This window comes from Sminthopsis crassicaudata, chromosome 3, assembly GCF_048593235.1.
Source record: "Sminthopsis crassicaudata isolate SCR6 chromosome 3, ASM4859323v1, whole genome shotgun sequence".
In the NCBI taxonomy this organism is placed as follows: domain Eukaryota; kingdom Metazoa; phylum Chordata; class Mammalia; order Dasyuromorphia; family Dasyuridae; genus Sminthopsis; species Sminthopsis crassicaudata.
In genome coordinates this window covers 302,799,154-302,871,242 of record NC_133619.1, presented here as the reverse complement: position 1 = coordinate 302,871,242, position 72,089 = coordinate 302,799,154, and the positions used below count along the sequence as shown (strand labels likewise).

The 72,089-nt window shown below is 34.9% G+C and overlaps 2 protein-coding genes across 2 annotated transcripts in view; one reads left to right on the top strand and one right to left on the bottom strand.

The window, feature by feature from the left end:
• The window catches only part of LNP1 (leukemia NUP98 fusion partner 1), a 23,527-nt gene extending 13,857 nt beyond the window's left edge, over positions 1-9,670 (bottom strand). Inside the window, exon 1 of the mRNA XM_074297371.1 lies at positions 9,395-9,670. Within this exon, the coding sequence (XP_074153472.1) occupies positions 9,395-9,550 (156 nt within the window). The 5' untranslated portion in view covers positions 9,551-9,670. The remainder of the gene's footprint in view (positions 1-9,394) is intronic.
• A 27,743-nt stretch (positions 9,671-37,413) lies between these two features.
• On the top strand, positions 37,414-68,904 carry TOMM70 (translocase of outer mitochondrial membrane 70). Its single transcript, XM_074301013.1, has 12 exons — positions 37,414-37,854; positions 49,238-49,411; positions 49,646-49,772; positions 50,959-51,068; positions 56,020-56,168; positions 56,844-57,051; positions 58,456-58,590; positions 59,783-59,890; positions 61,282-61,398; positions 64,739-64,836; positions 66,230-66,352; positions 67,803-68,904. The coding sequence occupies exons 1-12, from the start codon at positions 37,519-37,521 to the stop codon at positions 67,954-67,956; spliced, it is 1,839 nt and encodes a 612-aa protein (XP_074157114.1). The 5' UTR covers positions 37,414-37,518; the 3' UTR covers positions 67,957-68,904.
• Positions 68,905-72,089: the final 3,185 nt, after the last annotated feature.

Below are 72,089 nucleotides of genomic sequence, written 5' to 3'. Positions count from 1 at the left end.
AAAAAATCCAAGGGAATGGGATAAATTACATACCAATTGTCTAGTCGGCTACTGGAATTGTCTTGACGATTTAAGCAAGACTTTATAACTCATATATTCAATTTAAAAAATTAGTAGTCTATCAGACACAAGACATAAAATAGTAATAGTAGCATAGTAATTTGTCTCAAGACCATTTCCATTTTGAACTTCATAAAATATAAGCTGGGAAAAAAGGAATAATAATATCTCATATTTATATAGAGCTTTAAGATTTGCAGAGCACTTAAACATATTATCTCATTTGACCCTCAGAATAGGAAAGGAATAATCCTTTAAGACTAATGGTATTATCATTCCCAATTTTACAAAGTTTACAAAATTTTACAAATTTTACCAAAAAAATTACAAAAAAAAATAAAGAAAGAAAGAAACTGAGGAAGTCCAATATGATATCTACCAGACCACATAAAATGAATACAACTACATAAATGCAAACTGTGAATGTTAACTGAGAGAAGCAAAGCCAGTGAACCTAGTTCAAATTCAGGTAAATGTAGAAACCCCTGGAGCTGGGGAGGGGAGGTGGGACAGAAAAGCCAGCACAAGATCCTTTAGAGACCTGATTCCACATAGGAACCAGAAGCAGAAGATGGGGGAAAGTGGGGAGGCAGGTGGTAAGTCAGGTCAAATGCCACTAAAGAGTGAAATTGGAGCCATATTCTAATACTGGCTAGTCAAAAATAGAAAAAAAGATAAAACCAGGACCCACGGGCCATTGAGCAAGGTGTATGTATGTCTTGGAGTACTAGGAGAATACTTTCCAATAAGAGACAGAGCCAGGTCAGCTCTGGCCAGAGCTTGCTGTGGACCACTATAAGAGAAAAGACAAGAAAGGGAAGATCTTCTACAGATCACCCCATTGAGGAAGATAGAAGCCACAGCATCCAGATTACTTGTCCCATCAGTCTGTCCCAAAGCATCATAGGGTAAATATCTCAAGCACAAAATTCCAAGCCAAGAATATATGCTTAAAAAAAAAAAAAGTAAAAGAAATAGTTTGAGTTTGGAAAAGCCCACAAACTAGGAGAAAAAAAAAAGAAAGAAAGAAAGAAAGAAACATCTAACTATGTTTCAGGCACTGTACTAAGTGTTTTACAAATAGTATCTCATTTACTCCTCATAATAAGGCTGATAGGTAAATGCTGTTATTATCTCCATTTCACATTTGGGGAAACTGAGACAGGCAGTGGTTAAGTGGCTTTCCCAGGATTAGAAAGCTAAGTGTCTGAGACCAGATTTCAGCTCAGGTTTTCCAAATTCTAAGCCCAGCATTCTATCCATTGTGCCACCTAACTGCCTGAAAGGTTAACCCAGTGAGAGTAACTCCTTAACAACTACAAGTAGAGCCTCAGAAAAGGAAAAAATGGCTTAACTGCAAGGACTGATAGAATGTCTGAAAGAAATAAAACAAGAGATTAAAAACTAAAACTAGAACATGAGTATTTAGGAGGGAAAAAAAAGAATAACCTACCTACCTACTATTCAGGTAGTTGACTCATTAAAAAAATAAGATGGAACAAACAGAACTTAATGACTGCATGAGACAATAAGTAATATTACAACAAAGTCAAAAGATTGAAAAAATTAGAAGAAAATGTCTACAATCAAGAATAACAGACTCAGAAAACTAGTTAAGGAGAAACAATATAAGAATCATCAGACTTCCTGGGGGGAAAAAAAATGACCAAATAGAAAATGAAATAAACAAAATATATTCAAGAATTCATAAAAGAAAATTGACCAGATCTATTAAAATCATTTTTAAAAATTGTGGCATATATTGTATCTAGGATATGCTGTAACACATTTAACATGTATGGGATTGTCTGTCATCTAAGGGAGGGAATAGAGGGAGGGAGGGGAAAATTTTGGAAAAGAAGTGAATACAAGGGATAATGTTGTAAAAAAAAAAAATTATCCATGCTTATGTACTGTCAAAAAAAATATATTTATAAAATTAATAAAAAAAATGTGGAAGGGAGAGGGAGAAAGTGTAATGCTGGAGAAACTGAGCAAGATAGAGATTAGAGAGTATTCAATACAGAATTTATTAAATGGAGAAATTTACTGGGACCAAATGGATCCATGGTTGGTCCCAGTGCTGAAGGAGACTATAGTCTCAAGGAATCCAGCACTGAATATCAAAGTGCAAGACTCTTTTATAGAGTAGCAAGAACAATGACATAATGGGGGAGGTACCTGGATGAGGATGACCTAATGGGGGGGGGGAGGTACCTAGGACTACAGGATGGTTGGAGGTACTGGAGAGGCTAAAGATATCTAAAATGGATAAAGATGGTTATCCCATCAAACATTAACAGGGAATGGTTATAACCTGAGGTTATAACTGAACAGTACAATTAGAGAAACTGGGTCAGGATATTAAAAGAGAACTGTGGCACAACAAAAGAATGCACTAATTGTGTCCTGAAAGAGAAACCAAATTGAAGTCATCCAAAAATTTCCAAGCTTTAAAAAAAAAAAAAAATACTAAAATTGGCTGAGAGAAAAAGTTTAAGTATGTAAGACCAAAGTATATAAGAATTAGCAGCAATAATTACAAAGAAGAGAAAAATCTTAGAACACAATATATCAAAAGGCAAAAGATAAAGACTTTAAAAATAATAATAATAATTTATCATGAAAAAATATATAATCCTACAAAGGGAATGATAGATTTTACTAAAATGGAAAATATTCAAACTTACATTTTACTTGCAGAAACAAGTACATATGTAAATATATATTGTATAAGGCGCATAAATACAAATATATAGAAAGTAATTAAATGTATAGTGGTTAACAAGGAGGGTGTAAACTGCTGGAGAGATCAGGAAAGTTTTCATACAGAAAATGATACTTGAATTGCATCTCAAAAGAAAAAATAATTTTATGAGGCAGATTAAAATTGAAGGAGGTAGTAAATTCCAAACATATCAGACAGCCTGAAGATAGGGCATTGTATGTGATAAACCAAGAGACTAGTTTTGCCAGATTATAAAGCACAGGAGAGAGAGTAATGTATAAAGAGGTTAGAAAGATTTGCGAACAATTTGCTTCAATTGCGAACAAGCTTTGTAAAATTTTAAAAACTAAAAAGGATTTTATATTATATGCTACAAATAAGAAGAAGCCATTGGAGTTTAGAGTTTATTGAATTGGGGAGTAATGTTGTGAAAGAAGAAATGGCAAATTCTGAGATTATGATCCTGGGAAACTAGGAGAGAATTATTGAGTAACTTCAATTTGATTTCTCTTTCAGGAAGTGATTATTAGTGCATTCTTTCTCCCTCCCTCCTCCCTCACAATTTTTTATGATTCTAATAGATCTGGTCAGTTTTCTTTGATGATTTTTTGAATGCTTATGCCTCTGACAGAAATAAAGAAGTCTGGAAGTGGAGAGGGGTTAGAAGGAAAGATAATTAGTTCAGTGTTAGACATGTTAATTTTATGATATCTTCAGACATTCAGTGAAAATGTTGGCTAGGCAATAAATAATGCAAAGCTGAATCCTAGGGGAGAGACAGGGGCTGTATAGTAGTTCGGTGTATCAACAATTAAAGTGTAGAGGAAGAGGAGAAGATGGTCACAGAGAGAACCTTGAAATAACAACTACTTGTGTGAGAGTGGGGGTAGGGAGGAATGTGATAAGTATGATGAGATGGCAAAGGAGATTGTGAAAGAGCTGTCAGACAGGTAAGAGGAGAATGAGGAGTGTGGTATAGGGAAAACTCCAAGAGGAGAGATATGTCAAATGGAAAGGGTAAGGACAATTCCTGATGCAAAGACCATAGCTGAGTAGAAATTTTTAAGGGCAAACACAAAATTCAAAAGAAACCTAGAAAAGCAAATACACTTGAGCAATGGAAAGGAAATCGAGTGCTGATCTTCTAATGAGGAAAAATATATATATATGTGTGTGTGTGTGTGTGTGTGTGTGTGTGTGTGTGTGTGTGTATGTATGTATGTATGTATCCCTTTAAAATCCTAATGTCTTTAAGGATAACAGAAGGATTTTTAAAAAGTCAAATATAGGACTTGGTATGGGATTGTCCTATTTTGTTAGTCTTAAAAGAGGAAAGAAAAGGCAGCAAGAAACAAAGATATTAGAAAAATGAGAAAGGGAGGAGAATTGACTATTTCATGTAAATGAAATGCTTGAGAAGAAAAGGAAAGAAACATTGGAGGACAGGTTAGTGAGAACAGATACTTAATAAACTCATTTTTATATGAACTAGATAAAAGAATGATTGAACATTCATCACATACAGAATTGGGTTTAAAAGTACATTAAACTCAAGAGGGAAATGGACAGAGACAGGGGAAGGAAAGAATGACGTATAAGAGAAATAACTATTTCTCTCATATTAATAACCAATTATAATTGAGATTAAGATTTCCCCTTTTCTATTTCCTTATTCAGAAATCAACCCTTTATAAATTATGTCTGAAGGACATTGCTGATAGAAGAGATTGCTCAAATCCTTGAGGGTATGTGATCTCCACCCAACTAAGAGACTTTACAAACAGAAATCCAGTCTAAGCAAGATTTTGCTTTTAGGAAATAAACCCCAATTTGACCTTGGAAATTCCCCTTGGAAATTAGGATTATCTAGTTTATGAAAGGAAAAACCAATGAGCAAAGTCTATGTAAGGATGTATTCTTTTGCCCAGATGGTAGGAGGCAGCTGATTCTCCAGATTAGATCATGCTCTCTGCTGGAAGAGCTGAAGACTTTTTACCTACCTCCTCATTAATATGTCCATCCCCTCATTGAGTATTAACCAATCAGTGTTGATTTCCACCCTCAGGTACACCCCCCTTTTCCCAAAAACTAATTTATAAGCATTCAGAAGCCCCCAAGTTTTTTGTTTGATTTATGAGACAGCCAAATGCCCATGCTTTTATTAATGATTCACTAGCCATAATTAATAAAAGTTATTAATTATCCAGAAATAAAGTCTCATGATCCTATGTCACAAGTATAAAAGGGATAGTAAGGGAATAATCACAAACAAAGCAAATTTCACCAGTGGGGAGGGAAGAATAGTAAACATAAAAAGTAGATTTAAAAAGAAAGTATAAGAGTTAAAGATAGAGGTCTAGCCTTGGTGAACAAAGAAAGGGAAGAGAGGTAGAAGTAAACCATTTCAATTATTGAATGCTAGCTTAAATCAAATTCCTATTCTTTGTTCAACCCTGTCTTCTTTATAAAAATGTACCACAGTTCTCTTTTAATGTCCTGACTCAGTTTCCCTAATTGTCCTATTCAGTTACTCTGCCTCAGATTATAACCATTCCCTTTTAATGTTAGGATAAAGGCCTAATATCTTAGACCTTATGCTATAGTCATTCCCTCTTAATGTTTCATGGGATAAAGGTCTTTATCCATTGACATCATTAGAATATCAGGAGCCTCTCCAGTACCTCCCATTATGTCATCCTAGGTGCCTCCCCCCATTAGGTCATCCCCATCCAGGTACCTCCCCCATATAAAAGAATCTTGTGTATCTGACATTGGTGCTGGATTCTGATAGTCTCCTTCAGCCCTGGGACTAACCATGGATCTGATGTAGGTTGTGGTCCCTTTAAGAAACTAATCCTTTCAGACTGATTTATTCCTTTCTGATTCCCAGTCCCTCCTAGCTGATGCATTATCAATTCAAGAAGCTAGGACCTTTGATTCACAAATCCTGTCAAAAGCACCCTTTTGAATTCCAATAGGAGATCCAGGCTCTCACAACCCTCACCCAGATCTGAGCCAACTTGGGATACCACCCACAGGCCCCTTTTGCTATAAAAGAGCCAAACTGGAGCTCTCTCTTTGCAGGAGTCTCAAACATGGCATCCTTACACTGGCACTGTGAAGGGTTTCTGCCCACCGGTGCCAGCCCTGGCTCTGGTGTCTCTCTACCTTTTACCCTTACTTCCAAACCCCAAAATAAACCTCTTTTATCAATCTAGGATTTCGGGTCTGTAAATTCCTTTACAGAGGGCTCTTGCGCCACTACTAGACCTCATTTAACTCTGTATCCTTGCACTGAATCCAAAGAGGTTGCAGGGGAGCGCTATTTGACTCCCTGTACCCCGAACCTGCCACTAGTCCTCAATTAATTTAGATATTCCTTATCTAGTTCTCATCAGATCCATTGGTCCCAGTAAATCTCTCCATTTAACAAATTCTTTATGAATACCCTCTAATCTCTGTCTTGCTCAGTTTCTCCAGCATTACAAGAGGGAGTCAGATGCCGGAGGGGGGGGGGAGGAAGGAAAAATATATAAGTAGTTTCAATGGAAAGAAATACTTGATTAACAATAATAACTATGAATTAGAATGGGATGAAACCACTTCTAATTTGGAGGAGGTCAGGAAACTGGTTTAAAATAAGAATCCAATAAGAAACTTGAAACATAAAAATTCACACAGGACTAAAAAAAGTGGAATCAGAATTTTTTTTTATCCTTCAGATGAATTAAAGAAATGACAATCATTCTCTCTGAAGAGAAATAATAAAATAATCTTGATTATAAGAGATAAGCAGGGAAAATATGCTTTAAGGTACCACCGATGATAAAATAAAATCAATATTTAACATATATGCAATAAATGGCATAGCAATCTGTGTACTTAAAAGTTAATTGAATTATAAGGAGAAATAGAGAAAGAAGAATAGATGGTACCTTCTTTAGACCTAGAAAAATCTTTCAAAAAATAAACATTAAAGAAAATGAAAATCTGAATAGAATCTTAGGAAACTTAGATATAATAGATCCCCGATGATTATTGAATGAGAACAGAAAGGAATATACATATTTTTCTTCTACAAAAATTGATTGTACTAGGATATAAAGATCTCATAAACAAATACCGTGAATCAGAAGTATTCAACATATACTTCACTGATGGCAATACAACCAAATTTGAAAAAGAATTCAAGTTTTAAATAGATACTAAGTAATTTTGATCCTAAAGAATCACTGGACCAAAGAACATATCATTGAAGCAATATGCAATTTCTTTCTTTCTTTTTTTCTTTTTTTGTTGTTTTTTTGTTTTTGTTCCCTGAAGCTGGGATTAAGTGACTTGCCCAGGGTCATATAGCTAGGAAGTGTTAAGTGTCTGAGACCAGATTTGAACTCGGGTCCTCCTGAATTCAAGGCTGGTGCTCTATCCACTGCACCACCTAACTTTCCCCCCCCCCCCCCCCCCCCGCAATTTCTTTAAATAAAATGAAGTAAAGAGAAAATATACTAAAAAATTTGGGATATAGCCAGGATAATCTTGGGAAAATTTACATCTCTCAACATTTTCATTTGAAAAAAAACCCACAACAGCAACAACAGCAACAACAATGAATTCGGCATGTAACTAAAAATATAACAAAACCATAATTAAATAAAAAAATAAAATTTCTTGAAATCAAATGAGATCAGGAAAATTGGGAGAAAAAATGATTGTTAATGAATCTAGGGTGTTTTTTTTTAAGCTCATAAAAGTAGGTAAATCATTAACTTATTAATTTAAAAAATCTAGTCATTATGAAAAATTTTAAAAGAATAATTTACAATAAATGAAGAGAAATAATAATGAAATGATTACAATACATATTATAATATGCATAATAATATGTATTGTAATCATTTTATTATTATTTATTATTATATGCATAATAATAAAACTATCATAAAAGTAAATTATTTCCTCCAATCACTAGCCAAAAAATTGATTAATTAAATTAAAGGGAAGAATATTCATAAAAATACAAAATACCAAAGTTCACAGCACAGATCATTTTAAAATCTCAATCTCAGAAAAATAAATTGAACAAACTACTAAAGAGTAAGAGAAGAAAAAAATTTCTGGACCAGATGGATTCACAAGTAAATTCCATCAAACTTTACAAGAATAATTATTTACAATATTTCATAAATTGTTTGCAAAAATAGAGAAAGAAAGAATCCTACCAGCCTCCTGTTTTGAATCTAAGATGATCCTGTTGAGTAAATCGGAGAGAAACAAAGAAAGGAAGCTATAGACCACTATTTCTAATGAACAATAACACATAAAATATTGATAATATATTAGCCAAAAGGCTAAAACAGGACATTAAGAATATTTTACACCACAATCTAATTGAAGCATCATTAAAAAGGGAGAGAGAATAAAAGGATGTTCAGAAAGGGACATAACTATATATGCCAGTGTTGCAACTAGCATGCTAAAATTGATGAATATCAAATAAAAATACAAAAAAAATTCAAATCTCCCTCCTTTTTAGCCTCCCTACTCCCTATACCAGCAATTAAATATATATATATAGGGAAAGAAAGATATATTCTCAAAGTCAAGAATCTGACCTATTGCAGATGAAGTGTGCAACAAGATCCACATATTCATGCCTTTTTACACAATACTCTTTTTTAGTTCTTTGTATAAAGAGATGTTCATATTTGTTAATGTCAAGTTCACAAAGATAAAGGTTTGGTTTTTTTTTTAATGTAAACTGTGATAACTGCCTCCATTGTAACCAAGGATGAATATGTTAATTTACAAGAGTAAAATACTTTTTCAACCTAGATTCACAGAATGAAAAAATGATAGAGTTGTAAAGGAACTTGGAAATCATCCAGGCTGATCTCCTCAGTTTTTACAAATAAGAAAACTGAGGCCTAGAAAAATTAAGTAAATTTGTCATGGTCACGATCTGATAAGTGATACAAGTCTAAAAGATACTTGAATGGATTAGGTATTTTTCACATTTCCTAAGAATAGAAGAGGAAAATAAGCTTAAATTCCCTAAAACATATTCAGGGGAACCAGGACTAAAAATAAAGTTCATCCTCTCCCACCACCCCTCCACACACATAGCCCAATACATCTCCAACATCTTTTGGCCTTGAAGAAACTTAGAATGAAGGGCTACTTCTTGGTTATTGGTGGCACAAGAGGTAACATAAAGAATTGTATACCTATACCAGTATAGAATTAATAGTAAGACTCCCAGCAAAAACTGGAGACTACTGTCTTTTTGAAGACAAAAACTGCTGCTTCTATTTATCTTTGAGATTCAAGGTGACTACATGCAACTATTTCCCTTCACCAGCTTCATAGTGAAAGCTTTGTTCCTAAGGCACTGTGTCCATGCAGAAAACATTGTTGGTTTCCTGTCTCAGAGTAGAAAGATTTGGGCTGTCTCTCTCCAGTAAAAGCTCAAATGAGTTCAGGGAAAGAAAAACAGATTAAATTAATTCAAGGCTACATAAACTTGGCCATCAACAAAATCTTTAAAAATAACTGTTGACCAACTCCCTTCCTTTATTTCCCCACTTCTGTTCTGCAGCAATAACTTACTGGACAAGGCAGGGAGGTTCTTCGATCTCTGATTTTCTGGGCTCGGCGTTCCCTATGGTTTCTTAATTCTTTCTCATTTTCATCCATCCAGCTGTGGCCCCAGAAGCTGCTCATCCATTTGGCAAAAGATACATCATCATCATCTTCATATTCCATGTACAGACGATTCAAAACAGCAGAGTTTATTACTCAGTATGATAGAAGAAAATATTTTAAAATAGACCTCCAACAAGATCTCTTCAAAACATGAAAAGAGAGTGGAGTTTCCAATTGGTCTCTGATAATGAGATCCTCAAAAAAAAAAAAAAAAAAAAAAGATTTATAAAATAATGACATGCATCATGGAGAGCTTTAGGCAGTGTCTATTTATAAGTTAACCTGCTCCCCCTCCTTCCCCCCCCCCTTTCAAAACAAGAGGCTTTTTAATCTTTTCATTACAGGGATGCTTATGCTACATAGCCTTAAGGGTGGGAAGCCCAGTCCACTAGCTTGTTTTCCTATGCACTCAGTTATTTAATGCATCTCCAGCTGTCAATAACATTGGAATGCAACCAGCTAAAACATGCCTGGAAGGTGGAGGATAGCTTGGAAATGGGGCCATGGTCGGAAAGTATAGGAATGGATGTATTGACCTAGACCTGAAAGAAGAACAGCTATGGGCAACCATGGTCATTCGATTCCTGTTCCCTACTATCACAAAAAAAAAAAAAAAAAAAAAAAATTTAAAAGAGAGATTCTGGCTAATGAAAATAATAATAATAATTCATAGGTAAGCCTTTGTAAAAGGCTTCCTCAATAGAAACTCTATAAGATAAAATCAAGATCTTCTCGGAAAGGGTTCTACATTAATTTTCTCAGAATGAAGAGAAGGGAAATGTGTTCCACAAAGAGAATTTTATCTGTGGCTTAATAGTGAAAAATTAGAATTTTATCTCCCTCCTTCCCTACTCCTTGCACCCAAAATCTTTAAAAACATAAAGGGAAGGGAAGATAAATTCTCAGAAGCAAGAACCTTTGAAAAGCATGACGGTTCCAACCATTCTGGAGAGCAATCTGGAATTATGCCCAAAAAGTTATCAAACTGTGCAGACCCTTTGACGCAGCAGTGTTACTACTGGGCTTATATCCCAAAGAAATACTAAAGAAGGGAAAGGAACCTGTATGTGCAAGAATGTTTGTGGCAGCCTTCTTTGCAGTGGCCAGAAACTGGAAACTACATGGATGCCCATCAACTGGAGAATGGCTGAATAAATTGTGGTATATGAATGTTATGGAATATTATTGTTTTGTAAGAAATGATGAATAGGATGAATACAGAGAGGCCTGGAGAGATTTAAATGAACTGATGAGCAGAACCAGGAGATCATTATACACTTCAGCAATGATACTGTATGAGGATGTATTCTGATGGAAGTGGGTATCTTCAACAAAGAGAAGATCCAACTCACTTCCAGGTGATCCATGATGGACAGAATCACCCATAGAAGAAACATTGCGAAATGAGTGTGAACTGTTTACATTTTTGTTTTTCTTCTCAGGTTATTTTTACCTGCTGAATCCAATTCTTTTTGTGCAACAAGAAATTCGGTTCTGCACACATATATTGTATCTAGGATATACTATAACAGATCTAATATGTATAAGACTGCCTGCCATCTAGGGGAAGGGGTGGAGGGAAGGAAGGGAAAAATTGGAACAGAAGGAATGATGTTGTAAAAAATTACCCATGCATATGTACTGTCAAAAAAAAAAGTTATAATTATAAAATTTAATATATTTTTTTAAGGCAATTGGGGTTAAGTGACTTGCCCAGGGTCACACAGCCAGGAAGTATTGTTAAGTGTTGTTAAGTATTGTTAAGTTCAGATTTGAACTCTGGTCCTCCTGATTTCAGGGCTGGTGCTCTATCCATTATGCCACCTGGCTGCCCAAATTTTAAAAATATTTTTAAAAGAAAGATAAAAATTTTTTTTTTAAATGTAAAAAACTCAAACACTTTAAAAAAAAAAAAAAAGAAAAGAAAAGAAAAGCATGATGGCAACTGAAGGATAAATTCCTAAGTTCCAAGGCATTGGTACCATAGGTTTTTTTTGTTGTTCTTTGTAAATAAATATAGAGCACAGGAATCATCTCAGAGAAAAAGAATCCCCTTTTAGCTTCAACATGAAGGATCCTTCCTAAAGGGCAAAAATATAAACTCCTTTTTGGTTTTGGGAGTCCTTCACAACTCAGTCCCAACCTATCTCTCCAAGTATGTATATCATACCTTTCCTTCTTTCATGCATTCAATTCTCCAGCCAAACTAGATAACTGCTTCTCACTTATGATCCTACATCTTCTTTTTTGTACCCTTACACCTGCAAGTCTCCCATGACTGAAATGTTTTCTGTTATTCCTATTCGAAACTTATTTCCATTTAAGCATCATTCCTGAATGAAACTTGTACTGATCCATTACAGAAAAAATTTACATTGTACTTATTTTCAATATATTTTATTCTGTGCAAGTACTTCCCTAATAAAGGAAATCTCCTTGAAGACAGAAATCATTTCCTTTTTTTCCCTTTATATCCCCAATATCTAACATAGTTTCTGGCACATAATTGACATTATATTTTTTGATTGAGAGAGGTTAGATATAGGGAAAAACATAGTAGCAGTCATGGCTATTAGATGTTTGAATAGACCATTAAGAGATACCATGGGCATCCCTCCTTCATTGGGTAGCCTTACAAAAACTATAGATATTTATCCTGACAAAGATGGATTAGGCATAGACTTGATTAGAACCATCTCTATTAACTATATGACATCTCAAGGTACTTTCTTCCAATTCTGTAAGCCAGTGAGTCTATAAGCATATATAAAAGAGGTAGGGGACAATGAATGTGGAATATTTCAAATACTTTTAAAAACTTTTATCAGCCTAACTCATCTACATCCTAAATTTAAATTCTATGTCTAAGTAAATAATTTGAAAAGGATTTTTCCTAGAAAAAATACACAGAAGTTCAAAGGAGAAGTCCTTCTATTTATAGGCCCTCTAGACAGATTATTTGGATAACATTCACACCTGAGACTTGGGAGAAATGAGGTACCTAAGGAAAGAATCTTCTTTTTCTAGATTTAGCTTCTTTATTCTAATTATCATTTGGTCTCCATTGCCTCCTTCCATTTTACCCTTTCAGACTCTAACCACATATCAATTTTCTCTCAAGGAATTAAGAACTTGAAAGAAATGGATAACTTAAAAACAAAAGAAAATAGTAGAGCTGAGGGTTATATAGAAACAAGAAAATTTCCAATACTCATAACATTTCAAATATAATTTATTGAATTTGCAGATGGTTTCCCTGAAATAGGTGGTGCCATGTTGGATTCCCTTTTTTTCCTTGAGCTTTTTTAACTATTTGATGATAGTTGCAGTTTTGATACTTACCAAAGTCATTCATGCAGATGTCATCAATCATACTGGTATCATAATTATACCTATGACAAATAACATCAAGTTCAAGTTCATGCCAAATCCAATACCAAGACTTAGGATTATGTTTTCTACTTTTATTTAAATTCTTATTTAATTTTCTTAAATCCCTATGATCATCTAATTTATATTATTTGAAGTAGGTCATAAAAACAATAGTAAACATTATTAATTGCCTACTTATTACATACTGGCACAAAGTAGGCATTTAATAAATGTTTATTGATTGACTACTCTGAACTAGAGAAGCACTTGAAATATTTAATAGAAAATCTGAACCTCAAACTCAGTAAAAGCTGGGTTCAAACTCTGTCTCTGACAAATATTAGCTTTGTGGCCCTGAGCAAAACATTTAAACTTTCAATTTTACAAGCAATACTCTAAGACTTTGAGTTGTGGAGCAGATGCTGATCTTTATTGACAGAAGGAGCTTCCTCTCTGGGAGTCCCTTATTAAAATCACAGATTCCACTCAAAACATTTCAAACTATTTTATGCAGAACACTGTGCAAGGAACTGGGGGAAAAAAAACTAAAAAAACACCAGTCAAGATACTATCATTGCCTAATGCAACTAGCAGTCCTATAGGAGGATTTTCTCTGTTTCTCTGTCTCTATCTTTCTGTCTCCGTCTCTCCTTTTCTCTGTCTCTCTGTCTCTCTCTCTCTGTGTCTCTCTCTCTGTCTCTCTCTCTCTCACTGTCTCTCTCTGCATCTCTCTCACATGTATGCACATATTCAAGCACATGCACAAAATTAGAATATAGGAAAGATTATTTGCCCTTAGTGGAACCTTTCTTAATTGCCTACTATCACAAGATAGGGCATTTTAAGCTGCATTAGAAAGGTTCCAATAAGGTCAGAGGCAATCACAACCATATTGGAAATACATGAAAGGTTAAAAAAGAAGTATTATGCCAGGTCATACAGAAATAATTGTTATTGACAGGTATAATTAGGGAAAACTTCATGGAGGAACCAGTATTTAATTCAATAGGTACAGACTAGAAAGAAGGGCATTCCAGACAGATGGAACATCATGAGCAGATACCTGGATGCAGGAAATCATAAGGTATTGGGGAAGGGGATGTTAGGGGAAAGCACCGAAGGATAGTCAGTTTGGTTGAAGGATAGACCATTCATAGGAAAGTAGAATGGGGGAGTGATATGAAATAAGGCTAGAAACAGAAGGTTGTATCATATTGGCAAAAGTGACTAAAAAAAATGAAAATGTACATTTTGAAGGGGTTGAGAAAATAAGCACTATAAATGTATTCTTTCTGGAACTATAAATTGGTCTGACAATACAGGAAAAATAATTTAAAATTATACCCCAAAAGTTATAAATTGTTCATACCTTTTGACTCAGCTATACTATTACTAGGAGTCCAAGACAAAGAAAGACACATTTATTCAAAATAGTTAGTTTTGTTGAAGGAAAGAACTGGTAACAAAGAAGATGAACTATAAGTTGGGGAATGGCTAAACAAATAATATTATATAAACACAATGGAATATTATGGCCCCATAAAAATTACAATTATTAAAAAAACAGAGAAACTTTGGAAGACTTATATGATCTGACACAGATTGAAGTAAGTAGAAGAGGAAAGAAAATTTACATGATGACCATAAAATGACCAATCATATTGAAAATTTTCAGAATTCTGAACAATACAATGATCAATTTGATTTCAGAAACATGTTTTCCACATCTTGGCAGAAAGGGAAGCATACATTTCCAGACATGGCCAATGTGTTAATTCAGCTTTACCATACCTATTTATTATGAGGGAAAGTCTGTTATGGTATGAGGGAGAGAGGGTTTGGATCAGTCAGTTACTGAAGTAACTGTGATGCAAATAACAAAAGCAACAAGGATGATGACGATGATGGAACATCCTTAATACATTTTAAAAGTAATTTTACCTGGAAAAAAAGAAAAATCAAGATTTTTTTTTTGTTTCTTTTGACATCAAGATCTAACAGGTGAAATGAGTTGGACAACTGAGTGTCAAGAAAATTCAGAACTAAAAGGAGTCAGGATGAAATCAGGAAACCCAAATGCCAGGAATGTTATAAAGTTGGATATTTGGCTAAATCAAACTGATTGTGTAGATGTTTAATATTGTTGCAGAACTTTATCTTCTCCCTCCTGTTTCCATTATTGAAGATAAGTTTGCTTCGCAATCGATAGGGTTCTTCATGCCTACTTCTGTCTCAGCTTCCCCCAATGGATTATGAACATGTACACCATCTCTCCCCCCAAAACACTCCTCTGCACCATAAGGATGTAGCATAGGTAGAAGATTTACCACTGCTAGCTTATCTGCAGTTCGGTATTGGTATGGGTTTTTTTTTTTCTTTCCCAGCACTTTTGTCAATTCACACTATAGGAAGTTCCTTTCATCTCCAATAATAGGAAATATTCTAAACAATAGAGGCTTCTTTACTATCCACCATTACCAGTGACCAGTGATAGAGATGACTGATTAAACATGAAGTAAGTAGAGTAGTCTTTGCCAACAGGCCGCCAGTGTATTACTTGGATGATGAAATTAAGCAGTTGAATACACCATCTCAGTATATTCAGCAAGGTTTATTGACAAAGAAGATTCAAGGGAATGTCCATAATTCCCTATATTCCAAGTTTCCTTGGGAATTAAGTTATAATTGTAATGCCAGAGAAACTGAGCAAGGTAGAGATTAGAGAATATTCAATAATTTATTAAATGGGAGTGATTTACTGGGACTAAGTGGATCCATGGCTGGTCCCAGGGCTGAAGGAAACTATAGTCTCAAAGAATCCAGCCTGCAAGTCTGATAAAAAGATTCTTTTATAGGGTAACAAGAACAATGACATAATGAGGGAGGTACCTGGATGGAGATGGGGATGACCTAATGGGGGGAGGAACCTAGGATGAGGATGAGATAATGGAGGGAGGTACTGGAGAGGCTCATGATATTCTAATGAATTAAGAGGGAATGACTATAGCCTAAGGTCTGAGATATAAGACCTTTATCCTAACATTCAGAGGGAAAGGTTATAAGCTGAGGCAGAGTAATTGAATAGGACAATTAGGGAAACTGGGTCAGGACATTAAAAGGGAACTGTGGCACCACAGAACCAAGTCCTATTCATATGCTACTCTGGTTTCATGTAGAGTCAGTCTGGATTACAATTCTCCCAAAGTTTGGTTATAGGATTTTGATTACTTAATAATTGATTATAGGAGTGTTAGTGCTTACCGTGAATATAGTTGAAAGCAGTATTTTTTGGATAGAAAGATAAAGAATCATAAGTCTAGTGCTAGAAGAGACCTCAGAAGTCATCTATTAAAAACCTATCAATTTTATGGATGTAAAATCCAATAGAGAAAAGAGTCAAAGGTAAAGAAACTACTGTTCTTTCAGGGTGACTAATCAGCTTAGTATCCAAATTCAAGTTTTTCCAATATTGTATCTGCTAAGAGATGTTTGATGAACAAATATTTGAAAGATGGTTGATGTTTGATGACTTTTGATGTTTGGGAACAAAGATGATGACAAAGTTAACTATTAAAAATTATGCTCTGAGGATCTACTATTAAGAGGTACCAAGAAATCTGAAGGTTCTCTAGGTTGTTATGATTAGAGTAGACAATGATGATATTCCAGTACTTTGAAACATATTCCTGTCCCTTCAGCCAGTACTTCAAGATGCCATTAAAACAATGTTACTATGGGCTTTTGCTAATATTTTACATATTTACTAGAAATAGTATTCTATAGTTTTGTTTTTCAGACTTATCTTTGGCTTTACCTCTGGCTCCTTTCTCTATTGTTGGAAACAGTTTATCTGAAAGGAATTTTTTTGTTGTTTGATAGAATTCATATATAAATACATCTGGACCTGATGTTTGTTTTTTTTTTTTCTTTGTGAATTTCTTTATGAAACATAATAGAATATTATTGTGCAAGAAAAAAATGATAACATAAAAATGTATAAAAACTTGTACAAATTGATGCAAAGTGAAATAAACAAAGCAAGCTAGTTCCTGTTTGTATAGAATTCTGTAAGGCCAAAATTGTTTATCAGCTTCCATCGTCTAGAACTCCAACCTCCAAGACTGCCTGTTACTATCTTCAAACAGTCTTTGAGACATCTGAAGCCAGATAGGAACAAGTTTTGACAGACTATTCTTAAGATAATCTCAATTCCTCAATATATATTTTAGTCACTCCATAGATTCTACCTTTATCTTCCCCTTTTCCCTCTGAGTTATAAAAATTGTCTCCTTCCAAAGCATGTCACAAAATTGGATTTTGCCTGTGACCTTTTCTCATGAATAAAGGTATCTTTTGGCAAAAACAAAATCTTTGTGATTTTGTCACATGTTCTTTGCACTTCACCTTTCAAATTAGGAATTGCTCTCCTGAGCTTCATCATAAAGGACTCATGAAAAACAATGTTATTCACTTTTAAATGATGAGTCAGGATGACAGTTCATAGTTCAAAATAAACATATGACAAATTCTCAATGGCCATTCTCTTTGCTAAAATGTAGGTTTATTTAGGAGGTTACAGACAAAATGAAGAGATATAATAGGCAAATATGAAATAGATTTGGAAAAGCAATAGAGTTATTTTCAAGGGAAGGATTTGGGAAGAATTCTTTAAAGGAATATGTCATGAGGTGAGATTATGTCACTGACTGGAAGGTTTGCTCTATAGAAGAGTTTAGCAGACTAACCACAAAAGATAAAATACCATTTGAAAAATAAAACAAAATAAATAATTTTAAAAACACTGGGTAATTAAAATTCTGTTTCTTGTCCTAATAATTTTAATATTTCATGTAAATATTCATCCATTCTATTTATCAGTTTGGCTTGTATGTAATTGGGCAAGATCATTTCTTTTCTTTTTTTAATTTTTTTAATTAATTTTTATAATTATAACATTTTCTTTGACAGTACATATTCATAGGTAATTTTTTTTTTTACAACATTATCCCTTGTACTCCCTTCTGTTCCAAAATTTTCCCCTCCTTCCCTCCAGCCCCTCCCCTAGATGGCAGGTATTCCCATACATATTAAATATCTTATAGTATATCCTTGTTACAATATATATGTGCAGAATTGAATTTTGTTGTTGTTGTTGTTTTAAAGAAGGATTGTATTCGGAAGCTAAAAATAATCTGGGAAGAAAAACAAAACAGTGCTCACAGTTATACTCATTTCCCAGTGTTCCTTCTCTGGATGTAGCTGATTCTGTCTATCATTGATTAATTGGAATTGGATTAGCTCTTCTCCATGTTGAAGATATCCACTTCCATCAGCATACATCCTCGTACAGTATCATTGTTGAACTGTATAATGATCTTCTGGTTTTGCTCGTTTCACTCAGCATCAGTTGATGTAAGTCTCTCCAAGCCTCTCTGCATTCCTCCTGTTGGTCATTTCTTTCAGAACAATAATATTCCATAACATTCATATACCATAGTTTACCCAACCATTCTCCAATTGATGGACATCCATTTATTTTCCAGTTTCTAGCCACTATGAAAAGGGCTGCCACAAACATTTTGGCACATACAGGTCCCTTTCCTTTCTTTAGTATTTCCTTGGGATATAGGCCCAGTAGTAGTATGGCTGGGTCAAAGGGTATGCACATTTTGATAACTTTTTGGACATAATTCCAGATTGCTCTCCAGAATGGTTGGATTCTTTCACAACTCCACCAACAGAGCATCAGTGTCCCAGTTTTCCCACAGCCCCGCCAACATTCATCATTATTTGTTCCTGTCATCTTAGCCAATCTGACAGGTGTGTAATGATCTCAAAGTTGTCTTAATTTGCATTTCTCTGGTCAATAGTGATTTGGAACACTCTTTCATATGAGTGGAAATAGTTTCAATTTCATCATTTGAAAATTGTCTGTTCATATCCTTTGACCATTTATCAATTAGAGAATGGCTTGATTTCTTATAAATTAAAGTCAATTCTCTGTATATTTTGGAGATGAGGCCTTTATCAGAACCTTTAACTGTAAAAATGTTTTCCCAATTTGTTACTTCCCTTCTAATCTTGTTTGCATTAGTTTTGTTTGTGCAGAAACTTTATAATTTGGTGTAATCAAAATTTTCTATTTTGTGATCAATAATGGTCTCTAGTTCTCCCTCGGACACAAACTCCTTCCCCCTCCACAAGTCTGAGAGGTAAACCATCCCATGTTCCTCCAATTTATTTATGATTTCGTTCTTTATGCCTAAATCTTGGACCCATTTTGATCTTATCTTAGTATGTGGTGTTAAGTGTGGGTCCATGCCTAGTTTCTGCCATACTGATTTCCAGTTTTACCAGCAGTTTTTGTCAAATAATGAATTCTTATCCCAAAAGGTGGGATCTTTGGGTTTGTCAAACACTAGATTGCTATTTTTATTCACTAGGGCAAGATCATTTCTGAATTATTTTTACTTAATTAGTTTGTTTATTAATGTTTAAAACTTAAAAGTAGCTGATGTTTCATCCATTTTATTAGATTTAAAAAAAAAAAATTAGTTCCTCCATAAGGGAATAGTCTTTGAAAGCCCAGGACCTAATCACATAAAAGGTGTTTAATTTTAAAAGAGGAAGAAGAGTCAAATAATCTATTTGTAAAATGCAAATGACTACCTTGAAAGAAACAAAAAGGAAGAAATACCATGGAGTGAATAATGTTGTTATGCTTCAGGGTGACCTTTAAAATCCCATTCACTGAGTTCAGGAGACAAGTTTAAAGAGGAAAGCTGCTGATAAAATCAGTAGAATATACATGGATTCTGTCCCAGAAAAGTCAGAGCTGAGACCAATCCAGAAGAACTTGGAGGAAGCTTAAATTATCAGGCTGGAAGGCTAGGGGCAATATAGTTGATGAGTATAAAGACACACTAAGAAAATAACCATCAACATTCAGTCCTTAAAGAGACTAACATTGATCTCTCCTTGCTCAATGGTCAGAAGTACTTTTCTCTCTAATCTTCCAGTAAGGTGGGTCTCTCAGTAAGTAATCACAGTCTATAGACATAGCCAAAGCATATTGTTGTCATTGTTTGTCCTTTGTTCTTAAAGATGATCATAAGGAGATCTATCAGAAGGAGATATGACCTGCAAATGAGTTTGAATGGGATAAACTGAGTGAAGACTCTTATGGGAATGTGACCCTGAACTATTCCCTAATTGTGACTTGAGACTTTACAATAACAAGTTGAGGTATAGCTAAAAATCTGTAGGTGTTTAATTGTCTTAGATGAACATTTCCCCTCCTAATTCCCACCATCTCTTAATTAGCATTTAAGAACTTCTTTTAAAGGTGATGATGGCTTTGGGAATTCACATAACAGAATTCTCTCATCCAAGAATATCTGCTTGAATAGCAGTTCTCTAGGGAAATTTAAATTAAGAATTTGTTATTTACTAACTTTTTTTTTATTTCTGGGATAGATTTTTGCATACAGAATATAAGTTTGGACTCCCCCAAACAGTGGGAGAAATGGTGGGAGGGTGGGGAAAAAGATGAGATACTTCTGTGTTCAGGGTCTATTTAATCTTGTGTTTTTGCAGTTTGTGCTTTACACTCCTCTACTGATACTTTGTCTGTTAGGAGTTGCCCTTTCTCATAAGATCATAATAAATCCTTTTCTTTTCTTTTTTTTTCTTTTTTTTTCTTTGCCTCGAGAGTCTCTGATTTTTAATTTGGCTAAGGGTCACTGTCCCATACAAGTTGGTTTTAAGTGAGGGAGAGCTGTTCAAACTCATTTAGCCTCCTCCAATCTTCTGAGTCCAGAGACAAGACATAGATCCATAGAACTAAACAAATGGATCATGGATGCAGTAGAAGACTTTTTTAAGCTAAGTTCTTTCCCAATTCTCAGTTTATGCAAGGTACAATCCATGATTAAGGCTAGGTAAGAAATGAGCCCCCCCAAAAAATGGCCTGTTTTACATACTCTTAAAAAAATCATTATGGAAGCAGAAAGCCCTCAGGGTTTCTGGTTAGAACAGAAACAATAGTTATACTCTATTGTCCAATCAGAGAAAGCCAGAGTGATTTGGTTATAAGGCATGGTCAAGTAGCTCCATTTGAATTTCAATAGGTTTTATCAAAGCCTGGTTTTCCAGTACTATATTTCTAGAAATCATAAATGAAACTACATGGAACAAAAGAGTTAATTGTCTCTGTCTTTAAAAAAGGATAAAGAACACTACAGATCTGTAAATATTATTTCCCGAAGTAGAAAAGGAGTAAATTTATCTGGAGAAGGTGTCCATAGTAGGGTGAGGGAGAAATAGAAGAGATTGAATAATCATGATCACCAATGCATCTACTACTACATTAGTTTTATCAATTCAAGATTTTTTTTCATTTTCAATTTCTTCTTTCAATTTTAAAACTTCTATTTTTGTATTTAGTTGGAAGTTTTGATTTGTTGTTTTTCTAGTTGTTTTTATTTAGTTGCACTCTCTATTCATTCTACTTTTTTTCCTTGATGAAAGTGCTATTGTTGTTGAGTTGACAATTGATTCTTCACAACCTCATGGACCACACTGTTGATGGAATTTTCTTGGCAAAGATACTACAGCAGTTTGCTACTTCTTTCTCCAGTGGATTAAGGCAAATGGAGATCAAGTGACTTGCCTAGCCAGTCAAAACAACTAGTAAGTGTCTAAGGTCAAATTTGAACTCAGGTCTTTCTGACTCCAGATCAGTCAATCTACTGAATCACCTATCTGCCTCCTGATAAAAGTACTAGAGATAAATATAAATATAAATTTTTTTCATAATAATCATTTTGGTTTTATCCCCAAAGTTGTGATACCTTGTAGTGTTATTGTCCTGTTCTTTAATGAAATTACCAATTTTTCTGTAATTTGTTCTTTGAGACATATATTCTTTAGGAATATGCTGTTTAGACTATTTAACTTTAAATTCTTTCTTCAGACCTTTTATTTATTCTAATTTGTATTGTGTTGTGGTCAGTTGAGGATGCATTTAAATTTTTTTGCACTTATTTATGAGCCTATTTATGGTCAGTTTTTGTAAAGGTGCCATGCATAGCTGAAAAATGTATAAATTATATGTACCATAATTTTTATTTATTTCTTCATCTTTAGAATAAGAGTATGAGGCATTATGTGTAAAAGAAACTACTTATTCTAACTATTCTATTCCCAATCAGTAATAGCTAGAGATCTATCATATCTAAACTTGTCTAAAATTTTCTTCAGATAATTAACTTCTTTCTTATGTACTTGGTGTATGAGAGTATCTCTCATCCCCTCTCTGTCAAGAGGTAGGTAACATACTTCATCAGAAATCCTCTGGAAGATTGGGTTTCCAATGCACTAATCAGAGTTCTTAAATCTTTCAATGTTTCAAAGGATGTTGCTAGCTTTGAATAAATTGTTCTCCTTGTTCTGCTCATTTCACTCTGCTTCCATCATATTATGTATGACTTTCTGAAATTATCTCTTTTGTTCTGTCTTATGACTCAATAATATTCCATTCTATTCATATACCACAGTTTGTCCAGCCATTTCCCACTTGTCTAAGTGATAAGATTTGGCGCAGGGTAGAGAGTTGTGGGAACACCTTCTGGTCAGCGCAGATCCTTCATAAAAGAATTTACAAATCCGAAAAGTTAGACTGACAAAAAGAAGATTATTGGCACTGAGAAGTCAGCCTTTGCTAAGAAGACTGGCTTCCTTTTTGGCAAGGTTCTGACAGAAAAGTAAAAGTCTAGCAGAGGAATCCTGACAGAAAAATAAAGGGGGGTGGGGGTTATTGCTGAAAAGAGAATATCTTCTCAGTGGGCAAGGGATCCTCGCAGGCAGCTATGCCAAGGAAAGAGAGATTCCTTGGCATGGCATGTCCTGCTTCTGGCCCTCTGCAAGAAAGGGCCCAAGTTACCCCTTTTTATAATTTGAAACTTGTCTAGGGGCTGGAGGCAGTCTGAGTTGAAACCAGATTGAGATCTTCATGAATTGAATAGAAATTTTCCAATTGAATGAATGCCCCTGGACTAATTTCCAACTCAATAAAGGGTGTAATCAGTAGTGGGTATTATCAAGGGGGGTGATTTGGTCTTCTTTAGGATAACGGAATGAAACTACTTAGCTTGATCCCCTAGGGCAAGTCTTTCTCTGGGGAGAGCTTCTCCAAGGGTTCAAGGAGACTCTCTTCTTCAAGGAGTTTCTCAAGTATTCCCCACCAAGGTCAGAGATAGACAGTTTCAGGGTCCCCCTGTTGTTGGAGCCCCAAAATAGTTCATTTTAGTGATGCTCTGGCTACTATAAACGTATAAGGGTATGATGGATTGTCTCTCTGTCCTTTGCAAAACCCCCACCTTGCCTTTGATCATTGCCTGGGAACCTTACATATCAAGAGAATCCAAGAAGCGCCCTGGGCATGTATTTTTCTGATTGCATTCCTGAGTTTCTGCTACAGTCAGCCACCAAATATATAAGGTGGTCAAGGAACCATGGAGCAGTCACCATATGTGCCAAACCCTCCAATAGTGGTACCGTTGTCAGGGCACATAAAGGAGCAACAAGGGAAAGGGGATATAAACAGGAGACAGGGAAGGAGAAGGAGAGGGAGAGATGTGATACAAATAAAGAGATTGAAACTTTCCTCGGGTCTAATGACTGACCATCTTGCCGAAGTAATCCAGAGATGTCCGAAGGGTTGTAGTGGCGACCAGGTAAGGGAAGGTGCTGCCAACTCAGGTAGAAACCTGAGACTCCATCATAAGGGCTAATCTAGGGCACTCTCTAAATTTTAGTTCTTTTCTTTTCCTCTTCCTTTTAAATGTCCCCTCCTGGATCCAAAAGTTTGTTTTGCTTTTGACCATTCCCTAATATTTTCCTCCTTCTTAACTGTTCCCCTCTTTTCCTCCCCTAACTCTATTTGTTTCTTATTGAATGTTATTTCTACACTAAACTGTGTATTCAACCCTTCTTTTATAAAGAAAATATATTTCAGATAAAAAGGAGATGCATCTGATGTCTGTTCCTTCATCTTTCTCCAATTTTTATATATTCTATAAAAAAAGTATATAAATTATAAAAATACAGCAAAATGTATCCTCTTTTTCTTCCTTTCTCCACTTATATATGATTTTATCCTCCCTTCTCTTTCCCCCATGAAATACTCCATATAAAATCAAACTATCCCCAGAACTTGTTTTTCTTATTTGTCTAATATCATTAGAAGACATTAAGTTTCTAAAGAGATACTTGTAGATCTCTTCCCATTAGAATATTGTAAGAAAATCATTGTAAGAACAAAATATCTTACTGATGAATGCAGGAAAGATTTATTTTATATTCTTGCAAGAAGGGACACCTAGATTCGTGACACACTTTTGGAATTGTAAAGGCAGTATTTTATTTCTTCTTCTGAAGTGCAAGTCCCTCCCCCACTCTCCATTAATTGGGTTTTACAGAAATTATAGAATGTGAATCTCCACCTCTCATTACATAGGCAGTCCCTGACTCCAAGGAACTTATATTCTTAAGGGAGAAGATAACCTGAAAAGCCAAAGTTCTGATTTCATTCTTTTGTGGGTTTTAATTTTCTAATTTAAGTTTCATTTCTTCAATTTAATTTTCATAACTCCGTGGAAACCAAATCCCCATCCACTTCTTATATCATGAGATAGATCTTCCAAATTTTTGTTAAATAACTTTATTTTTTTTTTCTCTGGACTACTGTGTTTTTATTTCAAAGTTCCTACTTAACTCTGTACTGTTCATCAGAAATGCTTGAAAGTCCTCTATTCCATTTCTCTCTATGTAGGATTACAAGGATCTTTTCAGAGTAAATTGTTCTTGGTAATAAGCATTATCATGTGTCTTTTTTTTTGTTTGTTTCAGGACCTCCTTTTTTTGCCTTTTTTTTTTTTTTTTTTTTTTTTTTTTAAATATAAATTGTTGGATTCTATTCAATCTTTGGACTAGAAAGGACAGTGAACGAGATGAGATGAGATCTTTCCAGACAGTTGTGAAAATCGAGTAAGACTTCATCTACTTCAGAGTTTGAGTAGGCCTGAAGGACTTTGAGGATTGATTCAAGGGCATAATTGAGTCCCCTTCCTGCTACCCTCCCATGACACAATTTCCTCCCTATTTCAGTCAAATATGGGCAACTATGTACTTATTGGTCAAGTTCAATTTCATGGGTAGATCTCGAGTTTAGAATGTAAGACTCTCAGCCAATGAGGATGAGGGTCAGTGGTGGGAGGGGGTGTTTGCGTTAGGGATTAAAGGTGCTGTCCTATGCACAGGAGGTGCTTCCTCCCTTCGATTGTCTGCTCTAAGGGTGAGACGCCCTTCTCTCGAGAATGTACAATAAACTTTACTTTACTCTAGAGATCTCTCCAGCTTTTTTATTAAATGGTGACCCCTCACCATTTCTGTACCACAAAGCAGGACAAAAACAACTAATAAATAGGCAATTGATATGCAAGAAAACTGGGGAGATCACAAGTATCAAAAGGAGTTTTATTTCCTTAGTCTTACATCCTAAAGTACTGAAAAGACTGACAGATATAGAAGCTGCCAAATCTTGCATGATGCTGACTAGGGTTCCTTGATGTTTGAACTTTTTTTCTTGATGCCTACAGTATTTTAATGTGGAAACTGAATTTTGTTCTACATTTTTTTGAGTTTCTGTTCTGGGCAGTTTTTTGTTGTTTTGCCATTTCTTGAAATAAAGTATACCCTTTTTTTTTTTTTAATCATGATTTTCAGGAAATTCCATAATTCTTAAATTATCTCTTATTTGATCCCAAGTCAGTTATTTTTTAATTTAGCTTACAGTTTCTTCTTCTCTTTTTTTAACTTTTTGATTTCATTTAAATATTTCTGTCACATGGAATCACTGATTTCTGTTTTGTCTATTATGATCAGAGATTTTATTTCTTGGGTGAACTTTAACACTTTCACTTCTAAATTATCTATTCTTCTTCCAATTCTTTCATTTAGAGCTTTTATTTCATTTATTATCTCTTGGTTCACTTTTAGGTGATGTGGTTTACTTTCTTCCCCTGTCAGAAAGAAGCCCAAATCCTGTTCATGTAATATAACATGAAGTCAGAGTCTATTGTGAATTCATCCATCCTATCTCCAATCTAATTAGCATCTTTAAAGACCTTCTCAACAACCTTTGAGTCAACTTTGATGGGAACTTAGCTTTCTCCTACTGCCTTATCCTAAGTTAAGACAGTTGTTTCAAGGCAATCCCAATAAACTTTGGATAGAAAACACCATCTGCATCCAGAAAAAGAATTATGGAGATTGAATATAAACCAACACATGCTATGTTCACTTTTTTTTTTCTGTTTTATTTTTCTCGCCCATTGTTTTTTTCCTTTTATTCTGATTTTTCTCTTCCATCATGATTCATAAAGAAATGTGTATTTTAAATGTTAATTTTTAAAGTTAATAATTAAAAAGTTAATATACATATAATCAGAAAAAATAAAACAATTAACAAAGCATTGGATAGGGTACTGTTTCCCTCACTTAGCTCCAAAAAGCAAGAAGAATTGTCCAAGACATCATTGAATCAAAGCAGAGACTTTCTATTGTAAATGGGGCAGGAATGTCTTGATCAAATACTTCAGTCCCCAACATGCCAATTAAAATGATAGTTCTTTTAATTAATGTGAACAGAAACATGTCAATTAAAAGCTAACACAATTACTTAGCAGAGTTTAGTATATAGATAAAAAACTGCCATATCACTTGAGGATGACTTGAGGAACAGGCTTGGATCTTAGCTGTGGGACCATATGACCTAATCTGATTGTTACAGTAGACAGAATTTCAAGATTATGTCTTCTAGGGCCTTTCCCTTTGACCTTGATCTCTCTTCCTTTCCTGGTCTTTATTCTGCACCTGGTACAATGAGTCATTCAGAGCTAAAAGGTTTAACTAGTCTTTTTATTAAAAACAGATTCCAATCCCTTCAGGTAAAAATAGTTTTTAGAGGAGATTAAAAAGTTTAAGAAAATTTTTAAAAATAAGTTTTTAAAAGCCTTTGGCAAAGAGATTTGAAAGTAGTTAGCAAGGAGATTCCCAGAAGTTTTTGGCCAACATCCTAAAAGCTGTTTTATACACTTCTTGACCAAAGGACTCATAGCTGCATCCTAGATCAATCCACTTGGCAACAAAATTGACTCAAACTTCTCCTGGTCAGCATTACAACTTCCTTGTACACAATCCCTGGTACTTTTTAAGTTTTTTCAAAAAATAGACAAGTGAGTCACAAGAAATGGGTAATAGTTATTAAAAAAAGGACGCCATGTTTGGGACCTCTGCAAAGAGTGGACTCCAGCTTGGCCCTTTTTATAATCTGAAAGTGCTCATAGGTAGAGTCCCAGGTTGGCTTCTGGCTTGAGTTCCAGCCAGGATTAGAATTTGCTAGGTAGGGGTTGGGAAACCTGAGCAGATCATTAGAATGGGGGCTGGGACAGCCCAAGTTAGCTCAAATCCGATGAGGGCTGGGAGACCCCGGATATCTCCATTGGAATTCAAAGGGGTGTTTTTGACCAGGATTTATGAATCAAAGGTCCTAGCTGCTTCAGCCATGGGGGGTTGGGAATCAGAAAGGAATCTTAAAGGGACCACAACCCACATCAAACTGAGGTTGGTTGACAAGATAAATCCAGGACAATAAGAAAGATTATTGGAGTTAATTTTGTTAGTAAGTATATTGGAAGGAGTAGAGGAAAGAGGATGGAAGAACTATCACCCAGGAGAGATGGAATGATAATTATGATTATTAATGGAAATGAAAAAAAGGCAGCTCCTTTTTAAACTTATTTTTTTTCATTCTTTTTTAAATTATAGCTTTTTATTGACAGAACATATACATGGATAATTTTTCAATATTGAGCCTTGCAAACACTTTCTAACTTTTCCCTTCCTTCCCTCCACCCCCTCCCATAGATGGCAGGCAGCCTTATATATGTTAAACATGTTAAAGTTTTTTTTAAGTATAATATATGTGTACATTTTTATACAGTTCTCTTGTTGCACAAGGAAAATCGGATTTAGAAAAGTAAAAATAACCTGGGAAGAAAAACAAAAATGCAAGCAGTCCACATTCGTTTCCCAGTGTTCTTTCACTAGGTGTATCAGCTCCTTTTTCAAAAAACTTTTTTGTATTTATTTTTGTTAATTTTATTTAAATCTGAGAAGGATAATTTGAGGTCTCTGGCTTTTATGGTTTTGCTATCTACTTCTCTCATTTAACTTTACTTTATGTATTAAGATATACCCTTCCTGGATTTTTTCCAATTTGTAAAATACTTTTATTTAATGTTTTGAATTTCAAATTCTATTCCTTCCTCCCCTCCCCCCAAAACAACCAAATATGGGATATACATGTACAAATATATAAAACATTTCCATATTATTCATTTAATGTAAGAAGACTCAAATAAAAGAAAAAAATGAAAGAAAATGAAAAATAGCTAATTTTTTTGCTTATTTTCTCTGTCAAAGAGAATGATCTTTGGATCAGAAAGAACAGTACAAAACTGCTAATTGGCAGCTGAAATGCAAATTAAGTAAGGAGATTGTAAGTGAACATCACACTGCTTTGGAGTACTCTTCATTTTCTAATTTATATAAATTAACCCTAGAGTCCTGAAAGAACTGATACATGTAGTTAAGCCATAGTCCACAAATGATCTTTAAAAGCTTATGGAAAATAATAAAAAATTTTAAAAATACAGTTCCAATTTTTTAAAATAGAAAGAAAAAAAGCCTGAAAACTCTGCCTAAAATCAGAAGAGCAGAGAAATCCTGAATGAACTCCATCTTCTAACAAATATTTAAAATCATTAAATTACTTTGAAATCAGAATCTAGACTTCTAGCAAAAAAGGAAGTTATGCTGAAAAGTACCAGTTTTGTGGATTGTCCCATGGATAACCCCATATTCTAGAGTTCCTAAATTCAATAATTAAGACATCAAATCTCCTAGAAATTTCCTGATATATACTTTTCCTTGGAAGAAACAAACCAAATGATATAGTTTCTGAGCTGTGTCTTAATTGGTAAAGTTAGTTACTTGGGGATAGCACTGTTAGGATGAGAAGGGGGGGTTCTATTGTTTATCAAATAATATTTATATTTTAGAAGAAGTCTAAATCACAGGGTGATTCTAAGATTCCCAGAAATTGTGTAAGACTCCCTATAAAAGGGGATCCAGCAAAATGACAAGATTGCTCCAAATTAGTAGTTCCTTTTCCTGGGGGAACTGATGGGCTTAGTGCTTCTGGGTTCCTTCAAGGAATCCTGTGAGCTCTTAGTATTTCATGAGAAGAAATTCACTATATGGAGTAAAATATAGTATGCTATATATAGTAAATCTAAGCACCCAATGCCATTTAAGATAATATAACACCAAGGAAAACAAAATGACCAACACTTCTTTGGAGTCATTGACTCTGAGTTTTATTTAATTTCATGTATCTTTACTAAATTTAGGAGAGAGTTAATAATGGAAAATATGGTAGAAACGTGACTGAAGCAAAACTGATCCTACTCAGTTGTCAGTAAGCTGTTAAGAACAAATGGGGCAAGTATTTATAAATTGCTCTGCAACTATTCTCTCCTTTTATCCTCATGACAACTCTGGAAAAGCAGTGCCATGGGCCAGCTATTGCATGGTGGATAGAGTGCCAGGCACAGCCTCAGAAAGACCAGAGTTCCAATAGTGCCTCATATATTTTGCTAGCTGTGGGATTTGGGGCAAGTTACTTAACCTCAGTTTGATTCAGTTTCCTTATCTGTAAAATGGAGATCATAAGAGCGCCTACTTCACAAAATTGTTGTGAACATCAAATGAGGTCACTGAAAAGTGCTTAGCATTATCCTTTTCATGTAGCAAATGTTATATAAATGTTTGCCATTACTGTTATCATCCCCTTTTTACAGAAGAGGAAACCAAGATGAACAGAAAAATCAACTAAACTTTGTTGAGAGCTTATTATGGGCAGGCATTACATTAATTGCAGGTTATATGATGAACAGCAAAAAGTTTTTTATCTCAAGGAGTTTGTGTTTAATTAGGAAGACAACATGAAAACAACTATGTATAAACAAGACATACAGGATAAATTAGAGAGAGTCTCATAGGACTAAGCTGTCATTCTTCCTTCTTCTTCAAAGAGGAACAATGACATCCCAATGTTGGGGTCAAGTATATAGTATGTTTGGTTGGGATTGATTAATCCCTTATGAGTTCAGAAGGCTCTCTTACAGGTTGGGTACAAGACTGTTAAAACCTGAAGAGTGCAATTAGTTCTGGATTTGCACATCTCAAGTTTTTTTCGAGCTACTGCAGTTTTGCTTTTCTTATGGAGCACAATGCCTTCTTTGATATGGGCATACCATGTTTGTTGGGCTTGTATGGGCAGTGTCTCTCATGTCACAATCGATACTAAAGTTCTTCAGAAAGATCTCTTTATCTCTTCTTCTGACCTTAATGTGAGCACTTGCCTTGTGGAAGTTCTCTATTAAAACAGTCTTTTAGGCAAATTTGTATTTGGCATTGGAACAATATGACTGACCCATCAGAGTTGTGCTCTCTGCAGTGAAGATGGAATGCATGGCAATTCAACCTGAGAAAGGACCTCAGGATCAACTAACCAGGTGATCTTCAGAATATCCCTAAGATAATTAAAGTGGAAACAGTTCAGTTTTCTGTCATGGCCCTGTTTCAAAGGCCCTATGGACATTGAGGTCAGCACAACGGCTCTGTACTTCAGTTTGGTAGATGGCCCCATACTTTCTTTTGCAATCTCCCAAATACTGAACACTAAACTATTTTTCCCCCCTGAGGCTGGGGTTAAGTGACTTGCCCAGGGTCACACAGCTAGGAAGTGTTAAGTGTCTGAGACCAGATTTGATCTCGGGTCCTCCTGAATTCAAGGTGCTCTATCCACTGCGCCACCTAGCTGCCTCCTGAGCACTAAACTAAAAAGGACTAAGTAAGGTAGTACTTTTGCTGAGACTTGAAGACCAGGGAAACTAGAAAAAAAATGAGTAAGGGGATCCAGGTTCCAGGTCTAAGAGACAATGAAATTGTCTAAGATTGGGGACTAGAGTGCCAAACAGCAAGAAGCAACATGAAAGGAAACAGATGGTAGAAGAGTTAGAAAGGTAGGAAAGGTTATGAAAGGCTTTAAATATCAGAGAACTTTATATTTGAACCTAGAAGTAAAAAGAAATCACTGGAGTTTGGGGGAGGGGTGTTATACTATTCAACCTGTGCTTAAGAAGATTAATTTTATAACTAAATGGAGAATAGACTGAAGTGGGGAGGGACTTGAATCAGGGAGATAAAACATTAGGCTATTGTAATAATTTAGGTAGGAAGTGATAAAGACCTTGCTTGAAATTACACAGCTAATAGGTTTCTGAGGCCACATTTGAAATCCTCTTCTCAACTTCAGATTTGGTGCTTTCTATTGCACTACTTAGATGCCTTAAGAACCCTTAATGACTCCCCATTTCCTCAACCAACTAAATAACAAACATTTATTATAAGTGTGATGGATACTAGGTGATATTCTAAGTGCTAGGGATATAAAGACAAAGACAAAAGTCTCTGCCCTCAAGTTTCTTAACATTTAAGAGAGAAAGTATAAACTCCTTAGTTTGGCTCTCAAAGCCTTCCCAACCTTGTTCCAGCCTACCTTTCTAGGCTTATTATTTCCTATTAACTACTTTAAGGGAAAAAGGATGAACATATATATATATATATAGATAGAGAGAGAGAGAGAGAGAGAGAGAGAGAGAGAGAGAGAGAGCACCATCTATGTTAAGCATTGTGCTAAAACCTTCACAACTATAATCTTATTTCTCACAACAATATTATCTTATTTCTCTCTTCTGTAAGGTAGGAGCCATTATTCCCCATTTTACAATTGAAGAAACTTTCTGATCCAGTAAAACTGACCATCCTGTTCCAAGTAGTTGGCATATTACCTTCAGGTTCCATGCCTTTGTACAGGCTATCATATACTACTCACTTCTGACTCAAGCATCAATGATTCTTTCAGGTCTCAAGTCATGTGACATCTCCTACAGGAATTTGCCCCTGATCCAGGTGCTCTCCATTTACTCTTCAAATCGTCCTGTCCATTTTTCTATACTTACAAGTTTATGTCTTTAATACCTTAAACTACAGTGAACTTTGGAGAGAAACAAATATAGTTCATCAAACTATAAAAGCTAGAGTTTAACCTATTTTTAAAGTTACTGGTTCCAGAAAATTAGAAATGTGTACAAATAAAGATACAGATTGTTAACATTTTTTAGAGAAGTTTAACTAGGGCTCCACTTGTCTGTGGGCAAAGGAAAGGAATTAGGAAATTGGTCTGATTTGGTCACATTGCTAAGGTTGACTACTGCCACTAAGAAGTTTCTTTGAGATTTACATGAACTGATGCTGAGTGAAATGAGCAGAACCAGGAGATCATTATACACTTCAACAATGATAGTGTATGAAGATGTATTCTGATGGAAGCAGATATCTTCAACATAGAGAAGAGCTAATCCAATTCCAGTTGATCAATGATGGACAGAATCAGCTACACCCAGAGAAGGAACACTGGGAAATGAGTGTGAACTGTTTGCATTTTTTGTTTTTCTTCCCAGGTTATTTTTACCTTCTGAATCTAATTCTTCCTTTGTAACAAAAAAAAAAAAAATTGGTTCTGCACACATATATTGTATCTAGGATATACTATAAGATATTTAATATGTATGGGAATGCCTGCCATCTAGGGGGAGGGGTGGAGGGAAGGAAGGGAAAATTCGGAACAGAAGTGAGTGCAAGGAATAATGTTGTAAAAAATTACCTATGCATATGTACTGTCAAAAAATGTTTATAATTATAAAATTAATTTTAAAAAGAGAAAAAAAAGAAGTGAGTACAAGGGATAATGTAAAAAAAATTACCTATGCATATGTACTGTCAAAAAAATTATAATTATAAAATTAATTTTAAAAAAAAAGGAAAAAAGTTTCTCCATAACATTCAGAAAAGAAAGCAACATATTTTAAATGTCTATTTACAGTAAAATTAGAGGGAAAGAACATCTAGCAATTTTGAACTTGTAGGACTAAATGAATAAAAATAATTCTTTCTCCATTAGATTTACCATTTCCATTTAATACGGAAATACAGTCGTTAAGATGAAAATATTCAAGGACAGATCAAGATGCCAAAGCAAAGATAGTAATATAGACTACTTCTGAGTTAATTTTAATTATCTGTAACACATTCTCCTTGAATATCCTAAGGTGAATAGTGGATCATTTAATTAGGTTTTCATGTAAGCTTTATAAGGTCAGCTCTTATCTCTTAAATGCAATGAAGAACAAACAGACTCAAAAACTGGCGATGTCATCAGTGAACACCACCATGATTAATCAATAACAATGGAGTCAGTGAAGCACATTCAGCATTAATTTTTCTCCTTGCAGAATTCTTAAAAGAAAACTTGAAAGAATTCCATTTGGAAAAAAGGAAGTGCTATTAAAAAAAAAAAAAAGAAAATTGTATAGAAAAATCTACCAAAGAATTATGATTCACATGACTGAACACTTCGAAGCAAATTTAGAAATGGAAAACTTAAAGTACTCGGTAATTTCAACTATTCCTTCATAAATACCTTCACTCTTTAGATGACAAAAAGAGGTCATGTGCTCAGTTTACTAAGAGAAGCAGTCTGAAAGAGATCCCCATGAATAAATGTGCTGAGGTCATGGGATTTAAACATACCACACCAACTGAGAAGTTTAATGGATAGAGAAAATGATATTTTTCTCTTTAAATTGATTAAAGAAATTCCAATTTTTGTAAGTAGGATAAAAAAAGTTGGAAGACAACCCAAACCTTACTGTGGTCATTATGAGGTAAACACATTGAAGCAAATATTTAAAATGTAGTCAGTGTTTTGTAGATTGAGTGTAGAAGGAACAGACTAGAAATCAGAAATTCTAGGGCCTAGTCTCCTTTTTTTTGATATTGACCTTGGGAAAATCATGTAATCATTCTGTGTCTTGACTCCACTCTCTGTGATTTGCCTTATCTGTCTCTAAGAAGGTTGTGATATTATAGGAGATAGCTTATGAAAATGGTCTGAAAAGCATAAAGTGCTTTATACTTTTAGTTAAAGCATTACTAGTTGCTAGTGTTATTTTATTTTGTTGTGTAAATGCCATCTGTTTATTTCCCAAGAGGAAAGTATACAAAAGTCCAGTGACACTTGTTATAATATAAGCTTAAGGGAGATAGTGCCTGAAACCTTCTTTATCCAAGCACTCAGATTTCCATTGCTATTATTTTTAGCTCCCCTCTGAGTTCTGTTGCTAAGAAACACTCCATTGCCTCAAAGCAATTTACTAATGAGGATCTATTTACAGTATTAAAGATCTGAAACTATTTCAAATTATGTCATCCTAATTTAATTAATAAGGCCCTATTGCTGCCAATTAATCCAATTTCAAATTTTAGTTATTAGTATTCTTGCTGCTACTAGTATATTGAAAATAACCTGGCAACTGGAAAGTTAATGGTTAATGTTTACAAGTCCAAAGGACCTACAAAACAGGATACTAGAACAGATAGTCAAATTCTAGATTCTAGCTCAAGTTACACTACTGATTCTGTACCTAAGCTTTCTCCATCTATAACAGAGGTGGCAAATGTCCATCCATGAGCCATATAAGGCCTTCAAAATCATTTGGTTTGGCCCTCTCAAGACAACTCAGGCAATGATGAATTGAAAGCTAGGTACAGCAACCTTGAATTTTATTTTATTTTATTTATTTATTTTTTTTTTTTTTTGAGGCTGGGGTTAAGTGACTTGCCCAGGGTCACACAGCTAGGAAGTGTTAAGTGTCTGAGATCACATTTGAACTCAGGTCCTCCTGAATTCAAGGCTGGTGCTCTATCCACTGCGCCACCTAGCTGCCCCAACCTTGAATTTTAAATCGATAATTCTGTATGGCACACAAATTATGTTATAAATATCCAAACAGTGCTTGGCAGAAAAAAGTTCCCCAGCCCCGATCTATGATGTAAAGCAGGAGTTCTCAAACTACAACCCGAGAGCCAGATGTGCCTACTGAGGACATTTATTCGGCTTGCCAAGTTATGGCAAATGGGCTAAGGAGCGGAGACAGAGTGTGAGGTTTTGTTTTTACTATAGTCCGGCCCTCCCACAATCTGAGGGACAGTGAACTGGCCTCCTATTTAAAAAGTTTGAGGACCATTGATATAAAGCAATTGTCTGTTTCCTGTAGTTATTGAGTTATTAAAAGTGACCTTTTAGAATATAATCTATTTATTTTGGGCTGCAAGAGTTAATTTTGAGACCTCGGTTTAAATCTACCTTCGACTTTTTAATTGTATGTCTGAAAATAAATCCTTTTGTGTCTTTGAGCCTCAATTTGATAGTCTCTAATATGGGTATAATACCTATGGTATTTATTTGCACACTTTATAGCCAGCTATTATCTTCTTGTATACTGCTTATATGGAAAAAATGCTTTGCTCAGTGGTAAAATGGAAAGGCATAATATTGCAGTCCAGGGTTTTCCTGACATCCTTCAGGAAAACCTTAGTTTTTATTATTGTTGAATTGTGCCCAACTCTTTGTGACCTCATTTGGGCTTTTCTTGGCAAGAATACTCAGGTGGGTTGGCTTTTCCTTTTCCAGTTCATTTAAAAATATATATATTTTAATAGGTTTTATTCACCAGATATATGCATGGGTAATTTTACAACATTGACAATTGCCAAACCTTTTGTTCTAATTTTTCCCCTCCTTCTCCCCCCCCCCCCCATGGCAAGTTGACCAATACATGTTAAATATGTTAGATAAATTACATACAATAGATGTATACATGACCAAACAGTTGTTTTGCTGTACAAAAAAAATCAAATTTTGGAATAGTGTACAATTAGCCTGTGAAGGAAATCCAAAATGCAGGTGGACAAAAATAGAGGTATTGGGAATTCTATGTAGTGGTTCATAGTCATCTCCCAGAGCTCTTTCACTGGGTGTAGCTGGTCAGTTCATTACTGCTCTATTGGAACTGATTTGGTTCATCTCATTGTTGAAGAAGTCCACGCCCATTGATCATCATAGTGTTGTTTTGTAGTATATAATGATCTCCTGGTCCTGCTCATTTCACTCAGCATCAGTTCATGTAAGTCTCTCCAGGCCTCTCTGAAATCATCCTGTTGGTCATTTTTTACAGACCAATAATATTCCAATAACATTCATATACCACAACTTATTCAGCCATTCTCCAATTGATGGGCATCCACTTTGTTTCCAGTTTCTGGCCACTATAAAAAGAGCTGCCACAAACATTCTTGCACATACAGGTCTCTTTCCCTTCTTTAAAATCTCTTTGGGATACAAACCCAGTAGAAATACTATTGGGTCAAAGGGTATGCACATTTTGATAAGTTTTTGAGCATAGTTCTAAACTGCTCTCCAGAATGGTCCAGTTCATTTTTTTAGATGAGGACCTGAAGCAACCAAGATTAAGGGACTTGCACGGGATCACACAGCTAGCAAACGTCTGAGGCTGTACTTGAACTCAAAGTTATGGTACTCTAACCACTGTACCAGCTATCCAGCTAAAATCTGTGTTTAAGTCCTGCCTTTAACACATCTGACACATAATAGCCGTGTGGTCAGGAGCAGGTTATTTAATCTTTCACTGAGTACACTAGGAAACTCAATTGATTATAAGCTACAGAATAGTTGCAGGAGTTCATGCAACTAGCAGTGTTGCAAGCCTTGAACAAAAGTGTAATCTTTTTCTGGTATGTTTCCGTTGCTTATAATAACTTCAAGCTCACTAAAGCTACTGGAGTGCAGGTTCACCGCAAGAAGATTCAGGCTGAGCAATTCTGGAAGAACTAACAGATCTGCACAGAGATTGCAGGAAACTGCACGCAGCTGCCCGTCAGCTACAGGTTCTGGGATATACCGAGAATCCCGCCCCAGGCAAAGGAGAAATCCCGCCAATGAGTGGGCGGGGCATGCTCGGCTCCGCCCACCACTACCATTGAAGGCCAATAGCAATGGTGTGCAACTCTCCGCCCCACCTCTTTCCCTTTCTCCCTCCGACTAACGGATGGACGTTTAAATAACATTCGAAGATTAGCCAGCCTCTAAACATCTTGATCTCATTGGAGTTTTATCACAAATATCTCCCTCCCTTAGCAAAGTCAGTACATGCTCGTTCCATTCACATCTCGACTTCCCACCTCCTCAGGACTGAGGAAAGAGACCCAGAAGAAACTCTTCCACTCAGCACAGTCCAAGGAACTCGATGGTGGAAAGCTCGTAACCCAAACTGGGGTGGTCACGTGACAGGAAGTAATCGCCTTTCGCTCACGCCCCCTCGAGATGGCGAAGAGACCGGAAGATTGGCCCGGCATGCCCCGGGTTTCCGGTGCCCTCTGGCCCTTTTCTGTCGCCCGCTCTCTCCGCTGCTCTCGCTGGCTGGCGTGCTCGCTCCAGGACTGGGGCGGCCGGGAAGGGGCGGCGGCTGAGGAGTGGGCAGGTTGTCATGGCCGCCTCTAAGCCCCTGGAGGCGGCGGTGGCGGCGGTCCCCAATGCCGGGAGCGGGGTGGGGAGCGGTGCTGCTGGTCCCGGCGTGGGGGGCCTGCCTCGCTGGCAGCTGGCGCTGGCGGTCGGGGCGCCGCTCATCCTGGGCGCGGGCGCCGTGTACCTGTGGAGCCGGCAGCGACGACGGCGGGACACGGGCGGCGGCGGCCGGGGCGATACCGGGGGCGGAGGCCTCAAACGGAACAGCGAGAGGAAAACCCCTGAGGGCAGAGCCAGCCCGGCCCCAGCCGGGGTGGGCAGCGGCCACCAGGACGGCACCGGCTCCCACGAGGAGATGGTGAGGGACCAACGTGGGAGGGTTCGGGGACGCCCCCGCCCCGCCGTCGCCGCCCTCGGCAGCCTGGCACCCGGCACGGTCCCCACGTGGGTCTGAGGATCTCGGGGACTGGCTTGGGAGGGGGGAGGCCGCTGAGGGCTGTAAAGGGTGTGCGATGGTTAGGGGAGCTATAGTTATCGAGGGGCGAAACGGTGTGTTTTTCGGTGTCTTTCCCCACCTCCCACCCCACCCCGCCTAACAAAACGGAGGGACTTTGGAGAAAACTCTTTGGATGCTTTTTCCTCCGTCCTCACTGTGACACAGCATTTGGTGGCTGAAGGTTCAGGCGTAGGGAGTTACTATAAGAGACGTCTTGTGTCCTCTTCACTTTAATAGATCTTAGCCCGTTTTTGTTTTTTTTTTAGAGATGTAGCAAAGGGTCATCATTCATCACCTGTTAAAGCTGGAAGGGCCTTTCCAAATTATTTTGTCCAAATCCTTCAGCTTTAAAGGTAAGGAAACTGAGGCCCCAAAAGATTAATCACATTACCCAAGGTCACACAGTTTCCTTGTACAGGTCCCGGCCATGTCCATTGTTCTTTCTACAAATGGCTCACTCTTTGCATGCTGCTTTTTGAAGTTATCCTGATTTAACTTTAATTGTAATACAGAATGATAGCGCCTCTCCCCCTTTTTAATTTTCAGATTAAAGAAAGAAGGAATGTTATCAACAATGTTACTCTAGATTAGACAATAGGAATGACTAATTAGGTTATATTTTAGATACTGTGTACCTGAAAATGCAAGTGGATTGCATTGTTTTTTGAGTGGGTTTAAAGGTCCATTAGGGTATACGGAAACTCATTTTTTCTTTCTTAATTGGCTTATTTCCTTCAATGCACATAACAGATCCATATATGAAGGCCCTACCTAAATCAGCAAACATTTGTTAGATACCTGCCACTTTGCTAGATCACTTGGGATAAGAAGTTTTAATTGTCCTCATTCACAGTCTAATGGGTAAGACAGGTATAAAATAAAAATAAAGTTAATAAATGCAAGTAAATATAAAATAGTAAAAGTACAAGATACAGATCATAAATTCAAAGCTGAAAGAGGGTATTTCCATTTGCTCTTTTTGTACCTAATGGAAATTGATAAGATTAAATGACTTGTCCAAGATCACACAGTCAATAGCAAGTCTAGGATTTGAACCAGGCTTGCAAATCCAGTGTTCTTTACCTTCTAGATCTCTGCACTAACACGAATTTTCTCTTGTCTGTACAGGGTATCTTGGTGTGTTTTACCTTTTGGCATCAGGTAGCTATGCAGATTTAGCTACACTGGAAACAACAGAGATTGTGATTTTGATGACTCTTAACTAACTTTTCGATCTTAGTGGGAATAACCCATAGTATTTCTTACTCCAATACCTTGCTTGAAAATGTTATACATAAAATACTTTTACATCTTAAATAATCAAACTGGTCAGCATCTTAATGGCCATATGCCCACTTTTGCACATCTATATTCGCTCTAGAGGCGGTGTGGTGCAATAAGTTGGAGGTAGCTTGAGTTCACATCTGAGAGGTGTCATTTACTACCATTGTGACCTTGAGTAAGTCACTTCCTCTTTGAACCTTGGATTCCTTATCTATAAAATGAGGATTGTATTGCATGACCTCTTAGGTTCCTTCTAACTCTATGTAATCCTTGGTAGAGCTCATTTCAGAATGGTAAAGATTTCTCTCATGTGCATTAAGAAAAGTGGTGGGATTAAAGGAAAGGAATTCTGCAGTGAATCAGAAGCTCTTACTTGCTTTTCCTGCCATTTATTAGATATATGAGAAGGCAAGTCAGTTAATCCCTAACCCTTACTTCTCACATCTCTATGAGTGTATTAGATTAATGAGCTCCTTGCAGCTACTTCCAGTCCTAAAAGAACTGAAGTTCTATGATTCTACCTAATTGAAAAATGAGTAAATTGTCATTTGAAGTAGCTCTCACATCAGTATTTTAAAATTAGAGGGATGATTAATTCTTTTCAAGTAGGAGTGAAAGCATAATGAAGTGAATATGTTAATTTCTTTGTTTTTGAGGAGTGGTTTGGTTTTTAAAAATTTTGACAATTTTTTTCTTTGATAAAATTTAAAACTTAATTACAGTTTTTAAGTCCCATCCCACATCCCCACCTCTGAATTCTTTTTAGCATCTGACTGAACATTGCTAGAACATTTCAAAACTTTATACTTTTTTCCTTTAGCAGAGTAATATTTCTTCAGCTTAAACGTATCTTGTTCAGTAACATTGTATTTTGTATTTTCTCAATTCATTTAATGGTACTGGTTGAGAATCAAATTTTTATCTCCTGAATTATTTGTATATTTTAGACTGCTACAAATTCTTAGTTTAGCTTAGGCTAAGTAAGTATTGGTGAAAAAGCAAGCACTTCCCATGTAATTTCAGAGATTTGCCTTTTTGACAGTACCATGGGAAACTATGTCTGCTGATAAAAATAAAGAATTACTTTGATATGATAGAAAAGATGCTGTTAATACTAAAGATTTGGGTATCCTTGTCCTAGCTTTTAAAAAATGAACTTGATAGAAAGGAGAAATAAAAAAGACAAGATTAAGAAGTTGTTATGTTAAATATGTGTTTGGCTATCATGGGTTGTTTTTGTTTTGTTTTTTAATCAAAATTTTATCTTACTAAGCGTGATCTAGAAATGCTGGAAAGGACTTTTTTCATAATTTTCATATTTCTCCTGAGGTAATTAGCATTATAGTTAATCTTGCTTTTCTCTTTTCCAAAGTTTAGAGATTTCAGGATGAAGAATATTAGCTATCTTTCAGGTACTGAAAAAAACATTGCTCTAAACTTTGGAGTACATTTCTGAGAGTGGAAAATGAGATTTTTTTTTTAACTATGAGAAATTGTTGCATTATTTTGTTGTGCCTTCTCCTCTACAGTATAATTGGATCTCCTAAGTTAGATTGGGTCAATTTGAGAAATTTTGTCTTACCAAATATCTGATGTCTTTATTGCTTTAACTAGGGTGAAAAATGTAGGTGTTTTTTATGCTCTTGATTTATGTAAATGTGGGAAAATTCAATTCAGATTTTGTAAAGCTTAAGAATTAGTCTGACTCTTTACTTACAAAGTTTATGGTCTAAAGTTGAGAGATAAGACCCCAAAACAAATAACTCAATACACTTAACTACATTAATTCTTTGTTCTGACAATTTTTGAGGTTGAAGGTGTGCACATGTTCAGAAACAATTCAATATGCCTTTTATTTAGGGCTTTCCTCTTCAGTTGATTTATGTTTATGTTGTAGTTTTGCACTTTTAACATATAAATTGGACAGCTGAGTACCTTAGTAAAAAAAAGAGTATTAAATTTGGAGTCAAAAGGTACATTCTAATTCTAGACACTCGGGTCTCTAGCCATTCTGATCTTGATCAAGAAAATTCTTAACCTCTAAAGTCCCTGGCACTGTTGAATGGTTCAGTAGAAATCAATATAGTATTATCTGTGGATAAAACATTAAAGAATGCATGTTAAGCCCTTTGAGACCTATCCATTTGACTTGAAGCTGAAACCTAAAATTTTTCTTGTCCCTCCTTACTAGATAGAATATGTGCTAGAGCCAAGGAACTGTTTTGACAATTTTTTTTGCTTATATCCCCAGTATTTTTGCAGCTTTTTTTTCTTTCATTCAACATCGTTGATCCTCTATTTTGATTTGTAAAATAAAGTACTGAACAGAATAATTTCTAAGTTTCCTTCCAATTCTAAATTCAATTCAATTGAGATTTGTTGTGCCTCTACCCTGTGCTAGGCACAGAACCAGAATCTGTGGGTAAAACAAAGAAGTAGTCCCTGCCCAAAGGAAACTTAAGCTTCTATAGAGAGCACAGCATGGATAAATAAATGCAAAGTATTTGGGGGATGTCATATAGGATGTGGAGTTTGAATTGAGCCTTGAAGAGAAGATTGGAATTCTGATAAGCTAAGGTGAAAGTATTGTAGGCATAGGAGACATCTTATACAAAAGCAGGTAGCACAAAACATTGTGGGAATTATGTTAGATTAGTTAGGTTCTAAATAGAAAGTACTAGGGCGGAATAGTACCATTTTTAAAAGGTGGGTTGAAACTATTGTAAGTCTTTATGTGTCAGGAGTTTGTTTCATCTGAGATGCAGAAAGGAGCCACTGAAGCTTCTTGAGCTAAGAAATAGCATGGTCATTGGATATGGGGGAGTTCAAGTTGGCTTGACCATTGTCTTGGCAGTGGACTCTGACTGCTTTGTACAGCTCTGCTTCACTAAAATCTAATTCACTGAGACATCTCCCTACTGATGTCAATGATTCCCTTCCAAAAGGAAGGATGAATTGTAAATAGCTATTACGGGGTCAGAGCTATTGAAGAAAATGGAAAAAAATAACATCCCTCTTTCCTCCTTATCTTGTACAAAATCTGATAATCATGGTTCTAGAGGGTAGTGATGAGGGTCCCTCTGTCTTAGTTGGAGTTGATAGGGATAAAGAAGTGAAAGGTATTGATAAGAAATATTTCAAAGTAGAATTGACAGAATTTTGTAACTGATTGTGTAATATATGAGGCATAGGGGAAAAGTCTGTTAAACAAAGATTTCCAGCTTGGGGGACTCAGTGAATGAATGAATGGTGGTGCCAGTGACAAAAATGTCAAAAGTTAGAAAAAACAATAGGCTTAAGGGGAAAGATAATCTTGGTTTACCAAAGTAACTGTTGGAACATATTGCTGAATATAACTATGAACTAAAGAAGTTTTAGCTTAATCCATCAGATCTTAGTTTTCATGTGTGGGTAGACTGTACCAGTCACTTATTTTGGGAATTGTAGAACTATAACTCAAAAGTAAATGGCATTTATATTATTTTAGTTTTCTAATACTAATCAGTTGGGAAAGTGCTCAGGAGATCTGGTGAAGTAGATAATAGCTATAATGTAACTTTGGTACCATTTAATAATAGCAACCTGAAGTACTAATCTTATTTCTGAAAGGAAAAGACTATTATAAAATTTAAAAAGAAACAAAAAGAGGTTGCTTATTAGTATTTAGCTTTGTGCTCCTAAAATAATTTATATATCCAAAATGTTAAATTCAATATCTTCAAAAATCTGGCCATTCTTAAATTTAGGCTTTTTTGGGGGGGGTGAGGTAGGTGGAGTGTAGCTTACTAAATTGTTCAGTATGAATATAGGCTAAGCTATTTTAGGGTAGACTTAGAAATAAGCATAAAACTGTTTGATCTGTCATGTACAAGTTTTACTATCCAGTGGTAAAGCCTTCCTTGTTAAAAACTGGCCTTTTTAATTTCAGTAAGTGACCCTGAGCCACCTGAAAATATTTTTTATAACTAGTTAATATCATACAGTAGAAATTAGTGTTTAGCTTATCTTAGTGGCATTTGGAAGAAGGAAAAAAAAAATGTGGTTTGGGGAATGAAGTTGGAAAAGTTCTTTAATGAAAACAATTGCTAAGTTGTCCTAAATATGCCCTGCACAGTATTTTGTTGAAGTATGAGTTAAAATAAATTGCACTTATTGCCCAAAGGCTCAGTGTTTCACACCTGAATTATTGCCATACATTGATACTATTGTGACAGTTCTTCTTTCACACTGTTGGCAAAATAATCATTTGAAATGCCAAATTGAATCCCAAAGTACAAGTTTACCCATGCCATTCTTATCTTTATGTTTTGTTTTTTAAAATTATTATTATTATTATTATAGCTTTTTATTTACAAGATATATGCATGGATAATTTTATAACACTGACGATTGCCAAGCCTTTTGTTCCAATTTTTCCCCTCCTTTCTCCCACCCCCTCCCCCAGATGGCAGGTTGACCAATACATGTTACATATGTTAAAGTATAAATTAAATACAATATATGTATACATGTCTAAACAGTTATTTTGCTGTACAAAAAGAATCAGACTTTGAAATAGTGTACCATTAACCTGTGAAGGAAATAAAAAATGCAGGCGGAAAAAATTGGGATATTGGGAATTCTATGTAGTGATTCACAGTCATCTCCCAGGGTTCTTTCCCTGGGCATTACTGCTCTCTTGGAACTGATTTGGTTCATCTCATTGTTGAAGATGGCCACATCCATCAGAATTGATCATCATACAGCATTGTTGTTGAAGTATACAACGATTTCCTGATTCTGCTCATTTCACTCAGCATCAGTTCATGTAAGTCTCTCCAGACCTTTCTGAAATCATCCTGCTGGTCATTTCTTACTGAACAATAATATTCATGCAAGTCTTCTCAATAAACTTCTCTTATGGTCTTTATGTTGAAATGCAAACTTCTTTGACTTTAAAATTTTCAACCATCTCAATCTAGCCATATTGATCTATTTACAATGTTGTATGTGATATTGAATCTATCTCTGTGCTTTTATATATATATGTTTCTCCTTCCTCTCCTTTCCTGATTTATTTTTACATTCTAAACTTAAATACCCCCCACCCCCTAAAGAGTATTTCTACAATACATTATAGCACAAAAGAGTGGATCTATATGAGACTTTGATATTCATTTCATACCTCTTGCTTTTAAAAAATATTGTAATTATACATATTGTTTCCTGAACTCTCCTGCTTTTTTGTGGATCCTTTTATTCTCTTTGCATATTTAAAAAATTTTTAAAATATTACATCAGCCTCTTGGGATGGGTAGGAGAGATCATGATTATTAATCTTCCGTCCTCCAGTAAAAATGAAGAGACAGAAAACAAGAAATGTACATCTTTGCACTTTGTGCCTATCACCTTCATCATAGCTCCTGGAGATATTTGCATTGATTAGACTTAAGTTCTTTACAGTGTTGCTGTTTGTAAAAATTGTTCTCCTGGTTCTATTCAGTTAGTTCTACAATCAGTATGTACTATTTATCCCAGTCCTGTCTCCCTTTAAGGAGCAAGACGTTTCTACTGCTTATTACTATTTCCTCCTGGATATTGTTCCCTCTCCCTACCCTTGTCTGTTCAACCCTCTTCATTAATGCTTGCTGAATTTGCATTGGTTAAAATGTTAAATAGCACAGGACCAAGCAAGTACAGTTTCATGGGAGTATTCTGGAAATCTTCCGTGCTGATATCAAACCTTTATTACCTACTTTTTAGGATTTGGCCATCTAAACAATTTTAACAGTTTAGCTCACTTCTCTCATGTGTCCATTTTATGAGAAACTTTGTCAAATGCTTTGCTAAAATTGTGAGTAAGCTACAAATAGAACATTTTACTGAAGTACTTAACCTAGCAAGCCTGTCAAACAGAAATTACCTAACCTTAACTTTATTTCTTGAGATTGATTCCTTTTCTGTTATGATTAAACTTATCCTTTTCATTTTTACATGTTATAGTTGATCATGTTTCTTCTGATTATTTTGTTAAACGGTCGCCTTTTTCAAGAAGTCTTCCCTAACATTAATATAATGACAGCTTCATTCCCCCACCCCATTATTTCTGCTCCATTTGTACCCATGTGTAACATTTTCCCCCAAAGTAGATTTTGAACTCCTTGATGTAGGACCATGCTATTGTACTTTCCATGGTCCTACATGAAATGTAATTGCATGTAACAGGCAATTATGGTTATATAAATTTGTTGATGCCTCAGTACATTCCCTTCATATTGCCACCTGGAAAGCAGTTGTTTTACTTGATAGGGACATTGTAAAAGCATGATAATTTTCTACTGTGATTCTTTGGCTGTTAATCTAATTATTAAGTGGAGGGCTCACAAAAATGCTTTCCCTAACATGTATGCAAATTTCAATGCTTTTGCTCTGTATAGGTCTTAGCATAAAATCTACAAAGTCCTAGAGTTTTACTGCTTCTGGGAGATTAGAATGTGGAAAATAAAACCATAATCTTTAATTCCTAAAAATTTAGAGGTATGAGGGTTTTTTCTTACAAATTTATTAAATGTTGGAACTTCATAGACTCTTAATAATGACATGTCAAATCCCACCTGGCCATTTTGTCTTTTCATTTTTTTTCCAGCACATTGTCCTTCCACCTTTACAAACACAATCACTTCTCTCTCAAATTTAAACAGATCTTTACTAGGGAGACTATAGTCTCTCACCATCCTCTTTACAAAGCTCTTTACCTTTCTCAGGCAAACTCGCAGAAAAATGGCCTTCCATCCTAAATTGCCAAATCTGTTGCTTTTTCTTAGTCTTCAAGTTTGATTATTCTACAGCATTTAATGTTGTGTTGGTTACAGTCTCTTCCCAGATATTCCCTTCTTTGGTTGGGTTCCCCTGGTTCTTACCTTTTTGCCTACTCCTCAATCTTCATATCATACCCACTATCTAGGTGTAACCCAAAGCTCCATCCTGTACTCTCTCTACTTTTTCTGTCAGTGACCTTATCAATTCCTTTAGCTCTATAAACTCTTTCCATTACCATATTTATATAGGCAGCTTCAGAAGAGAACTTCATTCTCACCATAACTAGTTCCCTTATTGAACATTTCAATCTGAGCATGTCCATGAAAAAATGTCATTTTCTTCCTTTCCCCATCCCCCATAAAAACAATCCATTCCTTTTCTTGAAATTCCCTGTTGCTGTGGAAACAAGGTTTCACAGGTTCCTAATGTAGGCAGTATTCTTGAATCTCCCACATCTACATCATATCCAGTAAGCCATTAAATACAGGCAGGTATTTTTTACACATGCCCCTTTCTCACTACTCTTGGCCCGGTCCATTTTAATAATTTTCTAATTGATCTCCTTGCCTCAAGCTTCTTCCCACTAATCCATCCTCCACACAGCTGCCTAAGTAATTTCCTTAAGGGTAGTAGTTCATTTATTTATTTATTTATTTATTTTCATGGTTTGTAGCCTAGAAGAGAGCAATACATAACTCTTGTCCAATAGGCAGCCTATTGACTTAAATTATTGTAAGTGTGATTTGAATAGGAGGAAAAGAATGAGTTGGAGTGCAATTTCCCAAATATAAAACCACTTTGCCTGATGATACACAAACCTATATATAACTGTTAAATTAAAACCTAAGTCAGTCTGATTTAACAAATTTTTTCATGATCTTCCACTTAACACTCCCAATCCTTAAAATATTTGTCTTTGTCATTTTAACTAGCCATTATCTAGTAGTTTATTTAACTACTGGCTCAGTATACCCACAACCCCTCTCCAAACACTGTCCTTGTCCAAATTTTAGTTTTTAATCTTAATTCCCTACTCCAATTTTTCAGGATGGATTGGTAAAATTCATTGCTAATCAAGAAAAAGCCCATCTGCCCCCATTATGTATCTCTTTTCCATTGCCATTTTGTGTTACCCACAGTTTTGATTCTTTCATTATTGTGGTGTTCCATAGGTTGCAGGTTAGATGTAAGTATTGCTAATTTGTGAGTAAACTGTTTATTGTCATTGGGCAATTGAAGTTAATGGTTCAGCTCTTCTAAAAGTATTTTTAGGCACACACAAGTGCTTCTGTTTTTCTTTGCTGCCCATGAGAATTTTGTTGTATGCAAAAAAATGTAGACTTTGTTTTAGGCAGTAAATATGTTTACAAAATTTAAAATACTCAGGGAAATTCATTACTAAGGAGTTGAATTCATTAAAAAATATTCTAACATTCGCAAAATTAAAAAATTAGGTAAGAAAACAGTGTCCAACACTCATGGGACTTAGCTCTGAAGGATGGATGCACATACAGAGGAGTTGAATAATAAAGTGTTTAAGAGGTACACAGTGCTATATGAAACTCAAATAGAGAAGGAAGATTACAGAATATTACAAGAATGGAAAAACATAATGTTTATAAGTGACCAGAGAAGTGCAACACAGTTCATATGCTGTAGAAGAATCATTTTGACTTAACATTTAAAAGTAGGATGTTGCCAAGTCATGGAGTACCTTGAATACCATACAAAGAAATATACATTTTATTCAAAAAAGAATCACTAAAGTATTGAGCTGAAAAATGCCATGACCAGATCCCATTGCATTAGGATTAGCCAAAAGGGGGAGACAGTGGACTTAAGAAGACCCAACCAAGAATCCTTTGCTGTATACTAGGTAATAGTAAGAACTTTTACCAGACAGAGGAAGTAGAAAAAGGGATGTAACATCATTTAGATCAATTATTTAAAGGGAGTAGGACTAACTTTATATATTGGCTACACAGAGTTCAGATAGATATGCTTTGAGCCATTTACTTAAAAGTATACCTCTTGGGCAGATAGTATTGATAAGCTATCAATACTAGCTTGAAACAGGTTGGATTATATGATATTTTTATAGGAAGACGACTATCACCTGGGACTTGGAAAAGTTGATTTCTACTAAATCAGGATGATAAACTATTTTGTGAGCCGTTTGAATGATTCCTTCAATTTGTTTTGATAACTGTCATAAACTGAACACTTGAAACACAAAGGCCATTACTATAAATGGTCTTTTTGTCTAATTCTATCTCTTCTGGTTGTTATATTTCTATTTAATAAAAGAAGAATCTGTCTTATATAACAAGGTGACAAATTAGTAACTTAGTTGCCATGTTCATATTTAAATTAAATTTAGTACAGTGCAAGAAACAGACTTCCATTTTTAAATAGTGTTTGCTTCTGGTTTTTTTACTTTTTGATGCAGTCATAACTTTTTTCTATTAATTTTACTAATTTACAAGGAAAGGTGCAAAACTCTTCCCTTTTAATATCTAAAACTAGTTGAAATTCATAGGCTTGTGGTTTTAGAGTTGCCCTCAAAGGTTGATTAGATCAGCCCCATCATTTTCAGATGAAAAAAATGAAGGGAAGTCACACAAGTTATAAGTAGCAGAGTTGGGATTTCATTCATTATGGCACATTGCATTACTAATAATTCATATGTGGAATAGAAATGTGATTTTAAATGTATTGATTTGGGGACTTGTTAATACAATTTTCATTAAAATAGATATAATTATACAGCTTGTACCAAGTAGGGAGACATTGGCAAGAGTTTCAAGATTCAATGGCCTTCATATTGGTACTGCTCATTCAGTAGCATAAGAAGATATAAAAGAAAACAGTTAGGAAAAGTTGTTTTTTCCCTGATGAAAGCTTCAGTTCTGAGATTCTATCATTTCTAAGTCCAATTTATTGTTAATTTTTTATGTTTTGTACTTAATTGGGGATTTTAAAATTTTGCTCACTGGTACAATTGTAGAAATGAACATCTTAACAAATGCTAATTTGTTAAGAACTTTATTAGATAACTAAATAATTATACTATTGGTCATATATAAAACCATGTCATTGGTTATTATGGATCTAAGATTGTTCCTCTTATTTAGTGGATGGTAATTAATCTTCTTCTTCACAGAGCCCTCTTGATAGAGCCCAAGCAGCCAAGAACAAAGGCAACAAGTATTTTAAAGCAGGAAAGTATGAACAAGCTATTCAGTGCTATACAGAGGCCATCAGTTTATGTCCTACAGAGAAAAAAGCTGATCTTTCTACATTTTATCAGAACAGAGCTGCTGCATTTGAACAATTGGTATGTCCTAAACTTTTTTCTATTAATTTGTGATATTGTATCAAACTGAAATTTTATTGCTATTTACTCAAATCCAATAAAGTTATTTAATCCTTTGGGGTTTATTTCCAGACTAATATATTTATAATAGGTTTTTTTTTTTTTTTTTTTTTTTTTTGTAATTTGATGAAATCAAGGTTGGTATTTTGTCAAAAGTTTATTCCTTTGGGATGGTGTTTTTGCTTTAAATTGCAGCAAAAGTGGAAAGAGGTGGCACAAGATTGTACAAAAGCTGTTGAGCTTAATCCCAGATATGTGAAAGCTCTCTTTAGACGTGCAAAAGCCCATGAGAAACTAGACAACAAAAAAGAGTGTTTAGAAGGTGAGTGTATCTTTATATTAGTTTATTCAACTGCTATAGATTAAAAAGTCTCTATTACCAGGTTATTAATTTTTTCTTCCCCAAATAGATCTGAGTTTTTGCTTCATTTCTTCTGGACTTTCGAAATATTGAAACATATACATTTTTAAAAAGATTGTCAGGAAGGAGGTAGAATGAATCAACAGAAGCTCACTAGGGCAGGCAAAAATTAGTATGAAAAAAAGTGAACATATTGACTTAGATGTTATAAAAAATGTGAAATAGTGAAGAGCATGAGAGTCAGTGGGCTTGTGATTTGGGCCATGCTAGCTAATAAAGTGCAAGTGATAGCTTGTTAATCTATCTAGAAAGAAAATATCCAATGAATCTTAACCTGGTATCCGCTAACCCCATAGGTAGATTTCAATCCAAAGATAGATTCTTGGAACTTAGATGAGGGAGAAATTACATCTTTAGTATAATTGGTTTCCTTCATAATTCTGTGTTCTTTATCCATTTAAGAACATTCTGAGGTGTCCAGACTTCCACAGAGATCTGTCTCTCTCTAACACACACACACACACACACACACACTCTCTCTCTCTCTCTCTCTCTCTCTCTCTCTCTCTCTCTCTCTCTCTCTCTCTCTCTCTCTCTCTCACTCCTCCCCTAATCCATAAACTATTCATAGAATTTTACAGCAGGAAAGAATCCTTTCTAGTCAAGGGATTTGGATCCTTTTTGTACACTCATGAAACTTATGGAGCCCTTCTCAGAATAATGTTTTAAACTGCATAAAATACATAATGTTGTAAAGGAAACCAATTATATTGAAATAAAGATGTGACTTTTTTTTTTTCTCATCCAAGTTCACGGACACCCTGAAATCTATGCATGGACTCCTGGTTAAGAATCCCTCATCTAGTCCAATCCTCTAATTTGACAGGTGAGGCCCAACATGAAGTTGGCCATACTGATTGTCGAGTACTTCGGAAAACAGTTCATAAGTCTTTTTTGTTTCCTATTTAGCTATAGGATATAATTAATTAGGTTTGTAGGGAATTAAATTTCTTAGTTTAAGTGACTACTCCCTAACATTCACATTTCTGCTTTTTAAATTTTCTTTTCATTTTAAAATTGATGCTGATATTTCTATTGTCATGATAGTTTAATGGATAAGGATCCCTGCTTTTCTTTCTATTCCTAGATGTCACAGCAGTTTGCATTTTAGAAGGTTTCCAGAACCAACAAAGCATGTTGTTAGCCGATAAAGTTCTTAAACTTCTTGGAAAAGAAAAGGCCAAAGAGAAATACAAGGTAAACTGTTCAGAAAGATTATTCAATGAATGTGTGGGAGGATCAGCTCAGCTCTATATCTTAAACTTGAGATATGTGTAATTAAGGTCAAAAATAAGAATTAGTTTTGGATTGTATAGCTTTTATGTGACTGATCATTTTGCTTTGTTAGCTGGATGGTTGAGGTTTTCAGTGGTTTTGATGTTCTGTGCTTTCTAACTTAAGTGATTTCTAAAAGGTTTGGGAAAATGAGTCTGTAGCATAAATGCTTTTTAAAAACATGTTTTACAGAAGATTTTTTTTTTTTTTTTAATGGCTAATTAGACAACTGCGTTATATAAACCTGATTACAGCTCAGGACTTGAAGCCAAGAATATCTAAGTTCAAATCTTGCTACAGAATCTTAATAGCTAAATAAATACTAATCTACTTACCTTGAAAAAGTCATTTAGCCTCTCTGTATCTCTTTCTTCATCTCTAAAATGAAGATCAGATGTTAATTGTGAGGATCAAGTAGATTAATAAATGTAAAGTACTTTGCAAACCTTAAATCACTAATTGCTAGCTGTCATTAATAATTTATTGCAAATACCTTCTAGGCAAAGGGAGAGGTAGGTGATTTGGTCATTTCTTGCCTAAAGTAACTTGTTCCCATTTTTGCCCTTCCCTATAATCTTTTATCTATTCGTTCATTCATTTATTTTAATTTCATTTATCCATATATAAGAGCAGTTAGATGATCCATTGGGTTGGATGCTGGGGCAGGAGTTAGGAGGTCTGACAAATCTCAGACACAAATTAGCTGTACAACCCTGGGCAAGTCATTTAATCCTGTCTGACTTAGTCTCCTCATCTGTAAAATAAGCCAGAGAAAGAAATGAAAAATCAGTGTCTTTGCCAAGAACCACCCCCAAAAGGGTCAAGAAGAGTTGAATACAACTGAAATTAAGCAACAGCAATTTAGCATTACTAGGGATACTCAAGATGAAAAAGTAATGGAATAATACAATTTTTAAAAATTGTCTTTATTTTGTTTTTAAAGAATATTAAATCTGTAAAAATTTGAAAGCCCTTTTATTCAGGCCAGTTCTTGGGCTGAATTATTTTTCACTTCATATGCATTGAATTTCTTTGTATGTTCATAGATGATTAATTAAATTAGAGAAATTTGTTAATTCCTCATAGGGCATTAGCCATTTAGCACTTGGACCTTGTTTAGACCATTAGATTTTATGGAGCTGGAACTCTTTAATGTTCTCATCACTTAACTCAGAAAGCATTCCCTCTGTTATGACCAGTAGCCTTATTAATTGACATATTTGATGACATATTCTTTTTTTTTCCCTTTTTATCCTTGATAGTTTCTCTTTTTTAAAATGATTTTTATTATTGCATGTAAAAGCAATTTTTGATTCTTTCCCTTCCTCCTACCCTTCCCTCCCCTCCTGAAGTGATAACATGTACATATACAATTGTTTATCATGCAAAGGCTATTTCCATGTTAGTTAAAAGAAAACTCTCTCTCTCTCTCTCTCTCTCTCTCTCTCTCTCTCTCTCTCTCTCTCTCTCTCTCTCTCTCTCTCTCTCAACTTAGTACACTTTAATAACGACATTTTAAAAATCTTTAGTTCAGCATTTGCAGCCATCTCTTATGAGTCCTCTACTTGCCTGTCTTCCTTTTCAAAGTCTTTGATGGATTATTATGTCCAGTTCTTGACTTGGGGAGGGGAGGGAATTATATACGAGTATGCTAGAGCTGATTGTTACATTTTCCATGTGAACATGTATAAATGTTTATAAAATTTATAAATTTATAAATGGTACAGATTAGGATTTTATTGATTGTCGAGATGGTGGAGAAGATATTAACAATGCAGGGTAAAGTTAAAAGGTTATCCTGCCCCCAATGTATATCCCAATCATGTCTGTTCTAGGCTTTCTTTTCTTTCATTTTACCTTTCATGGGGTGGGTATAGTAATTTTATCAGCTCCCCCTGGACTTAGTTATCCCTATAGATCAGGGGTGGAGAATCTTTTTTTTTTTTTTTTTTTTTTTTTTTTTTTTGCCAAGGGTTGTTTGGATATTTATAATATTATTTTTGGATCTTGCAAAATAATCAGGTTATCCAACTCAAGCATTGGGAAGTTGTAATACTTTGCTTTCAGCTCACCACTGCTTGCAGTTGGCTTAAGAAATAAATTCACAGACCACATGTTCCCCACCCCTGAAGTAGTTGACTCATATCTCTATCCTTGCAGGTCTCCTGTGTTCCAAGACTATATCCCCTTTGAGGGTACCATCACCAGCAACAATTTTGAACTTGCTGGTTTTTCCTCTGAACCCATCGTTTTTTCCATTTCACTATTTTTATCAGAGACAACACTGTCATTGAAGTTAACTAGATTCACAATCTTGTCACCAAACTTTTCAGCCCATATCAAGGCTTGTGAGAGTTATTGCAGATCAACAAGCCTTTATAGCCTGTCTCTGTCCTTTTTTTTTTTAATAAATTTCCCAAATACATGTAAAGATAGTTTTCAACATTTCCCCCTCTTTTCCTTACCTATCCCCCCTGTCCAAGACAATAAGCAAACTGATAGAAATTAAATATATGCAATTATTTTATTTTGGGGGGGGTTAATTAATTAAAAAAAAAATTCTGCATAGGTAATTTTCCAGCATTGACAATTGCAATACCTTTTATTTCAACTTTTCCCTGCCTTTCCCTCCCTGCCCTTCCCCCAGATGGCAGGTTGACCAATTCATGTTAAATATGTTAAAGTATAAGTTAAATACAATATATGTATACATGTCCAAACAGTTATTTTGCTGTACAAAAAGAATCTGACTTTGAAATAGTGTACAATTAGCCTGTGAAGGAAATCCAAAATGCAGGCAGACAAAAATAGAGGGATTGGGAATTCTATTTAGTGGTTCATAGTCATCTCCCAGAGTTCTTTCCCTGGGTGTAGCTGGTTCAGTTCTTTACTGCTCTATTGGAATTGATTTGGTTCATCTCATTGCCACGTCCATCAGAATTGATCATCATGTAGTGTTGTTGTTGAAATATATAATGATCTCCTGGTCTTGCTCATTTCACTCAGCACCAGTTCATGTAAGTCTCTCCAGATCTTTCTGAAATCATCCTGTTGGTCATTTCTTACAAAACAATAATATTCCATAATATTCATATACCACAATTTATTCAGCCATTGTCCAATTGATAGGCATCCACTCAGTTTCCAGTTTCTGGCCACTACAAAGAGGGCTGCCACAAACATTCTTGCACATACAGGTCCCTTTCCCTTCTTTAAAATCTCTTTGGGATATAAGCCCAGTAGTAATGCTGCTGGAACAAAGGGTATGCACATTTTAATAACTCTTTGAGCATAGCTCCAAATTATCTAATTCTTTTAAACATATTTCCATATTTGTCATGTTTTGCAAGGAAAATCAGACCAGGGGGAGGAGGAGGGGGACATGAGAAAGCAAAAAACAGACCAAAAAGAAAAGTGAAAATACTATGCTCCAATCCCTACTTAGTCTCCATAATTCTCTCTGGATGTAAATGGCATTTTCCATCCCAAGTCTTGATATTGCCTTGAATCACCATATTGTGGAAAAGAGCCAAGTCCATCACATAACCCTGTTGTTACTGTGTACAATAGTTCTCTTGGTTCTGCTCACTTAATTCAGCATCAGTTCGTCTTTCCAGATTTTTTTCTGAAAATCAACCTGCTCATCATTTCTTATAGAAAAAAATATTCCATTATGCTCATCTACCATAACTTATTTAACCATTCCCCAGTTGATGGGCATCCACTTAATTTCCTGGGGATGGCTACAAATATTTTTACACATGTGGATCCTTTTCATTCTTTTATGACTATCTTGGAATGTCAATCCAATAGTGGCACTGCTGGAAAAAAGGGTATATGCATAGTTTGGTGGCCCTTTGGGCATAGTTACAAATTGTTCAGAATGATCGGACTATTTCACTATTCTAGCAACAGTGCATTAATGTCCCAGTTTTCCCACATCCTCTCCCACATTTATTATCTTTTCCTGTCATATTTTCCAATTTGAGAGGTATAAAGTGGTACCTTAAGAGTTGTCTTAACTTGTATTTTTCTAAACAGTACTGATTTAGAGTATTTTACATATGACTATAAATGGCTTTAATTTCTTTATTTGAAAATTGTCTGTGTCCTTTGCCTGTCTCTGCTTTTTAATAGGCTGGTCCTATATCCAGAATGCTCAGCTTCAACTTGGCCACTTAGTTCCCATCAAAGTTGACCTTATTTCCTGTCCTCTTCCCAATCTTCTTTCCTCCATTCTCTCAGTTACTTTGTATATCCTTTGCATTTTTGCCTAGGTGTTGCTTTTCCTAATATAATGTTTCACTTTTGTGTCTATAGCCTTCCAGCTTCTCATACAGTGCCTGGCACATTGTAGGCTCTAAAAAATGCTTATTGACCAAATATTCACAAGATTTAGTGACTAAAACTACAACTGACATTGGTATAGAACTTAAATTTTAGAATTCGGTTTTATAGTAGTATGAGCCTTAATAATAACTATGGTTAGGTCATTAAAGGGCGTGCTATATTCAAGATATCCTGTTGGGGAACCCCAAAGCTTATTGGGTAGATCATGTATGGTAAAATCATTACAATGTAGACAAGAATGGCAAAAGTAAAGAATTAGAATTAGTATTATCTACATTGGAAGTGAGTGTAGTTAGCCAAATTTACAAAGTAAGACTAGAAATAATTCTAGAACTTTAAAAAAAAAAAGAAAGAAAGAAAAAATTGAATGTGTTTTAATTTGGATTTATACTCATTTCTATCAATATATCAAAATATTCAATCAATATCAAAGGTACAGTTTGAATTTTCTTTTTCTGTATCCTAAAAATGTACATGCATTTTTTTCCCCATTTTAACATTTCATCATATAATTAAATTCCAGAATCGTGAACCTCTGATGCCATCTCCACAGTTCATTAAATCTTATTTTAGTTCCTTCACTGATGACATCATCTCTCAGCCTATGCTGAAAGGAGAGAAGTCTGATGAAGATAAAGACAAGGAAGGAGAAGCATTAGAAGTAAGAGAAAAGTAAGTATGCCAAAGTCTGTGGTTTTGTTTGGTTTGGTTTAGTTTTTTTTTTTTACCATATTTCAGCTTCCAAAATATTAGGGAAACTCCTGGTACCTTTTGAGACAGTGCCTTGTGGTCTCTCAAAAGAAATATGAATCTTTCATCAAGAGTGTGTTAAAAGTACAGCGTTTGCTTACAGTTTACTCTTATTATATTGTCTGCTTTCCTTGTCCATATGACAACAGCAGTTAATACTTGAGCTTTTAGAAAGCATGCTGCTCATCACATAAAATGTAATTTTCAACATTTGGAGAATTAATTAGATAACATGGAAACTAGATTTGGCCAGGTTAGAAAGAGGCAGATTTTAGCACATTGAAGAATTGTTCCAAAACTCAGGATTTTAGGATACCTTCTGTATAAGTAAGATCAAATAATTAGTGTTGCCTCCAGATGGAATGAGTTGTTTTGTGTCATTAAAAACATCAGATGTAGAAGATGCAGAAGTATGAAGAAAATGCTATGGACAGGAAATTAGACTACGTTATGCTATTATGTCCCCTACTCTGCCATTCTGGTCTTTTTACCAGGCCAGATTTATATTTTAAGGAAGTTGACATTTGTTTACACACACACACATGTTTAGATATAAGTATGTAGTTCAAGAATTGTTCTCTCTATTGACATTTCCAGTTCTGGATATTTAAAGGCCAAGCAGTATATGGAAGAAGAAAACTATGATAAGATAATAAGTGAGTGCACAAAAGAAATAGATGCACGAGGTAAATACACAGCTGAAGCCTTGTTGCTACGAGCCACCTTCTACTTGCTTATTGGCAATGCCAATGCAGCTAAGCCAGACTTAGATCAGGTCATCAGCATGGAAGATGCTAATGTGAAGGTAAGCAAACGGATTTTTCTTTGTCCTTCTCTTTCCCCCACCCCTATTTGACATATCATAGTATTGTGGGAAAGGAAATAATTGTTTAAAGGTTTGCTTTGTAATAGTATCCATCTTGTTCAGTTGTTTTTCAGTCATGTCTGGCTCTTCTTGAACCCATTTGGGTTTTTCTTGGCAAAGATGCTGGAATAGTTAGCCATTTTCTTCGGTTTATTTTACAGATGAGTAGGCAAACAGGATAAATGACTTGCCTAGGGCCACACAGCGAATAAACGTCTGAGGCTAGATTTGAGTTCTGATGAGGAAATTGAAGCAAACAGGGTTAAGTGACTTGCCTAGGATCACACAGCTGTAAAGTATCTGAAGCCTGAGTCTTCCTGACTCTAGCTTCATTAGTTGCCCTCATGTAGTGTCCCAAAACATTTATTATAAGGATATTGCTTTGTTCTACAAGTAAAATGCTCCAGTAATGTTGGAATGAATAGAATGGATTTTTCCCAGAAAGGTTTTCTTTTATTCTGCTACAGAGTGTTAGCAGTTTCTTTCCTCAGCCATTCTGTGTGCATAGAGGTGACAGGAAAATAGGGATCTGTCTAGCAGATTTAGTTGCTTTCCTTTTTTGGAGATCTTTTTGGGTAATAGATAACCGAGTAATACAAGTTTATAAGGCCATTCCAATGTATAAATTTTCACACATTAGTTTTAAAATATTTAATGCAGAAAAGTTACTTTAAATTTGCAGGGGGGGGGGGGGGGAGTGCTTTACCAATGGTTAGTAGCTTGATTAATTTATTTAAGCTTCCCTTGCCACAGGTTCTTTATAAAATGATTAATCCCTAAAGTGCTTCTACTGAAAAGCTGAATAGAAAGGATATTTATTGTTGGTGTTGATCAGCATTAGTTTGTAAAGTATTTAAGTAGTAAATTCTGTAGGAAAAATACCCAGATATAAATTAAGTGCTTACCTTTCATCAAATGTTAACTATCCAATAAGAGGATGAGATGTTTAACTAGTTTTGAGGAAGAAATTGATATGTGTTTGTTAGAAGCCATGCTCCCAAGGAGTTAAGAGTTCAGCATTTTAGAATAGGACTTGGAACTAGAATTGCTGTAATTCATCAGGAGAGAAGGGGATTCTAATAGAAATTCATTCAAATGTTGAAGTGTTTCCTGGGATACTAGAAAGTTCACTGACTTGCCAGAGACATATAAACCAGAAAATGTGAGAAGTAGGACTTTGAACACTGATCTTCTTGAGGCTTTCTGAAACTGGTCTTTCTATCCAGTGGCCATTGGATACAATGTAAAATATAATAAGTACCATAAGAAAGTAGTGTTAAGAGTCCAAAGAATGGTGTTGATAACACTGCATATTTTAAATTTTTAATTTATTTCAATCTACAGCTTCGTGCAAATGCCCTGATTAAAAGAGGCAGCATGTATATGCAACAACAGCAGCCTTTGCTCTCTACTCAGGATTTTAACATGGCTGCTGATATTGATCCTCAAAATGCAGATGTCTATCACCACCGAGGACAGGTAAACTCAATTTTTTCTTTAACATTCTGACTTTTGGAAATAATCTTACATTTTCTAGATATTTTTTTTGCTAATATCTCAATTTATGATGCCTTCATTTGTTTACATATATGTTTGCCTCTCATGAACAAAACCTTCAGAGTCAGAAGAATTAGGGATGTAGTCCCATAGTCGAGACTCCAAGCAGTCTTAGATTTGTCCCCTTATTTGTTACTTTTTGTTGTTTTTAAAGAAGCAGACACTAATGACCAAGATTACTCTTGCTTTCTAATGAAGTCTAGTGTGCTGGGTTTTTAGAAATAATAAATACAGAGCTTAATTTGGGATATTAGAGCTACACTTGTAACTTTTGGGAAACTGAAAACCCTTCACCTTCTAAGATCTAAGATCCCTCTTCTATAAAATGTAGGAATAAGATTAGATGACTTTCAGCTCCTTTCAGTTCTGGATCTATTATGATCCTTCTGTTTCAAAAGAAGGTGAAGCCGGAAAAAAACAAAAAAAGTCTTTTACTTTTAATATGAGCACCATAAATTTATTAAGTTGCCAGAGCAGTATAGCTTTGTGTGTATAGTAGGAGCAACCATATTACAGCTATTAACCTAAAGCTCTTTATGTTCTTTGTGTACTCTGGATTTTCCTCTATAACCATATCATCTACAGTACTATAATACACATTAGGCCAATTTTATAGGACAAGAAATATGTTCTGGTATTTTCTTTTAATATAAAGCACTTGAATTCTGTAGCAGTTGTATCTTTTAATTTTTTGATATTGTTTTCATATCATTCCTTTGAAGACTTTGATTAAGCATTCAATCAATTTTTCTGTTGCTTGTGGAATAGAAAATTTCAGATTTCTTTAATTTAAAAAATCTTATTCATTAGGAAGGAATTTGGAAAAACCACATGGATTAAAGGGAAAATTGGTGTAAATATTTATCACATTTCTACTAAGAGAAAGAGGTTTAATCGGAGGAAAAAGAGTGCAAAAAATGCTAACTTTCTAGTAGTTCTCTGAGATATATTCTAAATCAGTATTTCCTGATGGCAAATATTCAACTAGTACTGTTCAGTATTGTGCTAATAATGCATGCAATAAATAAAATGCATTTTTTCCACATTGATGCTAGTGCTTACTTTTTACAGAATTATTTGGGAATGACAATTAATTTTATTTTTATTTCCTTAGTTAAAGATCCTTCTTGATCAGGTTGAAGAAGCAGTAGCAGACTTTGATGAATGTATTAGATTACGACCTGATTCAGCCCTAGCCCAGGCTCAAAAGTGTTTTGCACTGGTATGCATTTCTTCCTTAAGTATAAATGTTACTGAAGTTGGTTTTATTTCATTATTTATTTTGTTGTTGTTTTGTAAGGGATATTGTATATGAAAAAAGTCCTAAGGATTATTATCTGTACCATTACTTTGATGTTTTTATTATTCTTCATCTTATAGATGTTCAATCCTGCCAAGTTTAGGACCATAGTTAATATCCCATGATCCTATCTAACATAACTTGTTCTAGAGTTGGAAGAATTGAATTTATATCCTGCGGTTGATACTGGCTACCTGTGTGACTTTCAGCAAATCACTTAAACCTTCTTGGGCCCTGGGTTCCTCAGCTGTAAAATGAGAGCCTTGGATTAGGTGCACTATAAGGCCCTTTCTATCTCTATAACTATGCTCCCATTCTCATAAACATAGGCATTCTGCTACTTCATTCAGTGAGCTTTCACTAATGATACTTCTTTAAACATTTCATTTAGGGCTTATGTATGTATGTATGTATGTGTGTGTATTGGATAAGAATTTTCCTTTCAAGATGGTATAAGTCTAATGGCTTATGTATTCAGATTAGAAAACTTTTGGCTGAGATGTGATTTGGTGATTTTTCAAGTCCTGAACTCATTTTTCTTTGATTCTGAGGCTGGCCATGTCTGTGATGTGTTTTATAGCTAAGTAAACTTTTGGATACAAATAAGAATTGAGTTATCTTTGTAACTTTATGAGGCTATGAATTTTCCTCTTTTCAGAAAGAGCACCATTAAGACAATGGCTATTAATAAAAATATTGCTACATAGCAAAAGACTTGGAAATCTTCCAGTTTATTTGCATTTGTTTCCTATTTTAAGTAAATATCTTAATGAAATTATGAATTAGTAAGAATGAGAGGCTGAAATCAGTTCCATTTGATATGTAATGAACAAAACTAGCTACACCCAGAGAAAGAATACTGGGAAATGAGTATGGACCACTTTGTTTTTCTTAGGTTATTTTTACCTTCTTTCTAAATACAATCTTTATTGTACAACAAAATAACTGTGTGTGTGTGTGTGTGTGTGTGTGTATTAGTATTTAACATATACTTTAAAATATTTAACATGTATGGGACTACCTGCTATCTAGGAAATGGGGTGGAGGGAAGGAGGGGAAAAGTTGAAACAGAAGTTTTTGCAAGGGACAATGTTGAAAAATTACCCATGCATATGTTTTATATGTGAAAAGGTATAATTTTAAAAAAAATTTAAAAACAAACAAGGGGCTGGTCAATATTAGAATTTCCAACTAAAAGTTCTAAAGAACCACATACATCATTTTGTGTCCCTTTACTGCTGACTGTCATGATTTGAGGGTTCCTATTTTGACAGAGCTGCTATGATTTTGTATTTTGTTTGTTTTCAAAACAGTATCGGCAAGCTTACACAGGAAATAATTCTACACAAGTTCAGGCAGCTATGAAAGGCTTTGAGGATGTCATAAAGAAATTTCCAAGATGTGCTGAAGGCTATGCGTTGTATGCCCAGGTAAGTGATAAACATTGTATTAATCTTGTTAATTTAATTAGTTGTGCTAAAAAAAATTCCCACTAAAATCCTCTAATCAATTCTTACTAATCCTTGAATTCTGGTAATTTAGAATAGAAAGATCAATCTCTGTGGAACTAATGTAATGTGTTTGGATATATGTAACCACTCATTTATTCTGCATTAGATCAAGGCTTCTTAACTTGGGGACCATGAATTTTTAAAATATATTTTTTTAACTATTTCAGTATAACTGACTTTCTGTGTAATCCCATGTACTTAAAATATTTAAAAAACATTTTTCTGAAAAGAGGTCCATGATACAAAAATAGGAACACTGCTTTAGATGCAGACCGTAGTCCTCAGATGTGGCAAAGTAGACCATATGTTGTACCTTAAAATTACCCAATAGTTTCTTCTTGAAGCAATAGCTTACTCCAGAATACAGGTGATTAAAAATATACCCATCTTATTTGAACATTTGAGTTGAATTTGGAGACCTGATCTGAGTTGCTAAAAATGACTAACAACCCTTGTGTCATTTCACCCCTCACTCCCAACTTCTACCTTCTGTACTTTCTGATATTAAATCATTGTCATATATTAATTAAATCACTGCCATATATTATAGCAGTTTTTTTAAAAAGGTATTTTTCTACTGCAACAGCCAAGTAACAAGTAATAACTTTCTTAAATGATTAACACTCACATTGCTTTATCTAGTCCATATTTTTCTTGACTTCTGTAGTGTTTAACAATGATCATCCTCCTCTTATCTCTGAGGTTATTTTTATCTTTTTTATCTCTTAGTTCTCCTACTTATATAACCACTTAGTGTTAGTCTCCTTTGCTAGCTTGTCATGAAGAACTAGCCTCATTCCCACTCTAGCTATTGTACTCCAGTGCCCTGTCCTAAGTGTTTCCTACTGCTCTCATTAGTCTAATCTTTATTATCAATTGCAGTTCTACATCACCATATGCCTTTTGGATATTTCACATGTCTCTTGTTGTTTGTTTATTTATTTTTTGTCACCCTAAGTCAGAACCTCATTATTGTCCTTCATTTGCTTTCACTTGTATTCAGTTGCCATGTTTTCCCTATTGGGCAACTCCATCTTTCGAACTTATTCCCTTCTCTGTAATCATTCCACACTTTAGATCAGGTGCCCATCACCTCTTAAAAAATTGATTTTTATTTGTCTTGATTTTTACATTGCCTAGATTTCCTCCATATTTCCCAATCCCCAAGAGCAATCCTTTGTAATAGAAATTTTGAAAAAAGAAGAAAAGGGATGATAAATCAGCAAAGCTTATCAAAACCTCTAAAAATCTTGACATTATATGCAGTATTGTTCCACATCTGAACCTTTCAGCTCTACTAAAGGTGTTAAGACTTGAAGAGAGAAAGGTGCTCTGTCTCATCTCTTCCTTGGGGCCACACTTGTTCTTTATGTTTTTGTAATTTTCATCTTTGTTTCATGGAGGTTGTTTCCAGTTACATTAATGTAACAGTTGTATGTATTGTTTTCTGGTCTTTGATTATTTTAAATTAGTCTTAAAAATACTTCTGTATTTGTTTTTCCTTAGGACAAAATAAATAATTCTTTACACTAATGTGCTACAGCTTTTTTAGTCGTTCCACAGTAGATATCTATTTTCTCTACTTTTTTTGCTACTACAAAAAGTGCTACTATAAATAAATATATGATGCCTTAACTTTTTGTTATTGACCATATAGAGTATATGTAATAGTGGAATCTGTGGGTCAAAGGTTATGGATATTTTTAGCCACTTTATTTGTATTATTCCAAATTGTATTCCAAAATGGTTATACAAATTTGCAGCTGTACCAGCATTTACATTAGCGTGTCCCTCTTTCTACAAACCTTCAAGCAGCATTGACTTACTGTATTCTCATCTTCACCATTTGCTGGTTATGACTTGAAATCTCATAGTTCCTTTTCTCTTATATAATTATTCTTAGCTTGCAGTGATTATTTGAGAACTGTTTGTTATATCCTTTGACCACTTATCTGCAATAACTTTGCCATACAGTTCTCCATATATACTCTGCAAACCAATGACACTGATCTTGCTGTTCCTTGAATAAGATCCTCCATCTCTAGACTCCCACTTGTTTTCCTTGGCTGTCTCCCATCCCTGGAATGCTCTTCTATATCTCTGCATCCTAGCTTCCTTCAAATCCCAACTAAAATTTCACCCACAAGAAAGATTTCCTGATCCCTCTCCTCTTCCCCCCTCCCATTCCACTTAGTAATGCTATTTTATATGACCATTTACAATCGTAACTTTCATATGTCTGATTTGCATTATCATTTTTGCATGTTGTCTCCTCATTAAACTGAGCTTGAGAGTAGAAAGTATTTTTTGTCAGATTTTAGCACAGGGCCAGAGAACATAGTAGGAGCTTAAGAAATGTTTATTGATTGACTAGAAAATCAGGGATAGCTTTTTGCAGAAGTTGGCTTTTAAATTTTGCTTTAAAAGGTGGGTAGGAATTCAGTTTATATGTAAGATTGGCAACTGGAGGGGGAGGGATATAGGGTATTCTGTTGGGTAGATAAAAGCAAAGACAGGAGGAAGTCCAGATCAAACATGTTCTGTTTCCTTCCTTTTGTTATTGCCTTAAAGATATAGAAATTGTGCTGGTACTCTTGGGGCACCTATTTGGGGAGAGGAATTTTTTAAAGAAGTATGTGAAGACATAACAATCTTAAGTTTGTGTCTTCCCTACTGTATAAAACCACTTACATATATTGATAATTTGGCTAAGTATTATGAATGGAAGTTGAAGGCTTCTGGTAGTATTCTGTGTTTTTAAATGTATTTTAAAGGTAAGGTGCAAGGTCCTCATTAAAATTATCACTGACAAGAATTGATCTGTTTGTCTATTATGAAACTCCAACATGTGCTTGTAGGAAAAGGTTTTTAAAATATTGTGATGCAGAGAAGAGAGTAAATAGCGCTGACCTTTTTAAAGTATAAAACTATTAAGATGTATAATATTTTTAGTTAAGACTTTGCCATCAAAATTGTGATTGAAACTGGATACAAATGAAATCCATGATTGCTCTTATATCTTATATCTTATATCTTATACCTTATATCTTATATCATGATTGCTCTTATATCTTATATCTTATATCTTATACCTTAGCATTGAACCCAAAAGGAAGAAGGTAGTTAAGTGAATTCATAGAAATGAATGATTGAAATGTAGAGAATTAAAACAATCAGCCAGTGATATCTAAGTAATTATAATTTTAAATTGCATTGAGTGACTCAAGTTACTCAATTTCAATGAAATGTCACCTCACAGGCACTAACAGATCAGCAACAGTTTGGTAAAGCAGATGAAATGTATGATAAATGTATTGACTTGGAACCAGACAATGCCACAACGTATGTTCATAAAGGGTATGTATTTTTGTGGTTTCTATTCATTTCACCATTTTTCCATAGTTAATTGGTTTGTATGGGGGTGAAAAGATAAAAATTTTAAGTCAAAAGTTTCCCACAGCAAATAATCCTTAAATATTTCATTAATTTTCAAGTGTAACATGGCTTAAAAAATGAAGGGCATAGTGCTATGAATAATAAAATAATCCTTCTTATTTTAATATTGATGTATTCCCACACACATGACTATAGTTAAGAGTAAAGGTAAAAGCCAGGAAGTGTTGTTAACCTACCAATTTTTGTTGTTGAGTCTCTTCAGTCTTCTCTGCGTCTTCATGATTCCTTTTAGAGTTTTCTTGACAAAGATTTTGGAGTGGTTTCCATTTCTTTCCTCCAGTTCATTTTACAGAGGAGACAAATGGGATTAAATACCATTCCCAATATCACAATGGGAAAGTGTCTAAGGCCAGATTTATGCTTAGGAAGATGGATATTCCTGACTGCAGACCACCAGTATCTCAACCAGTGCACTTAATACACCACTGCTGTCAAGTTGTTTTCAAAAAACCTTAGCTGTCTAATACATCATCTTTATAGAGAAATGACATTGATGGTAAGAACATATATTTAACCTAGTTCTTAGAGCATGTTGACATGCAGCTAGAGATTCTGAAAATGTCAAATGCTCATGATAAAATTATAATCATATCAAAGATGATTGTCTTTTGTTTTTGTTACCAGAATTAGTTGAATGTTTCTCTAGGTTAGCTCCTATTCCCCACTTTGTCCTAAAGTTGTTTCTGTACCTGTAGTTCCTCTGCATCAGAATTTGTTGATCTATCAGAAGACATCAGTCCCCTAATGTTGGTGGCACTAGTCTTTGGTAAAGGAATGGGAGTTCTTTATGTATATAATGGAAAGAGAGCCCCAGAAAGGAAGGCCCTTTTACAACTCAGTTTGTATACTACCCTATTCTCTCTAGGTATTTAAATTTATTTCTATAAGAAAATTGATAGAGGGAAAGTATATTGATTAATAGACCCTCAAGTGAGTTTCCAGATAGGATAGCCTTCTTTTTTGCCCTTCCATCCTGACTCCCACCCTAACTCTTTTTTACTTTGCTCTCTCCCAACCACTCCACTCTCATCCTTCTCCTTCCTCATCAAATGTGACCAGTTTTCAGGGCCTGCCTCAAATCCTGTACCTTCTAGGAAGGTTTACCTGTTGATGCCATCCATGCTCTTTATTTTAGTAGCACTTACTCTCTATAAAATGTATTAATTTGAATGCACCATTTTGTGTTATTTTTGTCTCTCCAACTAATTTTATACTTCCCAAAGTTCTTTGACTGGGGTGGGTATATAATTTAGGAAATACCTCACTGACTTTAAACCTTTTTTCCTTTTTCCAGTTTGCTTCAGCTTCAGTGGAAGCAAGATCTAGATAAAGGCTTGGAGCTTATTAGCAAAGCCATTGAAATTGACAACAAGTGTGATTTTGCATATGAAACAATGGGAACTATTGAAGTGCAGAGGTAAAAAATAATTTAACATTCTAAAAATTTGGAGGAGGAAAGCCTTTCTTAAATTTTTTACTCATCTTCACAGTATTGTTGGACAACAAAGCCCACTCTGTTACTAATAAAGAAATTAATTTTAATGAAATTTTAACGATTTTGTAAATCATAGAATTTTGAGAGCTAAAAGGGACTTAAATGGTCATCTTGTCCAAGTTTTAACCAAAAGGAATCTCAACTATTAACGCAGTAGGCAAATGGTCATCCAGCTTTTAAAAATCTCCAAGGAGGGCAATCTGCTTTTAAAGCAGCTCATTCCACTTTTCTATCGCCACATTTTCAAATATTCCAGGGATTTTGAAGGCATACAACAAAATCACTTGTATTTAAACCCAAATTTAGGTAAGTTTGAAATTTCCTAATTTCTTATGTACCAGCCCTTATATGAGGGCTGGTAGTATTCAACTAGTTTTGTTGGTAATAAGAGCCTAGTGCTTTAGAAGTGTATTGTCTTTTTTTTTTTTTTTTTTCTATGAATACTTAAATCAGTATATGTAGTCACTTAGGTAAAAATTAAGGATCATTTCCCAAACACATTCCCAGGTCCATAATAAATGAACTGACCTTTGTTGGGCAACAGATTTTTCTGCATTCTGTTTATTAGAAACATATCAGGATAATAATAGAATGAATCAAGACTACACATTAGATGTGTGACATTTAGCAAGTTTAATCTTTCTGGTCTCTTCCTAAAAGTTTAATACTGCTAAGGCAGAAATCAGAATTTATGAAGCTTTGAATTTGCAGGCCAAGTAGAAATGATGCAGGGTCCTCAAACACATGCTTCTTTAACCTACTCTGTCCTGAGGGCAGAGCCAAAATGGTGGCAGACTTGATGGAACAGTGGTGAAATTTATATAGAGAGATACAAATTGAATCCCTGACTATGCTGTTCATTGAACAGATTCAAGTTCTGTGTCCAAGATAAACCAATCTTGAATTAGTGCAGTCAAATGCTATTTGACTTTAAACAATTAAATATAAAATAGTTTTGATGTTTTAATGGGACTTTTGCTTGAGTACTTCACTTTATACTTTAAGGAAACAACTACTATGGCTACTAAACCCCATTTTTTATTATTAAAACTAAAATTTACTCTCCTGAAAAATGTTGTCCATCTAGACTGTTTACCTAGCACAATTTTTTATGATTCTATTTTTTATTTTGATAATATAACCTACATAAAAATTTGATATATTTAAAATTATCTCATGAGCAAAAATTAATTCCCTCTTCTCTGGTGTTGCCCAGAATAATACCCACTAATAAGGTTTCAAATACAAAGCAACTAATTTCATTTTAAACTTAGTAGTCAGGTCTCTATCATTTTGTTTACATTACTATCCCTTCCTTTTTTAGTTAATAAAATTTATGCTGTTGTTTTGACTTTGATTGTTGTCCTTTCAGGGGAAACATGGATAAAGCCATTGACATGTTCAACAAGGCAATTAATCTGGCCAAATCTGAAATGGAGATGGCACACCTCTATTCACTTTGTGATGCTGCCTATGCTCAGACAGAAGTTGCAAAGAAATACGGATTAAAACCTCCTACGTTGTAAAACAGCTGGGAAAGGAAAAATGACCCACTTTTTAGACGTTTGCCCACACTTCAACCAAGCCCTACAGATGAGATCACAGACCGTGGTGAATGGTGGAACTTAGTTTTTCCGTTTGTGGTGTTTGTCATTTGTTACATCTGTTTAATGTTTAGGTGTTGTGGGAGTGGCTGTTCAAGGAAGTTTGCAGTGTTGAAGCTTAATCCCTAATGCAACAGAAGGGGATATCCAAAACAATGTTGCAGAGGGAACAAAGGATATTTTGGCCATGCAAATAAAAACTGATTTGTTCATTGGGGGGGAGGAGGGAAGTGATTATGTTTTGGATGATTTTGTTTATAGTATATATACACACACACACAAACACATAGATATATGTGTATGTGTGTGTGGGTATATACTGATATATAAACATTTTACAGCATGTTGGTTTTTAAAATAATATGGCGAGTACTGTAAAATAGATTTCTTTTATATACAATTAATCCCTGTGGATTGATTATTTGTTTTACAAAGAAAAAAGTATCTTTTTGTTTTGTTTCTTAAAGCTAAATTGAGAGAGAACCTTAATATGATGAAAGGCAAGTGCCTTTGCCTTCTGCATAACTCTAAGAACCTGGTGGCAGCTACCAATCAATTTGATCATTTCCCACAGAGACAATAATAAATGATGAGAAACATATCTTTGAATCTAAAGCAACCATAAACTGCTATAGTAAACTATACAGAAACAAAAAATCTTGCTCTGAAGCTGACTTAGATAGAATATGATTTTAATAGCATTGCTACTGTTGAGGAAATAGAGCACTCAAGATGTAAAATGAGGTGGGTTTTTAAAAGGCTTAATACTATTTATTGAACTTGGTACTGCTAGATTTAATGGTGTACACTTTTTAAAGAAATTCAAATGATGGCTTATGTATATAATCTAAATAAAAATGGAATGAGTGTGATACATTGAAACATATGATTTAAAATAGCTAGTAAAAATTTGGTAAAGCAATGTGCAATTTATCAAAGACTTAAATGTTATTGCCAAGAGCCTACTATGTCAAGTGGCAAATGCTTGAGTGTTTCACCACGTTATAGTAACAGAGTTAGAAAAAGTACCTTTTCTGAGGCACTACTTTTTATGTAAAAGTATGTGTGGGATGCCATTAATTCAGTGAGCCCTTTGTTGTGAGGTCCTGAGGGCCAATATCTAGGAATTTGTTGGTAATTTGGAAACCTGACCATCTGTTTACATTTTTATCCTCATTCAATCTGCAACTCATACTTAATTTCTAGTTATTTTATTCAGACTGGGTGTTTTTTTTTTTTTTTTTTTTTTTAATAATCCTAATTTAACTAGCAGAGTGTGCTGTTTTGTTGCATGGATTTTGTTTTTGGGTTTTTTTGTTTATAAGCAGTGGGCCATCAGATAGTCTCACTAAGCCTGAGCCTTAGAAAATACATACCACAGTATGATAGGGCCTTCTGCCATCCTTTTGGGAAACTAAAATCTTTTTAGTGTACAGGGCCTGGGGTAAGGGGACTGCTTATCCAAAGGGTCAGCGTTCACTGGGTGCTTATATTTCTGAAACCAAATAAACATTGTAGGCGTGAACACTACCTTTTTAGTACCTATAAGATTGGTTCCTCTTTCACAGTAGGAGTAACTTCTGAGTTTAAGAGATCATGGGTCTAAAGGTAGCAATTGGGAAGTGAAAATTTTTTGACAACCAGGATAATGACAATTCAGATCTAAGGACTCTCTCTCCATTTTTAGTCTTTAAATTATGTACCTTCCAAGACAACCACTGCTGATTTCAGGAGGGGTTGTTTATCCCCAACTTAAAATTCTTCTGATTCTTTAAAAGGGTTTTTATTTGCATGGCCTTATTTTCATAGACACTGACATTTTCTTCTACTCTTCTCCCTTCCTCCCCCCTGGGGAGGGGTAGAAAAAACCACACAAAGGAAAATGACGCATGTGCCGTTCAATATTATCATTCCAAATCTTCACGGACTGTTGCCTGTTCTTAAAATATTTGAAACTGCACTGAAAGCTACATTTGTCTGTAACTTTTCTTTTGTAAATGAATTCACATGTAAATTCACCAAATAAATATTACATTCAAGTTAATGTTAACTTCATTTTTTAAAAGCTAGAACAGTAGGTAAGGGATTACCAAATAGTAGCAGCCTACTGCTATAAAGTAATGGTAGTTGTTAGAACAGAATGATGTATACAGAAGGATAAAATAAGCCAACAGATGTCAGCAAACTGGCTTTTAACATAACACTGTTAAACCCATGGGTCCTATGAGAAGAGTAGAAGAAATTATATGAAAGAATATAGCAACTTATGGAGAGTGACAAACTATAGTAATCATCAGTTTCTTCAATAGTGTAGGATGATGAGAATGGGAAACAAAGTAAATTATTTTATTTAGAATGTATTATTTGAACATTGATGTTAGGAAACAGCCTTTTTTTTTTTTCATGCATAAGTGTTTCCTCATTCAACTTAATTTTTCCATTTTGCCATCACTATTCATTTCTTGTTTCATCATAATTTCAATTGGGGGGTTTCTGCTTTGTTCCTAGTTTTATGCTACTTTTGAAAGGCATTGTTATAAATGGGGCTTTTTTTTTTTTTTTTTTAATATCATTAATGGTTTTTAAAGCATTTGCCTTGCCCATCATTGGTCTTCTGAAAAGGTAGGGAATTTTGGTTACTTGCTTAGAATAATTCCAGAATGCTTTCCATAATGGCTAGCCCAGTTTTTCTCCCTCCTCCAAACCCCCTCCCCCATTTCCTTAAAAAAAAAAAAAAAAAAAGTCAATAGAACTGTTGACCCTGCAAAAAATAGTGAACAACCTTTATTTTTAGAGCATCATTCAAATGATTTAAAAATCAAAAATTTTAAATTAACTAGTAATTAATTATTAATTTAATATAGTAATAAGTAATTAGAAATAAGTTTGCAAAAAATCTATTTTACCAGAAGAGGAAAATCTTTTTTGCCCTTTCCAAGGAAAGTTAAGTCCAGACACAAAAAGAAGAGGGGGTTTTGACATCTATAGTGAAAAAAAAATGAGCATGGGTCAAAAAGAATTAGCCCTAACTCATTTTGACTCATGAGGAAAAAAGAGTCCAAGATCTCTGAGACAAAGGAAGAGTCCCCAGACCTAAAACTCAACTAAGGCCTCAGCAACAAAAGTGAATAAAAAGAATTTTTAAAAGACTCTTCTAAGACACAAACTTAGCATAAAATCCAAAGGTGATTGGTTGGGCAGCCCATAATAAATAATAATTAGAATTCTTGAAATGATTGAGGTTTAAAGTGACATTAAAGGAAATGGAAGAAAGGAAAGGAGAAAAGAATACAAGACACAAAACAGTTATCCATAAGAAAAGCAAGATCCATAAGAAATAATCAGAATGAACCAAATAAAAGTTTGATTCCAGAAGACACGGATTATTAAAGGTAAAAAAAAAAAAAAGGACAAAAATAAAAGATGGCTCACCAAAAACAACTGATCCTGGGAAACAAATAAGGAAAGTTAATAAAAATCATTTCTCTTTCCCATCCTCTGGGTGGAGGAACTGGTTCTATCAAGAAATCTGCTCAAATATATTAGACAAGAAGGCAATGTGAAAATAGGAAGAATTAAATAATCACCTGATATTTAAAGGAGATATGGAATCAAATTCTTCAAAGGCAAAAGTATCAATTGAGTGTAATTCTACAAGGGAAGAAATGACTTTTCAGTAAAATAGGATTTTTTTTTAATATGGGAGTTGAGAAAAATTAGACATACAGATGAACAATTAGATTTATCATGGATGAAATGTTTATTCTAATGGAGGATGAAAAAAGAGGTTTTTAGAGAATCTTAATATTCAGGATCAGCTGTAGTCAAGTGAAACCTAAGACCTAGAGTTTTGTGGCAATTGCACATAAGCATGCAAATACATATAAATATGAACAGAATGCAGAAAGTGTGACTTGAATTACATTGCATCTCAACTGGTAAAAATGGAATATATACATGTAATTAGTTTGATATTGGGGTGCTTTTAACTGTGATACAGGTAGAAAGAGGGGAAAGATATTAGAGGGAAGACAGATTCTGGGATCTTGTAATAA

Coding starts and splice junctions, on each gene's coding strand:
- TOMM70 (XM_074301013.1), top strand. CDS start 37,519: ATGGCCGCCTCTAAGCCCCTGGAGGCGGCGGTGGCGGCGGTCCCCAAT. Junction 49,412..49,645: donor CTGCTGCATTTGAACAATTG/GTATGTCCTAAA, acceptor TTTAAATTGCAG/CAAAAGTGGAAAGAGGTGGC. Junction 64,837..66,229: donor ACAACGTATGTTCATAAAGG/GTATGTATTTTT, acceptor TCCTTTTTCCAG/TTTGCTTCAGCTTCAGTGGA.